Below are 72,089 nucleotides of genomic sequence, written 5' to 3'. Positions count from 1 at the left end.
CGTCTCTACAGGAATGCATGTATCAGTGTATGAGTTTGGGCGTCAGGCCTGCGGGCACCAGTTTGCGAGTTTGGGCATCAGGCTTGCGGGCATTACTATCAGTATTTGGGAGTCAGCTTTACCCGTGGGTATCAGACTCAGTTTAGGGCAGGATTTTGGGGCAGAATTCAGTAGAGGGCACACTCATTCAACTATGCTTGTATCCGTTCAGATGGAATCAGGCTGAGATGCTGTCTGTTTTCTCTTTTGCTAGGTAGTCTGGGAACCATAGCTTCTGAAGGCTCCGATATCCCCCGAGGTTCATCGAACTTGTGCTGATAGACTTTGCTAGGTCAGAGATTTAGTTCAAGGGCAATCAGTGTTCCTCCACCAGAGGCAAGGGATAGATACCAATCAGTCAGATGGAACGGCAGAACACATCAGGGATAGAGGCCATGATGCGCCAGATGCAAGAAAGTATGAAACTCATGCAGTAGGACGCTGCCCGTCAGGAGGAGTTTTCCAAACAGCAGGCCGCAATCATGACCCAACAGGCCGAACTGATTACTAGACTGCAACAGCAGAATGAGGCATCTGCTTCACAACAAATCCCTCCTCCGGCAGGGGCTCCATTACCTGAGCAGACACCTGCTGTTCGGAACGCTCCTCCAAACATCCAGAATACTGTGCCGACTATCCAGAACCAGCAAGAGGGCACAAGTCTTCCAACGGGGCCAGCTCCGCCCCCGCTTCCACCACAACTGTCCAAGGCCCATACACCCAATCACCCGGACTCTCCATTCGAGGTCGAGGTTGATAATACAGCTCTGAAATTAAGCAAACTGGAGAAGCTCTTCAAAAAATCCCAAGGGGCCAAGGCTATGCCGGATATCGGAGACGGATATACCGAGGAGGCCGTAACACTCCCTGATAGGTTCAAAATGCCACAAATCGACCGCTTTGACGGGACCGGCGACCCCATGGTCCATATTCGACTGTTTGCAGATGTCTTGCGGCCGATGGGCCTAACACGACCACAGAAGCTCTCACTATTCGGCCGAACCCTGTCGGGTGTGGCCTCCCATTGGTACGCAAGATTACAAGATGAAGTGAAGAAGAATTGGGATGAGATGGCTGAGGCCTTTGTCACACAATATTCATACAACACTCAAATCGAGATCACAACTCGTGATCTCGAAACGACAAGGCAAGAGCCCAAGGAATCTTTCTCGGACTTTGTGATCCGGTGGAGGGCGAAGGCCTCGATGATGACTCTAAGGCCTACTGATAAGGATCAAATTCGGATGATTGGGCGCAATCTCCAGCCTAAGCTAATGCAAAGAATGATTGTAATCCCCTTTCCCACTTTCTCAGATTTACACGATATGGGGGTACAAATCGAAGATGCAATGAGGCAGGGTCTGTTTGACCAGGATAAGGAGCAGCCCAGGAGGGCGTTTTCCCGCAGTTCGAATGCGACCACTAGTGGTGATGCAGCTGCAAGATCTTCTGATGTGGGCATGGTGGCTACCACCGTATCAAAAACAGCTACCCCATTCACCGGTACGTCCGGAAGTAGCTCACAAGCGGCCAAATATCCACCCCAAGCTAAGAAGGTTTTCACCCCACTTTATATGCCTTTGTCAAAGGCTCTTGGGGTTTTGATCAAGAAAGGGCATCTGAAGCCCCTGGAGCCGCAGCCATTACCAAAGAACCTCCCCCTCTCGCACAATCCAGCCGACTACTGTGCCTTCCATCAGCGAGCCGGCCATGACACTGACATGTGCTTTCGCCTCCGCCACGAAATACAAGATCTGATCGACAACGGGATCATCCCCGCGCCAAGTCCTGCAAAGTCTATCGGCACTTGATCAGTGAACTTGTGGGGGATAATGTGATACGATCGAGGGATGAACCACCTGCAGGCGGCACTCAGATTACTCCGGATGTGGCGTATGGCACGCACTGTTTTGAACATTTTGCAAATACTAGTTTTTGTGCTTTCTGACTTGGGTATTGAGTCAGTCTTGTCATTTTGTTTTGGGTCTGTCTTGTTGTATCGAGTCAGTCCTGTTGTATAGAAGTCGGGTGATTCCGGGGGATGTTACCTCGGGCGTCACCATTTTGTTTTATGCTTGTCTTTTCGTTTTGTTTTGAGTCTGTTTCTGCCAGGGAGCCAGTAACACCAGCAGATTTGATTGAAACAGCAGTTTTTTTTCATGCTTTGTGCTTGCTCCTGCTTTGTGCCAATTGTGCCAGAAAGATTTAAATGAAACAGCAGTAATTTTTGCACTTCTGTGTTCGCTGCTGCCGTGTGCTAGGTGTGATGGAATCTGAATGAAATGGCAGTGCATTCCACCTGCTCTCTTGTGCCCCAGAATCATTGCATCGACCTAAGTTTTTCAAAACTCTTTTTGAACATTGCAGTAAAAACGAAGAGGAAGGAATTCCTTGGGATTTGCAAAACTTTGATCATTTGAGAGAAAGAGAGGCATGGTAAGCCCTTAATGAATGAAATCATGCTTGTTAGCGTGAGTACTGAGAAGGACCCTGGCTTGATCCAGACTGGTTTCATACTACCTTCAGCGCGAGCGATTTGTCGCTTTCTTAAAAACTTTCAAAAACAAAATGTTTTGCGCGGTCTTGCGAAGACCTGTGTGGAATCGCTCTTGAGATTGTGCAGCCTAGGATCGCTCTCAGCCTCGAGACTCAACCCCTTCGCTTCCGAACCTTGAACTTGAAATCAGAAGGTTCGACGGTCAACTACGATGTGAGGCCTGTGTGGCTAGATTTGAAGCAGCCCTCGAACAAGAGGCCAGGAAAGTCAGATCAAAAGATCAGAAGATCAGAAGAAGCTTGCAAAGCTAGAACAGAAGTACCCCTCGAACTAGGGGCAAAGATATCAGACATGCTCGAAGAGCTGAAGATGAGTCCTCTTGCAAAGCAGCAGCCATTCTCCTGGATTCAGATGACTCTAGGATCTCAAAACCATTTGGCATGGACTTGTTATACTTTTACCCTTGAGAGGCTCGCTGGGCCGAAAACCCGGAAGGGCGACCCAGGCAAAAGTTAGAGCAAGAGGAAAAAAATACAAAAAAAAAGAAGCAAAAAATGCAAAAAGAAAAAAAGAGAACAAAAAAGAAAGATGCAAAGAAAAGAACGAAAAAAAATCAAAAAAGAAAAAAGAAATGAAAAGAATTGAAAAGAAAAGAAGAACAAAGCTCGCAAGGTCGAAAACCCGCAACGGGCGCCTTGGCAAAAGTTAGAGCCTAAAAAGGAGAGGTTAATACCCGAGTGTACCTTAACCCCGAACTACGTAAGGCTTGATTCCCATCTTTGGGATACGTAGGCAACTTCATTCTGAAGTCCAGCCGTAAAACACTTCAAACTCAATCATGTCTATGTAATGGTTCTGATAATCTTTGCCTTCTCTATATCTGAGAGTCTGGTTGCGTTCGTCGCTCTAAGGACTGACTACAATACACTACGGTGCCATTCAGACAAGGGGCAACTTTCCGTTGCCATTCAATGCACCGCGGTGTAATTCAAACAAGGGGCAACTTTCCGTTGCCATTCAATGCGCTGCGGTGCTATCCAAACAAGGGGCGACTTTCCGTTGCCATTCAGAACGCCGCAGTGTCATTTCAAACAAGGGGCAACATTCCGTTGCCATGCAGTGTCCTTCAGACAAGAGGCAATTTTCCATTGCCATGGATCCGAGGTTGCGCATCTCAAGAGTAGGTTCCGTACTCGTTGAGCAGTGGTCATTTGCAAAAATAGTTTTTGAGAATTTTTACTAAGGTTGACTAATCTTCTCGAAAAGTATTCCATTTTCAAAACTGGACCATTTCTTGGACCCAAAAAAGGAAAACTCTCAGTGCTCACTGCCTAACTTGCATGATTTTAAATCAGAAAATTGAACAAATATGTTAATCTAACTCTCATTTTGGTCAAAAATTTTTTTAGGAGAAAACTAAAACTAAAATGGTCAAAATGATGAACTACTAGCACAGTTGAGTTAGGCTTCCTGCCTTTTCCCCACTGCCAACATACTTGCCAGAAGGGCACTCTACCCGCCAAAAAAGGGGATAACCGAAGTTAACAACAAATGGCTGAAAGTTCTCTCATCCTCCAAGCAGCGAGGTATCAAGCCGAGTGCGAAGCACGAATTGGAATGGATCGAGATGCTCCATTCCCTCATCTAGCGCATCGACAGATGTCACCGAAGGAAATAGCCGCGAGCTGATTATGTTGGGCATGAGCCCGCAATTTCCTGTTCATCCATCAACCACCCAGGGGAGGGATGAAAAATGAGAGATTGAAGAATAGAGAGATGTGTGATGAGAGAAAAAGTGAGAAAAGGGCTTTTTCAGAAAAACAGAGCTTGAGGGCCGAGTGATGTGAGGATTACAAATGAGAGAGGGTGGGGAACACTACCCGGTGAAACAGGCTCCCTGTGCACGTCTGAGTGTCGTGTCTTTTTGTTTTATCTCGATTCTTGTTTTGAGTCGTTTCGAGTGTTACTCGATGTGTCTAGGTTGTGTGCCTTTTATTTCCTTGTTGCGTCGTTTTGCTGCGTTCAGTCGTAGGCTCAATACTTGGTCGAAAGCTCATCTCTGAATTTCAAAAACAAAATCGTTTTGTGCTCCGAGTGCCATGCCATTCTCCACATTTGTACAAAACAAAATTTGTTCTTTCATAAAATCGCAGGGTTCAACCCGGGTCATGTCGGAACAATAGAACTAGGACCTATTTGAAGCTATATGGGTTCCAGACTACAAAGCAAAAGCAAAAGAGGAAATGTCGGGTATCTGAGTTTGTTTCAACTTCAGTAAGTTCCGAGACTACATCCCGTGTGTGCCTCTTCAAGTCTTGCCAAGGCTCCGAAGTATGGGTGTGCCTCTACCTCAAGCTCAAGATCAAGTCTGCTTCAAGCCAAAATGGTAATCAGAAGTGCTCTCCCTGAGTACCATTCCCCGCCAGAGGCATCTTGGCCGTGTTCGCAATGAGTTCCTAGGAGACCAACTGCGACGGTGGAAACTAGAGTTCGAATGGCCGATGCCTAGAACGTAAAGGTTCGGGATTTCCGAGACCAAAGTCTGGTTTAAATACCCAGAGGCATGCCCTCGGCTTGAAATCTGTATGGCAGCCCCATAGATTGAGATAGCATGTGAATGCGCCTCGATTCTGGATACTGAATCAACCTAGCCTGTCACCCCGTTGGAGAATAGGGAAAGTTGTGAACATGGCCAGGAAGGAAAGGTAGTAACTGCGGTTTGGAAGTACAATCAAGAAAGTGCAAGGAGAACCCACTCTTTTCAGTTCAAAATGTTTCTGCGGAATTTTCAACTCATATCTTCGATGTGTAGCTCATCGTCGGTTGGTATGCACGAGGTGTATCCTTTTTGGAATGTATCATGATCCCTCCGAGAGGTAAATCGGAGGTTGCGTTTGGAAATTGGTCTACTTAAGGCTTGTATTCCCTTGTTCGGCATTTTGTTTCAAATATGTGTTGTCACGCACACTCCACTTGCGTTGTTATGCATCCTTCCACCCGCATTGTTATGCACCCATTTATCTAGCATTGTTATGCTCATTCGTTGCATTGTTATGCACATTTATCTAGCATTGTTATGCTCATTCGTTGCATTGTTATGCACCCATTTATCTAGCATTGTTATGCTCATTCGTTGCATTGTTATGCACCTTTATCTAGCATTGTTATGCTCATTGCTTGCATTGTTATGCACATCTATCTAGCATTGTTATGCTTGCATTGTTATGAACACTTCACCTGCATCGTTACGCACCTTTTCACTTACAATTGTCGTCTTTTCTCCTCTCGCATGCGATGCGTTAGGGCATCCTTGGTTTCGAACATTCGGATGAGTTCCGGTGTTCAAACTTATCTTTTCTCTCTTGCATGTGATATGCTGAGCAGTTTTCTCTTGCGTGTGATACGCTGAGAAATTTATCTTTTCTCTCTTGCATGTGATATGCTGAGCAGTTTTCTCTTGCGTGTGATACGCTGAGAAATTTATCTTTTCTCTCTTGCATGTGATATGCTGAGCAGTTTTCTCTTGCGTGTGATACGCTGAGAAACTTATCTTTTCTCTCTTGCATGTGATATGCTGAGCAGTTTTCTCTTGCGTGTGATACGCTGAGAAATTTATCTTTTCTCTCTTGCATGTGATATGCTGAGCAGTTTTCTCTTGCGTGTGATACGCTGAGAAATTTATCTTTTCTCTCTTGCATGTGATATGCTGAGCAGTTTTCTCTTGCGTGTGATACGCTGAGAAATTTATCTTTTCTCTCTTGCATGTGATATGCTGAGCAGTTTTCTCTTGCGTGTGATACGCTGAGAAATTTATCTTTTCTCTCTTGCATGTGATGTGCTGAGCAGTTTTCTCTTGCGTGTGATACGCTGAGAAACTTATCTTTTCTCTCTTGCATGTGATGTGCTGAGCAGTTTTCTCTTGCGTGTGATACGCTGAGAAACTTATCTTTTCTCTCTTGCATGTGATGTGCTGAGCAGTTTTCTCTTGCGTGTGATACGCTGAGAAACTTATCTTTTCTCTCTTGCATGTGATGTGCTGAGCAGTTTTCTCTTGCGTGTGATACGCTGAGAAATCTCCCTTTTCTCTCTTGCATGTGATATGCTGAGCAGTTTTCTCTTGCGTGTGATACGCTGAGGAATTTGCCTTTCTTCTCTTACGTGTGATACGCTGAGAAGTTTACCTTCCCTCTTTTGCGTATAATACGCTGAAAGGTTTACCTTCTTCCTCTCCTATGTGTGATACGCAGAGAGATGTTGTGTGTTAGACTCTGGGTATTCTCGGTAGTCGATTTTAGCCTTCTCCACGTGAGACGCAGTGAGAATTGCATAATTTTCTTACATCCTTCTACATGAAATGTAATTAGATTGGTATTCACTTGCTTAAAACTGTTGCATGGTATGCTTCATTACAGCTTTCATTTGCATAATCATAAGTTATGTTCGGCTTCTTGCCTTATCATTTGCATTTTGCCCCTGCCTGCGGGCACATCTCTGTTTATCTTGTATGTTTGTCTGAGTCTTCGGCCTTGTCAAAAATGGGTCGTCTCTGGGCTTTGACATTCACTCCCGTCATTCTTATGACTTCCGAGTTCTGTCAAAGAGGGGCAACTGTAGACACCCCATTTTTGACCGACCTCAAGACTCAGACGTCACCAATTGAGCGCTTGGTGATGTTGCATGATGTGCTCGTTCAGAAGTTTCGGAGTTGCGGCCGTGAGCCCTGCCTCCGGACTCCCGAACCCTTTTCTGTGCCTTGTCTCAATTTGCAAACCAGACTCGGTTTTCTCTGTTTCTTTTCCTGAGGGGAGGGAGAGGTCCTGTAGACCATCTCTCAATGTCCGTAGGCTACATTTGGTGGCCGTAGGCCATTTTTCCCATTTCGGAGTCCGGTTCCCGGTTTTCGGAGCCGTCAGGCCGTGTGCCTCGGTTCGGGACCGCTTAACCATCTCCTATTGCTCTGATTTTTGGCATACTTCCTATTTGCTCCCTTTTGAGGGACACTGGGGGCTGAGAAACCCACTTCGAGGTCGAATGCCACTTTCGGTGCTTAACAGCCCATTTTCGGGACCTCGAACTGCGTGTTTTGGCCCCGGAACGTTCGTTTTGCAATGGTTTTCGTTCATTTTTGGCAGGTACCTCTGTTTTATCACAGGGAAGGTCACTGAAGGGTGGGAGGCCAGCAATTGTTGCAGCAACCAGTTATCTCTCCTCCGGAACCTCCCGGCGCCCGTTTTCCCAACTTCCGGGCTAATGTTGAACACCTTGGAGTTAGTGTTGCCAACTTTCGACCACATATCTGTGATCTACACACTTGGGAGGACCCTAAAAGTTCATGGCCAGCCACTATTTTTGATCAATCGGCCACTTCTCCTAACCGAGACCTTTTCTTGAGGGAGCTTGACCCTTTTGGACCTTTTTTTAGCTTCTCCAAGAAGCTTGACCTCTTTTAGCTTCTCCAAGAAGCTTGACCCCTTTTTTTAGCTTCTCCAAGAAGCTTGACCTTTTTGTTTAGCTTCTCCAAGAAGCTTGAACCTTTTGACCCTTTTTTTAAAACTTCTCCAAGAAGCTTGACCCTTTTGAACCTTTTTGTTTAGCTTCTCCAAGAAGCTTGACCCTTTTGACCCTTTTGGCTAGCTTCTCCAAGAAGCTTGAACCTCTTGACCCTTTTTGCCTAGCTTCTCCAAGAAGCTTGGCCCTTTTGCTCCAAGCTTCTAAGAGAAGCTTGGCCCTTTTGGTCAAAGCTTCCAAGAGAAGCTTTGCCCCTTTGGTTTCTCTATATAAAGAGAACCTCTCCTCCCCTTTAGGGGGTTAGAAAATTGGTTCTTCAAGCCTCAAGAGACAAATCCTCCTCCATCTCTCTCATTTTCCTAAAAAGCTTCAAGTCCTACACCACCATTTACACTACAACACCAAGCTCTACCACCACCACTCCATTCCAAGAGCAAGGAGAGGAATTCCAGCAGCTAAGAGGCAACAAATTTGGCCCAAGAAGCAACAAAAGAATTGGTCTTCAAGGGTAAGTTGCAATTTCCCCTTTTTGGCCCTTTTCTTGGATCTTTTGCAAGTCATCCATGCTTTTTGCTTTGAGCTCCGGCCATAACTGAAAGTGGCCTTATTTTGAGCTCATTTTCATGTCTCATTAAGGGCTCAACCCTGTTTGAGCCCTCCATATTCCACTTGCTTCAATACCCTTCGTAAATACCGTTTTCTTGCATGTTTTGTTAGCCCACCATGCTTTTGTTTTTGGTCGATTTACAGGCCTAGAGATAGTCTTATTTCGACCTTATTAACATGTTTCATTAAGGGTCTTTGGCCATTTGTGGAATATTTTGCATACCTCATGTTATAGCCACTTTTGAGCCTAATTTTGCATTGCATTTCTAGCATGTTTGTATTCTGTTTTGGCTGTTTTACAGTTCTGGAAATATGCTTATTTTTGGTCCCTCTTCAATGTTGTAGAAGGGAATTTTTCAGTTTGAGCATTGCATATACCACTTGCCTCTTTGGCTACCTTTTGGTTCGTTTTCTTGCGTGTTTAGTTAGCCTACCATGCTTTTGTTTTCGGCCATTTTACAGGCCTAGAGATAGTCTTATTTTGATCTATACTTCATGTTTCATTAACACTTTTTTTCTGTTTGGTGATTATTTTGTATACTTCATGTTATAGCACCTTTTGAGCTTTGTTTTGCATCACATTTTTAGCATATTTGTATACTGATTTTGAGGCTGCCATATACTGTAAATGTTCATATTTTTGGTCCCTCTTCAGTGTTGTAGACGGAAATTTTTCAGTTTGGGTTTTGCTTATACCACTTGCTTCATTACCCCTCTTTTGCCCCCTTTTCTTGCATACTATTTTTCCCTTACCTATGCTTGCTGTTTGGCCATGTTTATAACTGTGAAAGTGCATCTTTTGGGACTGTCTAGCTTTTGTCTTTGCATTGCATGTCCATATTGTGCATGTTTAGGATAGCTATAGGTCATTTCGGGTGCCTAATGTTGCATTTCGGGACATTTCCTTGCATTTCATGTCATTTCGCCTCATCCCGGGGCTGTTTTCCCCTTGTTTTGTTGCTGGAATTCCATTAGCATGCTTGCATATCATTTTTGCCATGTTGCATCACATTTTATCATTGCCTCGGTTTGCGTGCCAGTGTGCACGCATTTCGAGGCACCTCATTTTTATCCGACGGCATCCTATGTGAGTGTGGCTGAGGCTCACTCATGTTGGTATAAGCCCATATCATGTTTCCATATCATTTCATCGCATTCTGCCATTGCCTCGGTTTGCATGCCCGTGTGCACGCATCTCGAGGCACTTCGTTTTTCTGCCATCGGCATCTTATGTGAGTGTGGCTGAGGCTCTCTCATGTTAGTATAAGTCCATTTGTCATTTTCCATGTCATTTGCATTGCGTATGCATCGCCTCGGTTTGCGTGCCCGTGTGCACGCATTTCGAGGCACCTCATTTTCTGCCATCGGCATCTTATGTGAGTGTGGCTGAGGCTCTCTCATGTTAGTATAAGTCCATTTGTCATTTTCCATGTCATTTGCATTGCGTATGCACCGCCTCGGTTTGCGTGCCCGTGTGCACGCATTTCGAGGCACCTCATTTTCTGCCATCGGCATCTTGTGGCTGAGGCTCTCTCATGTTAGTATAAGTCCATTTGTCATTTTCCATGTCATTTGCATTGCGTATGCACCGCCTCGGTTTGCGTGCCCGTGTGCACGCATTTCGAGGCACCTCATTTTCTGCCATCGGCATCTTATGTGAGTGTGGCTGAGGCTCTCTCATGTTAGTATAAGTCCATTTGTCATTTTCCATGTCATTTGCATTGCGTATGCACCACCTCGGTTTGCGTGCCCGTGTGCACGCATTTCGAGGCACCTCATTTTCTGCCATCGGCATCTTATGTGAGTGTGGCTGAGGCTCTCTCATGTTAGTATAAGTCCATTTGTCATTTTCCATGTCATTTGCATTGCGTATGCATCGCCTCGGTTTGCGTGCCCGTGTGCACGCATTTCGAGGCACCTCATTTTCTGCCATCGGCATCTTATGTGAGTGTGGCTGAGGCTCTCTCATGTTAGTATAAGTCCATTTGTCATTTTCCATGTCATTTGCATTGCGTATGCACCGCCTCGGTTTGCGTGCCCGTGTGCACGCATTTCGAGGCACCTCATTTTCTGCCATCAGCATCTTATGTGAGTGTGGCTGAGGCTCTCTCATGTTAGTATAAGTCCATTTGTCATTTTCCATGTCATTTGCATTGCGTATGCACCGCCTCGGTTTGCGTGCCCGTGTGCACGCATTTCGAGGCACCTCATTTTCTGCCATCGGCATCTTATGTGAGTGTGGCTGAGGCTCTCTCATGTTAGTATAAGTCCATTTGTCATTTTTCATGTCATTTGCATTGCGTATGCACCGCCTCGGTTTGCGTGCCCGTGTGCACGCATTTCGAGGCACCTCATTTTCTGCCATCGGCATCCTATGTGAGTGTGGCTGAGGCTCACTCATGTTGGTATAAGCCCATTTGTCTTTTTTCATATCATCGCCTCGGTTTGCGTGCCCGCGTGTACGTATTTCGAGACATCTATCATCGCCTCGGTTTGCGTGCCCGCGTGCACGTATTTCGAGACACCTATCATCACCTCGATTTGCGTGCCCGCGTGCACATATTTCGAGGCACCTCATTTTCAGTGCATTCTGTCATTTTCTCGGTTTGCGTGCCCGTGTGCACGCATTTCGAGACATCTCATTTTCATAGCATTGTGTATGTTAGGATTGCATCTTAGTTGCATTTCACGCATATCATGCATATTGCATCGTGTCCGGAATAGGAGTTAGCCCGGGCACGGGAAACGAGGTACATTTCGTACTCCGAGTGACGGAATGTGTCTCAATTCCCCAGTCACCGACACTCCAGATTACCCATGATGGAGTTAGGTTTTAGCTGTAGTTTCATGTGCATTCATCCTATATTGAGTTGTGCATTTCGACTCCTCGGCCATCATGCCTCGGTATGCGTGATTGGTGGCACGAGGATCGAGACATGCATATATCTGTGCAAATACATTGCTATGCCCCTTTCCTGCTCTCTGTTGCAGCAAAAATGAAGAATCAGCAACCTTTGGGGGCTTGGCACGCATTCCAAGAACAGGTGTAAACAGAGGCTAATTGGGACATTCCGGTGGATTTCCGCGCAAGACAGTCCGGACATGCATCATCCACCAGAAGCAAGGCAGTCCCTGGCTTGCACGCCAGTTTTATTTGCTTGCTTAGTTAATTTGTTAATTAATTAGAATTTTGTAATATTTTGGACTGTAATATTCTTTTATTCGGGACTGTAATATTTGGACTGTATATTTATTCGGACCCTCCGAGTGAGGGCACAACTGTAATAAGTGTGCGTGAGTGTGTTGTATGTCTTCCAACCCCACGTCTTTCTCCCTTTTATTTATCCGCTTATGATGGTTAGATTATGGCATATTTAAATTAGCATACAGTATGACGGCATGTTTGCATTCATTCATCTGTATTACATGCACCGGGCTCGGCGCATCATACTAACTGCATTGTACTTTCAATTTCAAAGTTGAATACATGATAGTTGTAGCATTTCATATGCCATCTTAGAATAGCCGAGTCTGCTATAGTTGCATTTTGCATGTGTTGCATTAGGCATTTTTGTATACTTAGGATCATGCATGATTTCTAATAAATTCCTATTTTGGCTTGGAATACTCGGTAAGTTTTATGCTTTAGCATCCTTGCATGCGTGTGAGTGATTGCCATAATAGCATACTTACCATGAGGCTATGTGCTTATGTGATATAACTGCCTGAATGCCTGTGGGTGAAGGTCGGGTTGTTTAAATTAGAACAAATCATTGACTGTGAGTTTTAAGCCCACTAGATAGTGGCAAAGTCATATTTTTTTCTAAGCCCACCTGAGGGTGGCAAATCCATGTCTTAGCCTACCTGCGGGTAGCACCATCAAACCATTTTCAAATAAACAAGCATGAAATGTTTTGTTCCAATTCGGACGACCCAGTCTATATTTATATGCTGCGAGCATCACATAGTAACCTAGGCTAATAACCGGAATAAGAACATACAATGTTTTCAAAAATTGATATCATGGTTAGTAGAGGCCGGTCTATGACCGGGCGAGCGGGGGTGCTCACGAAGTGACCTTCCCCAATCGTACCCAAGTTCCCGAGCCGAGACAACTTTGGTGATGACAGACACGTGGCCTTTTGGCACCGAGTCAGGGTTTCCTAAATTTCCCAAAATAAAATATTTAGGTGGCGACTCTGTATCTGGCAAAGCAGTCCATGTTTGGCACTTCTTTCAAAAATCAGTTTTCTCAAAACAATTTGCCGGATTTGGACTCTTTGGTTCAGACTTAGAACCGTGACTAACGAAAAGTCGAGTCCGAGCTGTAGCGAGGTCCCCCGCGGGCTTGTTACAATGGGTAGTGTGAATTTTCTTTTAAGATATTGAATATTTTAATAAAATGATAGAAAAGGGGCTTCTATTGTGTTCGGCCACCGGAAATTTCATAGTGATAACTTATAAAAATTAAAAGTCAAAAAATTATTTAAAAAATTAAAAAATTTATACTATTTGGGAGAAGTTTGTGGAGAAAGTCTAGAGGGTAAAATTATTCAGTGTGTTTGGTTTGAGTTTCCTGAATTAAGTTTTTTGAAAGCTGAATTTTTTGGTTTTCGTATTCTTTTGTTTTTAGTGAATATTTTTTAAATTTGAAATATTTTTTTTACTTTTTTAGATGTACCTTAGTTAGATGTATCTAAAAAGTAAAAAAATTGTGAAAAAATATTTTAAAAAATTAATAAATACATAAAAATACAAAAAAATGTACTGAATTCTTGTATTTTTTTGTATTTTTGGTATTTAGTGAATTTTAAAAAAAAAATTTACAATTTTTTTACTTTTTAAGTGTATTTATGTTAGGTGTGTCTAAAGAGTAAAAAAATTGCTTAAAATATTAAAAAAAATCAGTAAAAACAAAAGAACAAGAAAAATAAGAATGTAGAATTTTCTAAAAAGTGTTTTCTGAAAAATGAAAACAAGCAAGCTGATTATTTTGCCTTTTGAATTAAATTACTCAAAAGTCAAAAAGTCAATAGAGATAGAATAGTCGTTTTGATTTTAGTATGATATTTTATTATATATCTTTTCGTAAAAAGTTAAAAAGTTATCCCAAAACATATATCTTTTTTTTCTCAACTTTTTTAGTATAAAAAAGTATTCTTATAGGTCACGTTTGTTTCATAGTGTAGGAGGCGGGATTGGACTAACAATGCCGTGAGTCCCATCCACAGCCCGTTTGGTGATGGTTTGGGTGAGCGGCTTCATACTCAAGGCAGCTTGCTATTGGGTGAATTTTGGATAAAATTAGGAAAATAGTGAAGGCATTGAGTCTATTTTATATAAAAATTTTATTTATTTTTTTTAATTTATTTTTACCAAGTGTACCTATTTGTTTTGGTTATTTTTTTCATATAGAAATAATTTATTTATTTATTTTATATAAAAATAATTTAACGATCTCATCACTAACTATCTTCCATACTATCATCAAAAGAAATACATTTTTATTTAATCTCCTCATTAATAATTCTTACATTAATAATATTTTCGTTAACAATCTTTTCACTAACAATTCTATACAATTTAATCCGTTAAACAAACGTGATCATACAATACATCCCAAACAATCCCGCATCAGACAAAGTCGCTCCTTCACGTGTTCGAATAAAAAATTGCGAGTTGTAAGAGTGATTACAACACGGAAAGATGTGAACGGAGAGAGAGAATTGTGGGCGGAGAAATTGTGCCACTGTGCCAGTACTTGGAAAGCTAATGTCTACCTTTGTTTGTTTGGACAAATTACAAACACCTCGAGATTTGGTAAAAATATAAATTTCTTTCTGAGTTTTGAGAAATTACAAATTATCTCTTAAGAGTCAAATTTTCATAACAAATTAGAAAAACTTAGGGAAGAATCTGTATGAAAATAAAAATCTCAAGGGACAATTTGTTATGAAAATATAAATCTCAGGAGACGGGATGTAATTTCTCAAACCTCAAGAGAAAATCTGTATTTTTACCAAATCTCGAGGGAGTGTTTGTAATTTGCCCTTGCTTTTTTGATCCGAGAAAATAAAAAAAATAGAACAAAACCAAACGAAAAACAAACTAGGAAGCATTGAAAGCATCCACTAATTCTTGTGGTGGGAGAGACACCCAGTTAAGAGGCAGCTGGTTCTTGAAATGTTTATGGCCACCCAATGAGCTACCATATTAGCACATTCCCCCCAAGGTGGATCGGATACGGACACACTCAGAAAGATCACCAGTTGGTTGTCTCCTTCAATCTCAACATGTCTGCATGGAAAATACTATGAATCATGATCCTCGAATATTGATTTTGGAAAAATGTTTGTGATTCTTAAATTATCTCTCAATTTGATTCATAATATGTTATGATAAGCGTTAACTTCTAATTTATTAAACATCTAATGATTGAGAGTCTAATTCTATTATCACATTACTATGAATACATTTTGTGAGTATATTTATAAATCAAATGTGTGAGTTTTCAACATTACTCTTGATTTTGCATTATATCAATGGTCTAGATTAAAATTTAAAGTAAAGCTATATTTTTTTTAATATGTATGATTCTAAAGTGATTTTGCTTTCAATTGATTTTACTTTTTGCTATGTATGATTCTAAAGTGATTGTTGGAGTTACTGTTAACTTTTCATCTCCTAAAAATTAGGATGTGAACTGTTTTGGATATGACTTATATGTTAGTGTTTTTTTTTTTAATATTTATTATGAAAAAATGTGTAAAAATATAAAAGTGATGTAATTCAAATAAATTAATAAATTAATACACTGCTTATTTAGTGACTTTCCAAATAAGGCCTAATACTATGGTAAGTCATGACATTTGTAAGTTTAATATTTAAAAATATCATAACTGAATCTTTTGTGAATTATAATTAAAAAAATGATATAACCAATTACTATATAAGGTATAATAAATAAAAAATAATCATAATTAAAATAATATCATAATAAATATCAAAATGAGTCATAATTAACACCATAATATATACAATCAAGTCATAATTAATACTCAAATAAATTATAATAAGAGGCCTCAACATTTTAACTTTCCTAAAAATTATAGTAAAATTTTTGGTACTAAAAATACAGCAGAATCCTCTCTCGTTTTTTTTTTTTTTTTTGGTACACGCAGAGTCCTCTCTATAAAAAAAGAAGAAGATGTGTGTGCTATAAAATTTAGCCAAAAATGTATTTGGAGAACAATTTACACACGAAAAATGCTTATGTTTATAAAAAGTAAATTGAAATATATAAAAATTTATGAAAATATGTAAAATATATATTAAAAAATTATAAATTATTTTATTTTATTATTAACGAATGAATAATAGTTGATATAACCTTTATACATTTTATACTCCAAAATAAATATTACATTTATTTTTAAAATCCATCCTTATCTTTGGTAATTTTAGCTTTTATGTGCTTACGTTTACTTCGATATCTCATTAAATTAAAAATTAAGATGATTAGATTTCAATAATTATATATTTGAATTAAATTTATATTACAAGAAATATATGACTATTTTTGAAATAATATTTATCGTCAATTTTTTTTAAAAAACAAATGTGATTCAAATATGAAACTACCCATGTCTAATTATCTTGAATTTTTGTATATTCTAAAAAGTAAACGGTTTGAATCACAGAAATTAATCCAAAAATAGGCTTAGCACCTCTAAATGTTGTCTCAAATTGAGATAAACCAAATCCAATAAATAAAAGAGAAGAAGAAAAACCAGGTGACGGTGAGTGGTGGTGACATTACATGATATGTGCATATACAGAACTCTAATTGCTTACGGAAACTCTGAGTTTTCCACAAAATTACCATTGTTGCAATGTTTCCTTCTATGCAGTTGCAATGCAACTGTGATGTATATAATAATTATATTGATTTACATTAAAAAAATATATTTATAAAATCTGGGATTGCATTTCTTGTCTTTGGTTTAATTAAATAACTACATTTATATAAAAACAGAGTCGTCTTGAATTAGAACTCTGTTGAACGAGCCGACCAAGGAAGGAGGAGATAAAAAATAGATAAGTTTCCATGCAACCTCGTATAAATACAATCTAATAAATAGTTAAATTACATTATATATATATATATATATATATATATATATATATTACTGAGATTTAGCAAATAAAAATAAAATTCACAAGTTTAATACAATTAGATGGACTTCTCTTTAAGGTCTCGTTTGGTAAATACTTGTTTTAGCTTAAAAGTTAAAAAATTACTAAAAAAATCAAAAAGCCTATAACTTATACCAAAAAAGTCAAAAATTTCATTTTCTCTCTACTTTTTTCACATCTTTTCGTAAAAAATCAAAAAGTCATTCTAAATATACTAATTTTTTTTACCTTATATTTTAACCAAAAGTCCAAAAAATTATTAAAATAATATGTTCTCAAAACAGGCGTTAGTAATAAAAAAATAGAAACTAATACAAATGGTTTGTAAACACATGAATAGATAAAAATAAATAAATATATATATATATATATATTTCAGTTTAAAAAAAATATTATTTTTTTTATTCATATAGCTAACAAATTATTGACAAAAAAAATATATAAGTATTATGTAAATTAAAATTTTAAAGAAGTCCACATAATCATGTGAAACTTGCCAGATTCGATCTATTTTTTCTAAATTTTAAAAAAATAAGAAGAAGGTGGCTAGTGTAATGTATCAAAATTCAAATAAAAGTTGAGACGAAAATATGCACGGACAAGAGACATGAGTGGTGTAGGGAAAATCATTTAATGCTTGTGGGATAAGTTTACATGTGTACTAATTTGATTGATATTGGTTTAAATAATGAGGACCATCACTTTTTTATTTCTTGGTGAAAAATTAGACAAGTGTTTATCAATAATTAAGATGAAATAATACTTTAAAATTATCAAATAACTTCTCGTGATGTGGGGCTTGGCGGTCTTATTGGTAACTATTCTTTACAAAATTGTACATTTGTAATTTATGCGATGATCGTTTGGAATTGAAAATTTTATTTTTTTAATTTCATAATAATTTTTTTTATTTTTTAAAAAATCCTTTTAACTAGATAATTCTGAAAAAAAAAAATAGTGAAATTAGACTGTTTGTACAACATCTTCCTCGACAAAAGCCTTCCCTTTCACCTCACAAATTTTGGTGTAAAACTTGAGGGCCAAGATTAGCAGAGCCAAAAATTGGGTGGAAATTTGATTTTGAACCATTTTTTCAGCCGTTCATTTGTGTAAACAAATCTAAAAAGATTTAAAAAAAGTCAATTATGTTGACTTTTGTGGACTTTTTTTCAAAATTTTAAAATTGTTAATATAATTCAGAAATTTAAAAATTATTCATTTAATTTTTTTGAAAAATTACAAAAAAGTTTCAAAAGATGAAAAACACTGTTTAAAAAAAAGTCTCAGAAAAAATCCTTTTGTTCTTGCTAATGCGACAAATTTGTCAAAAATTGAGTGTAGTTTTTATATTTTATGAAAGGATAATTAAAAATGATTTTTACTAAACAATTTAACACTAGCATTGAATTTTGAGCGTTTGACTTTCTATGATTCCTTTCTTTTTAATGATAGGATATTTTGAAAAAATAGGTAAAAGTTAGTTTTATAATTTTTTGATTTTTTTAAAAAAAATATTTTAAATTTTTTTTTTATAAAAAATAATATAAGGTAAAACTAAATTAAAAAATAAAAAATAACTTTTAATTATCCCCTTAAAACAGAAGCCTGCGCCGCTGCAAATGAGAGGTATTTCCTAGAAACTGATCATTGATTGACTGGCTACCAAATTTCTAGTATTGACTTTTAATAATACTAGCGGTTGGGCATACACGATGTGTGTGCAAATTAAATAAATAGGAATAAAAGAAAATAATAATGAAATTAATATTATAATGTGTACTTAACTTAAGTGGTATGAGTCCTCATACTTAAACCCATGGTCATGGGTTCAAGCCTTGCCCATCTCTTTGTTTAACTTTTTTTAAAAAAATAAAAAACTGCCACATGACATGAGGAGAGTGAAGACACCATATTATGTGTGCACTTTATAAAGTACTAGCGGTTGGGCACACACGATGTGTGTGCAAATTAAATAAAGAGGGATAAAAGAAAATAATAATGAAATTAATATTATAATTTGTACTTAGCTTAAGTGGTATGAGTCTTCATACTTAAACCCATGGTCATGGGTTCAAGCCTTGTCCATCTCTTTGTTTAACTTTTTTTTAAAAAAATAAAAAAGAAGACTGCCACATGGCATGAGGAGAGTAAAGTAAGCTTCAGGACACCATATTATGTGTTCACTTTATAATAGTATAGATAGATCATTTATTTTTCTAGTACCGGCACCGAAACTTCCACTGCCGCCAAAACAGGAAGTTGTTTGGTAACATTATTTTTTAATTTAAAAATTTAATAGACGTTAAAATATTAAAAAGTTAATAATTTATATTAAAAAGTAAAAAAAAAATTCTCTCTATTTTTTGCATATTTTTTATAAAAAATTAAAAAGTCATTTTAATCATATTATCATATTTTACTCAAAAAATTAAAAAATTTATTCTCAAATGAGGCCTTAATTGGGTAGTTTCTTGATCTATTAGTACTTTCCTAAAAATTAAGGGTTGGTTAGAAAACCTAATAATAGTTAAAAAAATAAATAAAAAATAAAAAATTAATCACTTTGCTTGGTTTGAATTTTCTAAGTACTTTCCAATTTTTTTTACATAAAATGATATTACCGTTACATTTGATACTTATCCGCATTTATACTAGAGGTAGCATGAGCGGGGTGAAATTAGAATTTTCAATCGAGAGGGTTAAAATAGGTCTTCTCCTTCTTCGCTCACATTTTAAAAGTGAAAAGTGAATAAGTGAATGAAAATGATAATATAATAAAAAAATATTAAAACATGTAGTAAGTGAATAAAAATGAAAATATATGTGCAATAATGCTATAGACAAATAACTCATATATAGGAAAGTACCCAAAAAAAAATATATATATATATATATATTATGTGTAGTTTAAATTCATTTGATGTAAGAATTTTACCATATAATAACTAAATCTAAATCACATATTATTTTTTCTTACTACTTTTATATCCAAAATTTTGATTTCTAATATTACTCTTTGATTATATCTAATTATAAGATCTATTTTTTTTTATATATCCAGAATGAAACATGATCTCAGAAGCATTGTAGGTATGTCGGAGTAAAGCCCCATTTGGGATGTCCATTTGAGCTAAAATAGTCATATAAGACAAAATATGATATTTTAGCTAAATATGACAACATATTACATCCAACCAATAATCATTTCATTTTTTTTCTCGCATAAGTCAAAAAAATCAAAAAACCTATCCCAAACAAGACTTTTCAACCCCAAATTAAAAAAATCAAAAAGTTAAAAAATCAACCCACGTCCCAAATCAACCCACGTCCCAAACCAACCCTAACTTTATTCTGTTGTTTGAGATTAGGCTAAATTAAGTTTGAGCATTTAAGAAATTTGTGATTGTACTAAAAGAGTTAGCGCTATGTCAACACAACTAAGGTTCATTCAAAGAGTTCTTATTGTAATATGATTTGATTTAACAACAATTATTAACCCATCATTGTAATTTTTCCATCAACAAAGGCATATAAATTGAAGGATAAATTACAAATATATTTTTTGATATTTGCTTAAAATACAGATTGTTCTTTGTGATTTGAAAAATTATAAATACCCCTTTATCAAAAAATTTTATTTACCATAATTAACTGAAAAATAAAATTCATAATTTTTCTCCTATACAATAATAAAATTACCTAAATTATTAATTGAAATATATTTATAACATCATTAAAAACTGTTAACTGACTTCATAATTTATTAATAAAATGAGCGATTTGTTATGAAATTAAAAACCTTAGGGGATGAAATGTAATTTCTAGAACCACAGAGGGTGATTCGTATTTTAATCAGATCTCAGTGGGTGTATTTGTAATTTATCCTAAATTAAATTAGTGCTACATAACAAAAAAAAACAAAAAAAATAAAATGGCATACATAAATGCCTGTGGTTTCTTCTATGTTAACTCATGGAGACTGATGTTCTGCTTTCCAGCCCAACAACTCATGCAAACTCATGTTCTGCTTTCCAGCCCAACAACCCTTCTTCACACCCTGCACTTTCTTCTAATGTTTATATGTAAGAAACAGGGCAGCTTTGAGATTTAGGGGCTTGAGGTGAACTTTAGAAATAGGCCCTCTTGTATTGAAAAAAAAAATCATAGATAAAATGATAAGTTATAATTTTTTTATTTGTTTGTAACCACAAAAAAATTTACGTGCACATATAATTATTAAAATTGTAAGTAAAAATTTACTTTCATATATTAAGATAGGAAGCAATCATTACAAATACTTAAAAAAATAAAAATCTAATCTTGTTGGTTTTTTTTGAGCCCGTTGTTATATTGAGCCCATAGTATTTGAGCATTTTTTTTTTTTTTTTAATATCTAAAACACAAAATTGTATTTGGGAGCCTTATTTTTAGTCCAAATTTGGAGACTCAAGGCACAGGCCTCTCTTGCCTGCCCTCAAGGCCGGCCCTGGTAAGAAATTAAAACTTACATATAAAATAAAACAGAATCGTAAGCAATTACAACTCCATAGCAGAGCCCACCAAGGAAGGAGGAGAGAAAATAAGCCACTATAAGTTTCCAGGCAACCTCATATAAATGCAATCTAATAGAAAATTTTAAGACAAATTAGTTCTTAGATTTAATATATATATATATATATATATACATATAACTAATAAATTATTGATAAAAAATGAATTAAGCATTATGTAAATTAAAATTTTAAAGAGTTTAATGTAATTGTTAATGTATTATATTAATATGTATGTATCATAATATTATATTATATTAGCATGTATATATTATACTAATGTAATGCATATATTAATCATACATAGTTATAGGATGCCAAAACAGTGCCTCACTTTCGGCTGCTTTCGGCTACTTTATTTTATTTTATGCTCCACTTTCATCATAATGTTGTATCACACAACTCCTATAAATGGAGTCCCTTCTTACAACTTCAGATATTCAATATACAAGAGTTTCTCTTACTCTCTTAATATCACTCTTATTTCTTTCATGGTATCAGAGCACAGGTGTATTGCCTAGTCTCTTCTGCATCGCATTTTTATCTTGAGCAGATTGTTGCATATTTCGTCCTTATCTGAATTACAGATTGGACCACACCAAAACCTTCGTCTCCTCACGACGAATCCAACGCCACCAGATTCATCATCATCCGACGTTCCACGCGCCGCCAGAACTTTCATCCACGCGCCTCCTCGCCTCTCAGACGCGCTCTACGCGCCTCACACTTGCCCTGTGCTATCGTGCGCCGCGGCCTCATCTGCTAACGTGAGCCGCGTGTTTTTGACGTCAGCTGACGTCAGCCCTGGCTGCTTCCGTGCGCCGCTTGCTTCCTCTGCTATCGTGCGCCATGCCTGTCTGTGCTAACGTGCGCCGCGCCTGTGACACAGCAGTGACGTCATCTTGACCAGATTGTGACGTCATCTTTGACCAGAATTGTTGACCAACTTTGACCAGTCAATTTAGTGCCTTCTGGTCATCTTTTTTTTGGTCCGTTCACTCATTTCCCACTAATTTCGGCCCTCTGAATTCACTGGTAACCTCAGATTTTTCAGATTCGGCTTCGATAATACTGCTTTTTCCTCATGGATCGCTTGGACTCCTCCAACCACCCTATTTCCGTTGTTCTTGACGGAACTAACTATGTCTTATGGGCACAAGCTATGTCTGGGTTCCTCAAAGGCAAGAAACTTTGGCGCATCATCACTGGGGATGTGTGCAAACCCATCCCAGCCACCACAGAATCCGCTGTCACCACGGACTCCGTTGCCAAATATGCTGACTGTCTGGAGGATTGGGATAGCAAAAACTATCAGATCATCACTTGGCTCCGTAATACTTCTATTACTTCTATCAGCCTTCAGTTTGGTCGGTTTCAACTTGACTCTGCTTCCTCTCCAGCCAAAGCCATCTGGGATTTTTTACAAGAACGCTACCAGACTACTGGCCTTGCTCACCAATATCAGCTTCTGAGTCAACTTCACCGTATGCGCCAAGACACAACTCAAACCATTAATGATTTCCTCTCACAAATGTATTATGTTTGGGATCAGCTCGCTCTCTCTGAACCTCCCTGGGATTGTACTAAGGATGCTGCTTTGTTCACTACTTACCGTGACCAACAACGCTTGGTTCAGTTTCTCATGGCTCTCACTCCCCGTTTTGAGCCAGTCCGCGCATCTCTCCTTCATCGCACTCCTTTACCCACTCTTGAGCAAGCAATTTCTGAACTAATGTCAGAGGAAACCAGGTTTGGTACTCTCCATCCACACCCTGTGGACCCTGTTCTTGCTACTCCCCAGATTCGAAGTTCTCCTTCACCATCTTCCCCCCAGAAGACACCTATCTACAACTACTGTCAAAACCGCAGTCTTCCATCGACTCATCATCTGGTTAATTGTCCAGTTCGTCTTTGTCGGTTTTGCAACAAGACTGGTCCTGGTCATCTCCAGCATGATTGCTTCCGCAACCCTGCCCGTGCCTCTCGCAATGGTCCCTCCCCCGGGCATTTTTCTCGCAACAACTCTCACCGTTCTAGGCCTCCGTCTAAACCAATGCCTGCTCTACGCACTGCTGCTGCAGCCTCCGAGGATTTACCTGCCTCTGTCCCTATCGATCCTTCCACTCCAGTCTTCTCTCACACAGATGTCGACGCCATGTTTCACACTTGGCAGAATTTCGGTACTCCTCCATCTCCTGCTTTGTCTGTCACCGCAGGTAACACTTCCTGGTACTTTGACTCCGCTTGTTGTAATCACATGACCTTTGACCCTACTATTTTTACTCCTCTCTCTTCTACTTCTCCTGTTCCTTCTATCCATACTGCTGATGGGTCTCTTCTATCTGTAAGTCATGTTGGTTCTGTTTCCACCTCTCACTTATCTTTATCTCATGTCTATCTTATGCCTGCTCTCACTTTAAATCTTATATCCATTAGTCAATTATGTGAGCATGGTCTAACTATTACCTTTTCCCCTTCTGGTTGTTTGGTGCAGGACCCTCGGACGGGGCAAACTCTTGGGATCGGCCGTAAGCATGGACGTCTCTACGAACTTATCCATCTTCATGTTCCGGATTCCTCTCAGATCACAGCTCCTACCACTGCCACCACTTCTCCTCCTTTATCTCCTTTTCAGCTTTGACACTGTCGTTTAGGCCATCTTTCTGTTAGTCATTTAAAATCTTTAATTTCTCGTGGTCATTTAGGTCCTATAAGTTCTGATGCTTTAGATTGTGTGTCTTGTCAACTTGCCAAACAACCTGCTTTGTCGTTTAATAAAAGTGACTCTGTTTCTCTTGCACCATTTGATCTCATCCATTCTGATATTTGGGGACCCTCTCCTACTCCCACTATGGGCGGCGCCCGCTATTTTGTTGTTTTTGTAGATGATTTTTCTCGTTTTACATGGTTGTTTCTTATGAAAAATCGATCTGAGCTCAAACAGCTTTATTACAATTTTTCTGCAATGGTTAAAACACAATTTTCTAAAACTATTAAACTTTTTCGTTCCGACAATGCCATGGAATATAAAGATTTTGACTTTCTTTCTTTTCTTCAGAGTCATGGTACTCATCCTCATCGATCCTGTCCTGGCACGTCTCAACAAAATGGATGTGCTGAACGGAAACATCGGCATATTCTCGACACTACTCGCGCTCTTCTTTTGTCTTCCTCTTGTCCGGAACATTTTTGGGGAGAGGCAGCTCTCACTGCTGCTTACACTATCAATTGTATCCCTACCTCTGTCATTCAGAATCACACTCCTTATGAGCGTCTGCATGGCACTCGTCCTCCCTACACCAACCTTAGAGTCTTTGGCTCTGCCTGTTTTGTTCTTCTCCAACCTCATGAACGTACCAAACTTGAACCTCGTTCCCGCCTTTGTTGCTTCTTGGGGTATGGTATTGAACATAAGGGGTATCGTTGTTGGGATCCTCTCTCTCAACGACTTCGTATCTCTCGACATGTGGTCTTTTGGGAACACAAAATGTTTTCCTCTCTCTCTCCCTTCCGTTTGTCCGTTCCCTCACCCTCTCTTTTTTTTACTGACCCTTCCACAGATCTTTTTTCTGATGACCTTTCTCCACCACCCTTGCCACCCTCTCTCGAGTTTTCTGATCCGTTTGCTCCACCACCCCTGCCATCCTCTCTCGAGATCGCCTTGCCTACCGGTTTGTCCCATGCACCTGCTCCCTCTGATGGTCCTGCTCTTGCTCCACTGGGATCCTCCTCTCCTGCTGAGTCTCTTCCTCTGGCTCCTCCTCCCTCTGCTCGACCACATCGGGTAACCCAACCTTCTACTCGTCTTCGTGACTTTATTATTGGTTCTACTGCTTTTTCTACTTATGAACCGACCTCCTATCGTGAGGCTCGCTCTAATCCTCTTTGGCAGCAAGCCATGACTGATGAATTGCAGGCTTTAGACAAAACTCATACTTGGGACATTGTTGATCTTCCTCCTGGCAAGACTGCCATTGGCTGCAAATGGGTATACAAAATCAAGACTTGTTCTGATGGATCTATTGAGCGTTACAAAGCCCGCCTTGTTGCAAAAGGCTTCAATCAAGAATATGGTATTGATTATGAGGAGACCTTTGCTCCTGTTGCTCGTTTCACCTCTGTTCGCAGCTTGATTGCTGTTGCTACCGCTCGCCAATGGGATCTTTATCAACTGGACATGAAAAATGCTTTTCTTAATGGTGTTCTTCTCGAGGAGGTCTACATGCAACCTCCCCCTGGGTCTGCTTATCTCCCGCATCAAGTCTGCAAACTTCGGCGTGCTTTATATGGTCTCAAACAAGCTCCCCGTGCTTGGTTTGCCAAGTTCAGCTCCACTATTCAGAAATGTGGTTTCACCTCCAGCTCTTATGATACTGCTCTTTTTATCCGAAAAACAGCTCAAGGGACCACCCTGCTTTTACTTTATGTAGATGACATGATTATCACCGGTGATGATATCAATGGTATTCTTCGCCTTAAACAGTTTCTTAACCATCATTTCGAGATGAAAGATCTTGGTCCTCTCAGCTATTTCTTGGGTCTTGAAATCTTCCATGATTCTACGGGTTCTTTTCTCTCTCAGGCTAAGTATACCTCTGATCTTCTTACACGTGCTGGTCTTACGGATTGCAAGACTGCCTCTACTCCCCTGGAACCTCGGAGTCGTCTTACACCTCTTGATGGCACTCTTCTCTCTGATGCTACACTCTATCGTCAGCTGGTTGGCAGTCTTGTCTATCTCACAGTTACTCGTCCTGATATTGCCTATGTCGTTCATATTGTCAGCCAGTTTATGTCAACTCCTCGTACCCCTCATTATGCTGCCTTGCTTCGTATCCTTCGGTATCTCAAAGGCACCCTGTTTCATGGTCTTCATTATTCCGCCCGCTCATCTCTTCAGCTTCGTGCTTTCTCAGATGCTGATTGGGCTGGCGATCCTACTGACCGGCGCTCTAGTACTGGGTTTTGCTTTTTTCTGGGTGATTCTCTTATTTCTTGGCGCAGCAAGAAACAATCTCTTACTGCTCGTTCCAGTACTGAGGCCGAATACCGTGCTCTTGCTGATGCTACTCAAGAACTTCTCTGGCTTCGTTGGCTCCTCGCTAACATGGGTGTTACCCCCTCTGGTGCTACTGACCTCTTTTGTAACAATCACAGTGCTCTTCAAATTGTTCACAATGATGTTTTTTATAATCGCACCAAGCACATTGAGATTGACTGCCATTTTATTCGTCAACACGTCGCTCGAGGTACAGTCCATCTCCATCCGATTTCTTCTGTTGATCGACCTGCTGATATCTTCACCAAAGCTCATTCTCCTGGCCGCTTCGTTGAACTTGTCTCCAAACTCCAGTTGGTTGATGTTTGTCCTCCTTGAGTTTGAGGGGGGCTGTTAATGTATTATATTAATATGTATGTATCATAATATTATATTATATTAGCATGTATATATTATACTAATGTAATGCATATATTAATCATACATAGTTATAGGATGCCAGAGCAGTGCCTCACTTTCGACTGCTTTCGGCTACTTTATTTTATTTTATGCTCCACTTTCATCATAATGTTGTATCACACAACTCCTATAAATGGAGTCCCTTCTTACAACTTCAAATATTCAATATACAAGAGTTTCTCTTACTCTCTTAATATCACTCTTATTTCTTTCAGTAATTATATTAAATTTATAAGGTTGACGACGGTGGAGCTTGTAAAGCTGATGTATTTTCCATGCAACTTTGCTTTGCAAATAGTACATTTATAATTTATTCCATGTTTGGTGGAAGCTAAAAAACTAGCTTTCTTTGACTTGTTTTTATTATTATTATTATTATTTTTGATATTTTTTTAAACTGTGTCAATTTTGTTTATAATTTTTTTAAGGTTTATATTCTAAAAATTATAAAATATTCATTCAATTTGACCCAAAAAAAAAAACCCCAAAATAAAAATAAACCAATATATAAATAAACTTACAGCAATTGGCCTATTTGAGTTTTTAATTTTTTTTTTAAAAAAAAAAGTAAAATACATATTTTTTAATTTTTAAAATTATCTAATCGAGACAGATGAAAAAAGTAAAAAGATGTGCAGTAACTTTTTTAAAAAATTGCTACATACAAAAATATTCTAACCAACAAATCTGATAACTACTATTTGTGTATAAATAATTGACAGATATATTTATGTGAGAGTTCATCATATTTATTTGGTATTTTATTGTTAGATTATGGCATCACCATCGTTCTTAATCTTAAGTTTCTTCTATACAAAGACTAAAAAAAAAAACTTCACAACATCTTTTGTATAGCTTGGACTGTCAATCGTAGCCTTCCGCTTCAGCCCACAAATTTCGGCCTAAAACTTCGGGGCCAAGCATGGAGGAGTAAAAAGATGGGCTCAAAATTGATTATAGGGCCGAATTTTAAGGCCTTCTTTGATTTGTTTTTTAAAAAAAAAAATTCAGATTTTTTTTTTTGAAAAATTAAAAACTAGTTTAGTAAAAATAAATATTTAAAAAGTATGTTTAAAATTTTAAAAATCATTATCTCTCAAAAGATAAAATTATATAAAAATAATAAGTGTATTTGATTTTTTTTTTAATTTCTTTGACCAAGTTAAGTTTTAATTTTTTAAAAAAAGTTTTCTAAAATAAGTTAGTGAAAATCAAACGAAATGCATAGATAGGCCAGCCCTTGTCTAAGGCCAGTAAGGCTTGTGCCTTAGGTCCTAAAATTTTGGCCCAAAAATAGGGACTCAAATTTTAATAAAATGTAATAGCCCAACGCTTTTTTTTTTTTAGGATCAATTTAAATGTTCCCAAAATATTTTATTAGGTCCATGTATGGTTTAACTCATATTTATTTATAAGTATAGTTTTGTCCATATTTATTAAAATGAAAATATATATTAAAAAAAAGTGTGTGGGCCCAAGAAGAACAATACATACAATATATGGGCCCTAATTTTTTTTTTTTACCTTTTTTTATCTATTAGATTTTAGTAGAATAAATAATTTTGCCCCAATTTTTTGTTACTTAAGTCTTTATTAGTTTTAATTGAATAATTTTTTCCTAATATTTTTATTCTAATTTTGTTTATAATTTTAATGATTATATGTGCAAATAAATTTTTTTGTGGTTACAAACAAATAAAAAAAGTTGTAACTTATCGTTTTATCCATGAATTTTTTTTTCCCAATATAAACGGAGTCTCATTTCTGAAATTCACCTTGAGCCCCTTAAATCTCAAGGTCAGCCCTATGCGTAGATCAACTTGCACTTAGATTGAGTTGTTGTAATCGGTACACGTACTATAAATGCTATCGAATATTTATCAGTGATATTATATGTATTAATTAGTGTACATATTAGTGTACCAACAAGTATTATAATATTATTATCGATCACATTTATTATATAAATTACAAATATTTAAAATTATATAAATAATGACAAATTATTTTTTAGTATATTAGTATATATATTAATTGATATATATAACATTATTTCATATTTATAGTGTTGACTTCTGATAATTCGATTATTTTTCTATTACCGGCACCGAAACTCACACTGCAGCCAAATAAAGAGACTTTTCGGGTGGTTTCTTGCTCTATTAGTACTTTCCTAGAAAGTAAACCGCACGTGCACTGCAAACAATATGTTTGTTTGTATGGTACAATTTATTTATTTATTTATTTATTTATGTTTGATATAAGTTATTTTTAGGAAAATGATCGGTGACCCTAAAAAAGTTGCCCCTAATATTCCTAATTTCTAATTTTGGAAACTGTTTTTTTTTTCTTTCTTTTTTCCTTTTTTTTTGTTTTTTTTTACCTGAAATAGAATTTCGGGCATTCGAGCCCCGAAATTTTGGGCCCTCAATCACTTCCGTTATTTTTATATGTTAGCGCGTTTTGTTTTCAGACGCAAAATAAAAGAGTTGATGGGGGAGAAAATTAAGTAAAATTATATTTATTTTTATGATAATTATTAGTGTACAAATTGTTAAATTATTTTTATATAAAAAAATATAAAATAATAAAATAAATAAAATTATAATTTTTACTTAATAAAAAATATAAAAAAATTTAAACTTTAATGTTAAAAAAAAATGCCCAATATGTAAAAAAAAGAAAAAAAAAAAAAAAGTTAAGCCAGAAGACTAATTTTCTAATATCAAGTTTTTGGCCTCCATCTCAATCCTAACATCCAAGGCCCATTCTAACTTGAAGGGCTTATGAATTCCCTCTCAACCTCTCAAAACAAACACAATAAGAGTGTGTTCCACCTTCATCTCAATCCCATTCTTTCTTCCACCTCTCAAAACAAACGAACCTTAACGCTGCGTTTGGTTGAAGGATTTGGAGAGAGATTTGGAAAGGGAAAGGAAAAAGGTGTGAGAAATTAGGTGAAATATAAGTATATTTTATTCACATTTCACTTACTTTTTTCATTTCCCTTTCCAAATCCCTCCTCAAATCCACTAACCAAACACAGCATAAGAGTTGTGCAAATGTTTTTTACTATTCCATTGATTTGTACTTTTTTTTAAGAGTTATTGATCGGTGAGAGAGAGAGAGATTATAGAGGGAAAAGAGGAATGCAAAATTACTTTAAGGAGTCAAATGTACTTTAAAACTGTTTAGAATTGTAATTTTATGTATTTTATTTCTAATGTTCAGGTTAATGGAGGTGGACGATATAAAAGCTGGAGTTGTTGAAGATGTTTCAACAAGTGATTTCAGTTGTATTGAACTTGCGTTGCCTAATTTATTTTCTCAATTGAGGTTAAGATACAAACAAAAAAGTATTAAGGTTGATAAAATATTGATAAAATATTCCCCCTTTGCTCATCCAATGCTAGTGGGTTGGTCAGAGTAAATATTTATGATCGGAGATTAGATGGTAATGACAGTTTGCAGGCGTAGTTTATTTTCCTAATGGATTGTCATTGCGAGTTAGTCTATTATGGGAATGGTCATTGTTCAATTAACGACAAACAGGTGCCATGGATGGTGAAGTATCGACTTGAAAATTTGAATATTAAAAGGGGGTTACGTATTGTAAAATGAAGGGGTATCTGAAGTATTCTACGAGTGACATGCCAGAAGATTCGCAAATGAGGGCCCCCTCTATTGTTGTGTTATTTAAAAAATATACTAATGATAATGTTGATGTTTGGCATTGCCCTCCAACGAAGGCCATTCCTATTCTAACACGGACTAAGTCTGTTGGTTTACCGGAGAGGCGAAGAGATTTGTTGTTAGGAGGTTTTGGGGAAAGTGGATCAGTTATTCATGAACGCAGAGGTCGTCTGAGTTTGTCAGAGATTGATGTACGCAGAGGTGGTGATGACACTAGTGATGTTGATCCTGGTCCGTCGATTTCAGAGGTTGGTATTAGCAAAGAGGAAGTTGATCGTAGAGGATCTGTTGTTATGGATGCAGCAGAATTTTCTAATGTTTTATGAAATATAATCATCAGTGTAAAAAATAGTGATGTGACTCAAGATGTAATAGTTGATGATAAGAGAAATGTAGTAAGTAAATAAAATTTTGAGTGGTTTCATAAATAAAATTAATAAAATTTTTCATTAATCATGACAGTGGTTACGTTAACATCAAACCATTCTCTCATTTTTGGGGACATTGCATCTAACCAACTACTGTCCCCATTTGTTAATAAAATACAAGGAATTCCTCCTCTAATAGTGAGATCTGGTTGGAACTTAACAAATACATGGAAATCTCTCTGGCAGCCTACTAAATTCTTCATTAATTCGGTAGGGACTGTCGGGTATTTGATGTCGTCTATGACATTGTAGACGGCGTCTTGGTCGTAGTCCTTGAAGCTTATTCTGCCGGAGAAGTAATTGTGTCGTCCGAGGCTTCTGGCCTAGGCGGTTTTGCCTGTTCTTGAGGGTCCTTCGAGGTAGAGGGAGATTGGGTGGATGGGCTTCTGCTCTAGTTCCTGTTATCAAAGGAGGAGGAGAGTTCTTCGTCAGTATATAAATTATTGATATTGTTTTAGTGTATCCCTAATCTAAGGAAGTCGTCTTCCCTCCAAACGAAGAGACAACAATTTTGACAAAACTCGTACTGAACGAAATTTCGACTTACAAACAAAATATTATTTTCGGCCTATTTTTTTACTTCTTCATTTAAGAAAGGAAATGAATTAAAGGGGCTAGTATATGGGGGTCTCTCTCTTTTGTAATGATCCCTCGAAAATGTTTTTAATTGGGGGTATTTTGTGACGTAATCGGTGGGACATCTTTCTTTACAGAGAGCAAAGAATTGTTCCTCCGTTTCTGCTTCGCCAAGTGTTTCCCTCCAGAGTTCGTCTCTGTTTTTCGAAGGACTTTTCCCCTTAGCTGATAATTCTCCCCATTCGACGAACTCGCCCTCTTTCTGTATATACTGTCTACTTGCTGTTGGGGAGTGGAGTTTTTCTATATTTGGATGGTAGATCCTCCCGTTGGTTCCAGTGAGATCGAAAAATCTCGGGTTTAAGGTTTGGATCTTCTTCATACATTGAACCATGGCATGAAGGTGAGGGTTTCCATCTTCATGGAGCTCCCTTGCGACAAATATGTAGTATGGCTGACAGGCTAGTTGGAGGAGAGATTGTAGAAGTTCTAGAAGTTGTTCTTTTGGGCGTGGGCATTGTGGGTAAGTGAGGAAAACATTCTTGACATAAAAACGGAAAAAGGCTTGGCGAGGCATTTTGTAGTGGTAAACAGTGAACTCACACCAGCCGTACAAGGCCTCCCTATTAGTTAAAAAACCTGGTGTGAATGGTGTGAGTGGTGTGATTGGGGGGGCGCTGTATTAATATTACCACCCCCCCTCCCGCTGATCTGAGCCGTCCATTGCTGTACTTATGGACACGTGTATGGATGTAGTAAAAAGGAAGTCACACCCGGGCCCAAGTGTAAGTGGTGTGATTACTTTTGATTCCTTTGCCAGATAGTGCTATACACGTGTCGATCTTCTGGTGGTTTGCGTGGCTGTAAAGAAAATATTTTTACAGAATGATAGACATAAAGCAAAGGCGGGAAAATTAATGCGTTTGAATTATTTTGAATGGGGAATTTTTGTCCTTACACGCGGGCCAGTTTTGCTATATATTTGGTACCAGAAAATATTTTATGGCATAGAGGAATATGCTTTTGCAGTGGGATAGCTATTGTGGTGAAGTTGCTTTCTGGTACCTTATTTCGTCCCTCCTTTTCTTTTTGTCTTTTTTGTTGATTTATTTGGTATACAATGTTGTACTCCTTAGAAGAGTATCCCGAGAATTACGGGCAGTTCACTCAAATGTGTGTAGATCGCTTTTTGACGTGGCAAATAGGGCTGTGGGAAGAGAGCCGGTGGTCAGCTCCGGTGAAGTTTGTTCCGGTGTACGAGGAGCAGAGGACAAATATATCAAAGCTAAGGTGTCTGAACAGAAGGGTTAGCAGAGGTAAGAGAATCAACAGAATTTGTAGGATAAAAGATTTGGAGTGTTTGATAAAAAATGGAAGGAATAGGAAGCAGCCAGTAACGGACCCCCTTTGCGTACCGGAGGTCAAGGACACCGGCGGTCAGTGGATATAAGCGGAGTTACCGTAGTCGTGCACCTTTTAGGGTGGCGTACATTCGCCGACGGTACGTTCAGAATATTCCGCGTTATATTAAGAAGACTAAGAAGGGAGTTAGGAAGTTACAGTTGTACGATGAACAATTAAGGGACGTTAAATTTGATAATAAAGGTGTGGCCAGATTGCTTAATGGTATTGAGTTGGGTAATAAGAGATGTGACCGTCAATCAGACAAGATTGTGGTTAAGGGTATAAAATTAATTAGGAATGTTCAATTGGGACAAGATGTTAAAGACGAAGCTGTGGTCCACCACATATTGTTTTTCATCATTAGTGATAATTGTCCGTCAGATTCAGTCCCCATTTGGAGGGAAGACGATGTCTACAATTGAACAATATCAATAATTTATATACTGACGAAGAACTCTCCTCCTCCTCTAATAACAGGAACCAGAGCAGAAGCCCATCCGCCCAATCTCCCTCTACCTCGAAGGACCCTCAAGAACAAGCAAAACCACCTGGGCCAGAAGTCTCGGACGACACAATTACTTCTCCGGCAGAATAAGCTTCAAGGACTACGACCAAGACGCCGTCTACAACGTCATAGACGACATCAAATACTCGACAGTCCCTACCGAATTAATGAAGAATTTAGTAGGCTGCCAGAGAGATTTCCATGTATTTGTTAAGTTCCAACCAGATCTCACTATTAGAGGAGGAATTCCTTGTATTTTATTAACAAATGGGGACAATAGTACACAGAGTGGAAAGCCAAAGCTAAAATGTCTACTCCATTGGTATCATAGTCCATAATCATATTTTCAAATGAATTTCGTTTTGGAGGTTGGTGATGGATAGAGTGTGGACATGATACTGATGATGTTGAAAATTTCAGTGTTTATATACAATCGTTCTACGCCTACTAAATAAAAGGATAAAAAGACAATTGTTTAAAAATTTCGAAACATATTATGTGATTTTGTTTACTTACTATTCTAAATTAATCATGTAAATTTCTCTGAACCTTTTTTTCCTAATTAAGGTGATAAAAAAAAAGGTAAAAAATTCAATTATTTTGACTTTTCTAAACCTTTTTAAAAAAAAAAAAAACATTTCTTAGTTTTTCTAGTTGAGTACAACTCAGAAATTTAATATTTTTTTGCAATATCGCAATTGTTTTTATACTAAAGTAAAAAAAAAAAAAGTCTAAAAAAAAGAAAAATCCTTTTGTTCTTGCTAATGTGACAAATTTGTCACAAAACTTGAGTGATAGTATTTATATATTTTTATTTTATGAAAGTATAATTAAAAATGATTTTTACTAAAGAATTCAACACTAACGTTGAATTTTGCGTAATTCCTTTATTTTTGTATGAATAACTATCACAGAAGTCTGCACCGGTTCCAAATGAGAGGTATTTTCTTACTTTGTTAATTTTTTAGAAACTAAACTGAGCGTGCCCGGTTGCAAAATGAAGAGTAATAATTGATAGAGGAAGAGAGGATGTGAGGGAAATGAGTAGCAAGTACGCAGATTGCCAAAGCCAAAATGTTAACGATCATATAACAAATTCATCTTTTCAAATTAATTTCCTTTTGGAGGTTGGTGATGATCGAGGAAAAATTATTGGGTCATCTAGTCATTACGTGACAATACTTTTCATCAATGGCTAATATATATCTTTTTAACATGTTAGAGGGCCATAATATTTATGTAAATTAGACTTCCGATTCTTAAAAATGAAGTTTCTGTAAAGATTACTAATTTAATTTTCTATGATAACAAGCAACATAACAATTCTTTTGCATACATCGATTCGTCATAATGATATAGCACTGGTAATTTTAAAATAATAAATCCTTTCATGAATTTTTTAGTTTGAAATGAATAGATACAAATACGCTACGTCATTTGTATTTTTTTTTTCCGCTTTGCATATCATTGAATGAAGAAATTAAAGTTCACCATCCAATCTTTTCTATGATCCCAACATGACAAAGGTAATATTGGATCATGTGAGGAAGATTTATAATCTGGCTTTGGGCCGTGGTAGAAGTTGGACAGATAGGACCAAGCATGTTGGGCCGAGCTAATTTGGGCCAGTCCAAAGTGGATTTTGCTCGGTTGAGACCCGGTCCCTGTTCAGCCCAAGCTAAAGGAGGCCTCCCTGGAGTTGATCTTGCTCGGTCGAGGCTTAGGCCCGAGGTCCAGGTCCAATGTTTTAACCGAGCTTACTTGGCCGAGATGAGCGCTTGCCAGCCCGGGTTCCATGAGTCGCAGGTGTAGCTCGGCGGGAAATGTCTTCTATTCACCGGCCGACCTGTCTTGAACTCGGCTCTGCCAGAATGCTTCCGAGCTCGGCTGTTATGGAGCTCGGCGAGCGGAGCACACAGGCACATCACGCAGCTCAGTCATGGGAAGCTGAGATGACGCCACCAGGCTGCCGGGCTCCCACTAATGTAGTCTGGCGGTTTGGTTAGGTGGTGTCCGCTTGATTTGTGCTGACAGATGGGAAAGCAGCTCCACGTGTCAAGAGACTAGTGAGAGTAGATTTGAGCACAGAAAGTATATAAGCATGACTGCGCCCCCCATACTTGGGATGGAACATCATTTGGTGAGAACAACCTAAACACTAGACTCTCTCCTCTTTCTCTATATCCCTGAGTGTGTGCTAACTTTACCGTCGGAGTGGTTTTCCGGCCACACATTGCGAGGTAACTCACCGCCGTTGTGTTTGCAGGTCGATCGGACAGCCAAGGAGCTTGGATGAAAGGAGTACGGGCATCACCGAATATTTGCTCCTCGTACAATTGGCACCGTCTGTGGAAAACTTTGATAGACAAAACCTTATCTTCCAAGCTCATCTGATCGCCTTCCATGGCGAACAACGACGAGATACCATTGTCCGCCATCGACGGTGTTACCCCGGAGTCAGCCAGACGGAGAGACGGACTCCCCGCCGTTCCAAACATGGCGGGCCTGGAGACTTCCCTAGGAGGACATTCAAGAGACGCGCGGGATAAGCGCAGTAGAAGTTTTGGTAACTCTCGGAGCCCAGACGGGCACCAGCGGCGAAGAGAATCGCACGCTAGGCGTCTGGAGCACAAGTTAAGGGACCAAGACGCCGTCATCCGGAGAATGGCGGCGGAGATGGAAGATCTCAAACAGCATGTCAAAGGGAAGGGTGTTGCTGGAGTGGGAGACCATAGTGAGCGCACCCAATCACGCCGGTCAGGCAGTTAGAGCCAACGGCACACTCCCTCCCTTTCTATCACCAGAAGCTACAGGGTTGGAGAATCCGACGCGCCTGTAGAGAAGTCTAGCGTGCAAGATAGTACCTATCAACCCTCACGTCCGGCGACGACGTCGAGGTATTCCTTTTCCACTTGCTTAGAGGACTTGCGGGCAGTCTTAAAAGAGCGGGCTCGCCGGCGGGAGACTCAAAGGGTGCCGGCGCTCCAGCGGCTATCTTACGAGGGCCGCGCCAGTGAAGATGTCATAATGTTGCCACCCCGCCCAGCCGTGCCTCTCCCTCTAGACACAAATTTGGCGAGGCTGAATGCCACTCCCTTCTCCCTTGAGATAGAAACCCGCGGGCTTTCACCAGCCCAAGTTTACGCTCTACGACGGAAAGTACGATCCATACATGTATGTAAGCCACTTTCGGCAAGTCATGGTCGGACATAGGCGCAATGACGCTCTTATGTGCCTTATCTTCCCGTCGAGTTTGGGCGAGCTGGGCCTGAAATGGTTTGAGGGGCTGCCGGAGGGAAGTATCGAAAGGTGGCAGCAGTTGGCGGAAGCCTTTGTAACTCGTTTCAAGACCAACACTAAAACACCGAAGGAGGTGGACCACCTTTTCAGTGTCAAAATGGAGTCGAGAGACACACTCAAGGCATACAACTCCAGATACTGGGAAACCTTCAATGAGATTTTAGATTGCCCGATCAACCTGGCAATCACCTAATATAAACGCGGTCTCCCGGTTGAACATAGATTGCGGGACTCGCTTACCATGAACCAGCCGACATCCATGAGCCAACTAATGCAGTGCATCAATGTGCACATCTGAGTAGAAGATGATGTGGTGGTGTCCACCGCGAAGACAACTCCGGTGGTAACAGACAAGAGGTCAGCTGGCAAGGTGCGCGCGGTCAGACAGGAGACTAACCGTCCAAACGAACGCGCCGAGGAATCTGACCGAGGGTCGAATCGTCGAAACCGGGAAAGGGGACGTCGGAATGACCGAGATGAATACCCCTGTGATGACGTAGCTGATGCCAACAGAAGGTTGAAAGCTCGGACGGGCATCACCACGGTCTTTAAGATTCCAATCTATCGCATACTTAGTGAAATCTGTGACGAGGATTACGTCTGGTTTCCTGCTAAGTTAGGCGACGCGAAAAAGGGCTTCAATCCGTGGTACCGCTGCACATACCACCGGGAGCGAGGACACCGGACGGAGGACTGTTTGCCTCTGAAGCAACACTTGAAGAAGTTAGTCGCAGCCGGACACTTAGATCTTTACATCGATGGGGGTGTTAAGGCCGCTCATCCTGCCCCGGCTGATCTGCATAGACCGGCTGACTTGGAGGGGCCCCCTCAAGGAGTGGTTAATGTGATCCACGGCATAGTGGAGTCGGAGCGTGTATGCAAGCTTCGCGGAATGATCAAAAAAGCGAAACACGTGAGGGAAATTTTGTCAGTCCAACCCGCGATCAAAAGGGGGAAGACCGAGGAAAAAGATGTGATTAGGTTCTCCACAAGTGACCTAGAGTGCATTCAAACGCCACACAACGACGCCCTAGTGGTCACCCACCGCGTCAAAGAGTTCGATGTCAAGCGCATCTTGATTGACCAGGGAAGCTCGGTTGAAATTATGTACTACGACGCGTTCAAACAACTCAAACTCCGAGATACATACTTGGCTCCAGCTACTTCGCCACTGGTAGGTTTCAACTCGCAACTGGAGTGGCCTTTGGGGAAAATAATTTTACCGATCAAGGCCAGATCCATGGTCAAGCAGGTGGAGTTCTGGGTATTACAGGTGTCGTCTACGTACAATCTGATCCTCAGTAGGGGCTGGCCTCACGCTATGCAAGCTGTAGCGTCGACCTACCACCAGGTTATGAGATTTCCCTCGGCTATAGGGGAAATTGAGGAAATTTGGGGCGATCAGGTCATCTCGAAGCAATGCTTCGTGGCGGTAAACGGGAGCCGAGCTTCCAAAGGCTTCGTGCAAATGATTGAAGGCCCAGAAGACCAGAGTGTCCTTGATGACGTGGGTACCAGGGCCGAGGACAAAGCTGTTGAAGAACTAGTAGAAGTACGGCTCGACACGGAAAATCCAAATAAGTTCTTTTTGCTCGGATCAAGCCTAACCGCTCAAGAAAGGACCGAGATGGTAGAGTTCTTGGTGGCAAATATCGAAGTCTTCGCATGGTCACCCTACGACATGCCTGGCATCGACCCAAGTTTTATTTGCCACCATCTCAATGTTTTCCCTAATGCGCGGCCAGTCATTCAGAGAACAAGGAGATCGGCTCTTCATCACGCGCGAGGTAGTCGTGAAGGAGGTAAGGAACTTGCTTGAAGTACGGACTATTCAGGAAGTACATTACCCTTGGTGGATTTCAAACACGGCCGTAGTACCCAAGAAGAATGGAAAGTGGCGAGTTTACGTCGACTACAAGACCGTCAACCGATCTTGCCCAAAAGATAGCTTTCATCTGCCCAAAATAGACCAGCTGGTGGATTTAACGACCGAACATGAAAGGCTCAGTTTCTTGAATGCTTGCAGCGATTATCATCAAATTGCCATGCATGGCCCCGACCGAGAGACAACCTCTTTCACCACTCCAAGGGGACTCTTCTGCTATCAAGTCATGCCTTTTGGTTTGAAGAATGCCGGGGCAACTTTCCAAAGGATGGTGACCAAAATGTTCGCCCCTCTGCTAGGCCGGACAATGGAAACTTACATTGACGACACGGTGGTCAAAAGCAGGCATCAGGAAGACCATTTGTCCGACCTAGCCGAGATGTTCGCCATTCTCAAACAGCACAAGTTACGCTTGAATGTGTCCAAGTGTGCCTTCAGCGTGGGATCCGGGAAATTCCTAGGCTTCCTAGTCACAAACCGAGGCATCGAGGCAGACCCCACACAAATCAAAGTCGTATAAGAATTAAAGCAGCCCAACTCGGTGAAGGACGTGCAACATCTGGCCGGAATGGCCGCCGCGCTTAATCGATTCATAAACCAGTCATCAGATCGTTGTCGCCCTTTCTTTCGAGCCCTGAAATCCAAGTTTTCGTGGGATGAGGAATGTGACAGGGCTTTGGCCAAACTAAAGGCGTATTTGTCTACTGCTCCATTATTGGTGACACCAAAGCTCGGTGAAGAGCTTTACCTTTACCTGGCCGTTTGTCAGCATGCCGTTAGCGCAGTGCTTGTCCAGTCAGAAGGCATCCAGCATTTCCACATCTTCTACGTGAGCAAAACCTTGCTACCGGCAGAGTCGAGATACTTGCCACTGGAGAAACTTGCCTTGGCACTGATGATGGCCTCCAAGAAATTGGCGAACTATTTTCATGCTCACACAATCATCGTTTTGATCGAGTTCCCACTCAAGGCCTTGTTTGAGCGGGCGGATTTCGCCGGTCGAATCCTCAAGCGGGCGGTCGAATTGGGATAATTCGACGTCAAGTTCCAACCTCAAACTACCATAAAAGAACAGACATTGGCCGACTTTGTTGCTGAATCCTCACCTGAAATTCATCCAGCGTGCCCGGTGGATCTTGCCGCAGCAGCCAAGGAGGTAAATGCTGGCTCGCCAGAAATTGCACAACAGGGCGATGTTGGCGACACAAAACTTGCGCGCCCCGCCATAGAACCTCTAGCCGGCATAGTACTTTAGCCCGACGATGCGACTCGGGACTTGAGCATGGCAGTTCAACCTGTTGGGTCCGGTGCTGCATCACCGAGGGGGGATGAAATGGAACCAAACGACAGCGAACCAAAAACCGAACAGCCGAGCAACCGCGATCCCATCAACCTTCAAGCCTTCCAAGACCCCTCAGAGTGTTGGAAGCTTTTTGTCGGCGAAATGTGGAAACTCTTTGTAGATGGAGCCTCAAACAGTCACGGTGTTGGGCTGGGTATAGTTCTGATTTTACCAGATGGTCTAACCATCGAACACTCCATCACCCTCAGGTTCCCTGCATCCAACAACGAGGCTGAGTACGAGGCGCTGTTGGCCGGGCTCAAGAGTGCCCTTCAGGTACACGCATCCGAGCTAATAGTTTACAGCGATTCCCAACTCATTGTTAACCAAGTGTCTGGGGTTTACAAAGCTAAAGATGACAGAATGACAAAGTACCAAGCTCTAGTGAGGGAACACATCAAGCGATTCTAGGCAATCAGGGTCCAACAAATTGGCCAGGAAGACAACGGCCGTGCGGATGAGTTAGCCGGTCTGGCTTCCATGGTCGGCCGAACATCTCCCAATCCTCTCCTGATTGAGTATCTTCCAAGGCCAAGTATAGAGGAACCCGAGCAGACAGAAGTACTCTGCACCGAGCTTGGCCCTTCGTGGATGGACTCGATTATCCTCTTCCTAAAAGAGCGAACCCTTCCGGTCGATAAAAAGGAAGCGCATAAAGTCCAGTTAAAGTCAGAGCGGTTTTGGTTCTCTTCATCTGGCGCTTTATACAAGAAGTCTTTCACCGGTCCTTATCTCAATTGTACACACCCAAAAAGCGTGGAAGCTTTCCTGTACGAAATTCACGAAGGCATATGTGGCAGTCACATCGGGGGCAGATCTTTGGCCTACCGAGCTATCTCGCAAGGGTATTGGTGGCCGTGCATGCAAGTGGACGCTCAAAAATATGTCCGCAAATGTGAGAAGTGCCAGAAGTTCGCCCACCAAATTCACCAGCCAGCCATAGAATTCTTCCCCTCACAAGCCCTTGGCCTTTTGCTATGTGGGGGCTGGACATAGAGGGACCACTCGCAACGGCACCAGGCAATCGGAAGTTCTTCGTCGCGGCTACGAACTTCTTCACCAAATATGTTAAAGCTGAGCCCTTGGCAACTATCAAGGAGAAAGACGTCAAACGGTTTGTCTGACAGAATGTGGTAACGCGGTTTGGCGTCCCCAAGATTCTGATTTCTGACAACGGCACCCAATTTGACGGACGCTTATTCAGAGGATTTTGTGAAGTATTGGAGATTGAATTCTACAACTCCACTCCGGCTTACCCGTAGTCCAACGGCCAAGCCGAAGCATCAAACAAGACCATTCTTGATGGGATGAAGAAAAGACTTGAGAAAGCCAAAGGAAAATGGGCCAAGGAACTCCCAAGTGTCCTTTGGGCATACCGGACGACCCCGAGGCAATCTACCGGGGAAACTCCTTTTGCCTTGGCATATGGCATGGAGGCGGTCATCCCATTGGAAGTTGGCATGCCCACCCTCTGCAGTGAAAGTTTTGAGCCCGAGCTGAACTCTGAAGCCATCACCCTGGGATTGGACCTAGTGGAAGAGCATCGAGAAAAGGCTCTAATCCATGTGACCGCATACCAACAAGAGCTTTTCAAAAAATACAACAAAACGGTGCACCCCAGACCGTTCAAAGTTGGGGATTGGGTTTTAAGAAAGGTGATAGGCAACACATTGGTGCTGGGGGAAGGCAAGCTAGGGCAAACTGGAAAGGGCCTTACAAGATAACCGGTCTGGCTAGCAAGGGGGCATACCACTTGGAAGATTTGGAAGGAAAAGGCATACCCCGGCCATGGAATGCAGCCAACCTCAAACTGTACTATTTTTAGCATTTTACGCTCTTATGCAATTTTTTATGGAAAGACTTGCTCTCCCTACACTTTTAAATGTAACACGCTTTTTGTCAAATACAATAGAAGTGACTTGTCTTTGCCAACATTCTTTTGTTTTCGATGCTTACTTTAAGATTTAAACCGAGATGTTTTACTCCGGTTAAATGAGTTGATGATTTGCTCAACTCTGTGATTACAACCGAGATGTTTTATTCCGGTTGAATGAGTTGATGATTTACTCAACTCTTTGTTTACAACCGAGATGTTTTACCCCGGTTGAATGAGTTGATGATTTACTCAACTCTTTATTTACAACCGAGATGTTTTACTCCGGTTGAATGAGTTGATGATCTACTCAACTCTTTGTTTGCAACCGAGATGTTTTACTGCGGTTGAATGAGTTAATGATTTACTCAACTCTTTGTTTGCAACCGAGATGTTTTACTCCGGTTAAATGAGTTGATGATTTGCTCAACTCTATGGTCTCAACGGAGATGTTTTATTCCGGTCGAAGGAGTTGATGATTTACCCAGCTTAAGCCGATATGTTTTACTCCGGTTAAGTGAGTTGAAGATTTGCTCAACTCTGTGATCTCAACCGAGATGTTTTACTCCGGGCAAGTGAGTTGATGATTTACTCAACTCTGTGATTTAGACCGAGATGATTTTGCTCTGGTTAAATGAGTTGATGTTTTATCAACCGAGATGGTTTATCTCGGCTATATGAGTTGATAATTTTCTCAAGGACGAGTTGGTGATTTGCTAAGCCAAGGTGCTTTACCCCTGCTGAAGTTGTTTAGCTTAAATAGTGCAAACACTTGACGAAATTAGAATTTTCCATTGATGTGGAATAGCATTACAAAAGGTGGGGCAGGTAGCCCGGTTACATTCTTAAAAAAAAACAAAAAGAAGAAGAAACAACAAAACTGAATTAAACTAAAGGGGACAGGTCAGTAAATTCATCCCCGGTAGCAGTAGCCTCCAGGTCGATCGTGGGTGTTTTTTCCTGGACTCCTGTCTCCACCTAGCCGGTCTGCTTTAGGTGGTTACCTTCCTCGGCATTTTTCTCGGCTTCCTCCTTGTTGTCTTCTTCGGCCTCAGCCTGCAGTGCGCTGAAGACGTCGTTGGCGTATGGAACCATGTATGTCGGCAGGAAGGCAGCTGGGGGAGAGGCAAACACGTCGGTTCCAGATCCTTGGCCGAGTTGTTCGCAAGCAGCCTTCCAGCCAGCCTTGAAGAAAATATCTTGGGTGGCATAGACTTGTTTCGTGTAGTTTTCCTCGGCCTCCTTGAAACCTGCATTGTTCGTTTCATCCAGCTCGTCCTTCTATGAATTTTTCAACGCCTCCAGCTCGGCCCGAAGAGCGTCCCTCTCTTACTCGGTGGCTCCAAGCTGGCCGAGCAATCTGGAGTTGTCGGAGTTTGCGATCTCCAGAGAAGCTTTTGATCGCCCCAGCTCGGTTTAGAGGTGCTCAACCTGGTTGGCAGCATCGGTTGCCTTCTGCCGGAGTCTATGAATCTGCTCTATGACCAGGTGTTGTTTCTGGATGGCCTGCAAAGAAGAGTTTTTTATTAAAGAAAGGAAAACGAGCAAACACTTGGAAAAATTTAACTAAAAAGTTCGAGATTCTTACCCGGGTCATAGACTTGACCGAAGACTTCACCAACCGGGTGTCAAGCACGTGGTCGCTGTCGACCACGCCGCTCGGTAGAAGCAAGGCTTTGGTCAGGTCGAAGGCGAGTAGATGCTCATTGTCCCCTTTGACCGATGCGCTTGCCGGGATCTCCTTTTCCCGGTGCTTCAGTTGGGGCTTCCATGGTGGTGTTGGGTCAGTTGTGATCGCCGATTGCTCGGTGTTTAACTCCGCAACTAGCTCGGCTGAGGGATCGGTGGTGCGAGGCCTTTTCCCAGCCCGGCAGCTTTCTTTGCTTGCCTGCCCGGCGGCGGGTGACACCAATGCAACCACGGTTCCGCTCGTTTGACCGGCAGCGGCTGTGCGGGAGGGAATGCTCGGTAGCTCGGTGGACGTTGTAGTGATGAAATTTTTGATGCGGCTCCGTTTGGCCATCTCTTCTGCTTCGGTCAGCCGGATTAGTGGTACGTCCTGTAGTGTGGGGTCAGGAGGTGGCGACGGCGCTCTAAGGAAGTCTATCACTCTACTCCGGTGTGGGGTGGAATATCTATAGGTCGGTACGTAACCGAGCAGTTCATGGCAATCCCAATTACGGTAGCGAAGCACGGTTCTGATGGCTGCTTCGTTGGGATAATGGTAGTTAGCTTGCAAAGCTTCGATTGCTGCAAAGAGAAAACGAACAAAGCATATTAGTACAAAATGATGAAGAAAAGAAATCTGACCGAGCAGTTAGCACGGCTTACATGTTTCGCCGAAATTTTTGTTGATATACCAGCCCGGCACATCGGCTGTTTCATAATTACCAGACACCCAGAAAAAGTCGTCGTCGTGCAAGTCTTTGTCTGGGATACCGGTCACTATCTTCTCATTGACCGGTCTGATCTTTAAATAATAGGCTAGGCCGTCGCCCGTATGCCCGAGGGTATACTGGCGAAGTATTTCGGCTAATCCTGGGTTGGTTCCTAGCCGGTTGTTCAGTTCGTGGATCTCGTTAATTATCCAGTAAGTGTTGATTGAGACTTGGGTTGGTGCTAGTCCGGTGCACCCCAAGAACTCGCATAATAGGGGGTTAACCGGGAAGTGGATGCCACCTTCTATTATGGAGAGCACGGTGAAAGGGCATTGGTCTAGTCTGCCCCAGGAGGTCGTTTCCTCGGCACCGAGCTTGAGATGTACGTCGACTAGGATACCGTATTCTTCCCGGGACGCGGCTAGAGCGACCAGCGTGTCAACCAGGAAGCGGTAGCGCCCCATGTGTAGTCGGCTGGTTTTAGTACGGCTGCGTTGGTTTGGCACAAACCCTTGTTTGGCGGCTGCTCGATCTTTGAGAGCCTCAGTGTTGATGCGCAGTCCCCTTGGACTCTGCAGGAAAAGGAGGGTAAGTGTAAGTGGGAGCGCGGTCGCGCAAAACGAGCTTGACTTTAGCTAAGCAGGCTTTTTGCTTGATCTTCCTTTGCATTTGCGTTTGCTACAACAATCTTTGGCCCGATGTCCCTCTTTGTCACAAATGTAACATTTGTCATTATACTTGTACTTCTTATTTTTCCTTCCTTTAAAGCCTTGTGCAAAACTTTTCCCAGAATATTTTCGTTTCTTTGCTTTTGGAACATGTTTCACTACATTTGCCTTAGACTCCATTGGATACTTACTAACCCATTTTTCAGAATTATACTTGTCCTCCCCAATCCTCAAACGCACAATCAATTCCTCTAAAGTCATTTCTTTGTGCTTTTGTTTAAGGTAGTTCTTGAATTCCTTCCAGCCTTGTGGTAATTTTTCAATTAAGGCAGTAACTTGGAAGGATTCACTGAGAGACATGCCTTCTGCATAAATGTCATGCAGAATGAGTTAGAAATCTTGAACTTGGCTGATCACAGTCTTAGAATCAACCATCACAAAATCCAGAAATTTGCCAACCACAAAATTCTTTGAGCTAACATCTTCTGTTTTGTGCTTTTTCTCCAAAGACTCTCAAAGTTCCTTTGCCGTCTTGACAGAACTGTAGACGTTATATAATTTGTTGTCAAGTCCGCTCAAGATGTAGTTCCAACAAAGGAAATCAGCATGTTTCCAGGCATCGATCGCAGCAACAACTTGTCGATCGGTTTCATCATCTTTCAGAATAAGAGCATCCTCCTAGAGAAAACGCGCCAAGTTAAGAGTAGTAAGATAGAACAGTATTTTTTGCTGCCATCTTTTAAAATCAGTTCCTAAGAACTTCTTTGGCTTTTCACCGTGATTGACTTGCACAGTCACAATAGGAGAAGGAGTTGGAGCAACGGTGGTCACCATACCAGTACTGATTTGAACATTAGTTTAACTAGTTTCACTAGCCATGAATTCTAAATTATAAAATAAAATTATAATTAGAATTTTATACTACACAAAAAATTAAACCAAAACCACAAAATTTAATTCTGTAAAAAAAAAAAAAAAAAACAAAGATTGTAACTTTTGTTTCCAATTAATTTGAAAATAAAATAAAATTTTATTTAAACAAATTAATTCCACACAGAAAATTAAATTTCTGTAACACTTCAAAAATTAACTTCTAACCAACTTCACAAATAAATATTTTGAATTGTTAATGACTACCAGTATATTACTACTAGTTGTCAAAGAAAATAAATAGTATATTACTAGTATTTTTCAAACAGTATATTACTACTATTTGTTTTTCCAACCAGAATATTATTTTGTAAAACCATAAAAAATAATTTGTAAGAAGAAGAAAAGAAGAAAAGGAAACAAACGAAAAATTATGTATAAACAGAATAATTTAAATCTGACTTAAGATTATGGGAATAATCTTCTGTATAAAATAAATAATTTGAAACTAAATTAAACAAATAAAAAATAAATTGCTTATAGAATTTATTTACCGATGTGAATAAGTACACAAATGATCAAGTCGAGTGTGTGATACTTTGTGCTTAAGACAGATTCGCCATGCTTCGGTACTTACGGATAAAAGGCTTCTATCTCCCAGGATACAATGATCTTTACACAGATTGTATTAGCACTCCAAACAAAACCTGTGTTCTTTACTCTCTAAATTTTTCCTAAGAACTAGTATGAAGAACAATGCACACAAAAAGCAAAACCGGGAAGAGAAGAATTTTTCTGGATGTTTTTTTTTTCAGTGAACAAACTGCTGGAATATTTTAGTATTTACAGGCAAATAGGTGACCTATAGATATGTCCGAACAGATACAATTTTAAATTGAACAGGTGCAATTCAAATTTGAACAGATAACTGCTGGGCAATTTTAATCTGTTGGAAAGAACTGAATCTGTCCGGTGCAAAACAGGTTGAAAACTATATGGACTGGTTTTGGAAAAGACACACTAGTTGGGAGCAAAAATTTTGAATTCAAATTGGTACAAAATTCAAATTTTTCCTGCAAGTATTTTTGAAAAAATTCAAATAAATTTTGTCCAAAAAATTAAAGTTAGAATTGACCCGACTCACAACTCATACCCAACATGGCTCGGCCGACCGATCTGACGGTAGTGGCGGCACGCATGGTGGTTTGAGCCAAGGTTCACTTTGTCCATAATTCCTCCCTTCCACAAACTTGGGGTGCCCCTTAGGGCCCAATCCAAGTGTTGCCATCTAGAGCTTATATACGCACATAAGTTCTCTTAAGTTTCCAATGTGAGACTACCATTACAAAGAAATCCACATTTTATTCTTTAATAGTCCATTCCATAAACTTGAAAACGACGTCAAGTTCTCATTCACTCGTAAATGGTTTTGACATACCGTCTTCATCGTGTGACTTGCCATGCGATAAGGAACATGTCACTTTTTTGGACCTACCCCCAAAAGACGTCTGGGATCCACTCAAATTTGGACTCAAAATAGACTCAAAATAAACTTATAAAACTATAAATTCCAACAGTAACTTCAAGAGATTTGTTGTTAACTAAAATCAAGAACATAATGAACGTAACTTTTCCCAAGAAGTTCTTAATTGCTCTTTAAGAAAAAGATAGCTTGTTGTGAAAGGCTTTGTTTTTAGCAAGTAAGAGGTAAATAAATATGATGGGTGGCATTGTGGTTAAGGCTTAGGGTTTAAGCCTCAAGGTCACAGGTTCAATTCCCTTCCCCCTGGGCCAATCTCCTGAGCGAAGCACAGTTGGTTAGGAGGTTGGATCTCAAGTTGTCTAATCAGCACTTGGTGTGGGTTCAATGCTCCCCCGCTGTGCGAGTCTTGACTTAAGCGGAGCTTGTCTTGGGAGGTCGGGGCAAGTTCTCAAGTTATAGTCTTCTCGCTCGGAACGGCTAACAGGACAACCTGGTGATCTCTGCAAGGGGCGCTGCCTTGGATTGCGGGAGAGTAGGGAGGATTTTCCTGTAACAAAAAAAAAAGAAGGTGAATTTAGGAAATTGTCAAGGAAAAATGCGCCTTAACTCCCAAGAAACAGATATTACTCTTTATTTAATTTTTTAATATACATTTTTTTTGTAAAAATTTAAAAAATTAACCCAAACATTTATCTTTGTTTTTTCTCAACTTTTTAGTCTAAAAAGTCAAAAAGTACACTTATTTAGGAGATTCTATATCATGCTGCATAAAAAAAATAAGTAAAAAAGATGAAGCTATACATAAATTTGGTTTATATATTATTATTTAATATGATTACCCAAATTTTTTAATTTATGAATATTGATTTTTGTAGCATCTTACAAAAAAAAGAATATTGATTTTGTTAAAAGAATAACTACCTTCTGACTGAGGAAATAATCTGCTTCTAGCACAGTTCACGTCCATATATCATGAAAATTTTACCTTTTGTTTCGAGACTTACGTATAGGTCTTAATATATAAATTTATTAATTAATAGGTTTTTTAATAATTAATAATATTTTTTTATCAAATATTATTAAGAAACGTTACTAAGTATTAATTTTTAGTCACAGTTTAAAAATTTTGTTATAAAAAATATCATTAATTATAAGTTTTAATAACAGTTTGAAAAAGTCGTTACAAAAAAATCACTAATTTCAACTTTTAGCAATAGTTTGAAAAATTCGTCACAGAAAAATATCACTAATTATAAATTTTAGCGACAATTTATAAAATCGTCACAAAAAAATCAATAATTGTTAACTTTTAGCGACATATGCAAAAAATCATCTCTTTGTATTATGAAATCTAAAGTGTTCCTCTTTCTAAAAAGTACATATACCATAGTTACCCTCTTTCAAATATAAGTTGTTTCCCTCACTTTGGGAAAATTCTATTTCTACACACTAAATTTTCCTATGTACATCTTTTCTCAATCCACACATTTTGTAATTTGATTTTTACTTCTTTAACTCAATGCACACACTTTACATTCTAAACATACCCTCACATTCTTTATGCACATCCTCTTTTTCCATTATGGTGATGGACAATACCAACTGTCTATGCCAGTCGTTCCCATTCAGAATTTGAATTCTGAACCCTGCATTTGAGGATATCGAATCTGGCCATGGTGGATGCATTGTTTGGGATGTTCTAAATAAGTGTACTTTTTGACTTTTTATGAAACGTGGATTAGGTTTGAAGTGATGGGATAGAGAGGTTATGTGACTTAAATAAGATGATGTGACTTAAATAGGATAGTGACTTTTTGACTTTTTTTGAAGATGCCAAACTTAGCCTAGTTTTACTCAAAATAGAAAAATCATTAGACTTCGGTGTCGCTTTGCGAGTGATGTTTGGATTAGGAGAAAATTTGGAGCTCGGGATCTTCTCAACAGCGTTAATAATTTTTGCCAGTCATTGCCCATCTGAATTTACAGAACTCAAGCTCTGACCCCTATGTTTGAGGATATGGAATCTGGCCATGGCAGATGCACCAATATCATCAACAACCTTGGTTGTACTTGGAATAGAAGAACCCTGAATGGATTTCTCTAACATTGCCTATCTTTAGACTCGGGTGTCACTTCGTGGGTTATGTTTGGATTGAGAGAAAAATTGAAGCTCGGAAGCTTCTCAGCAGCATTACTAGTTTCTCTGAGTCGGTGTTGGCCTTCTGTATTAACAGCGCTCGAGTTCTGACCCCTGCATTTCAGGATATGGAATCTGACCATAGTGGATGCATCAACATCATCGACAATCTTGGTTGTACTCGGAATAGAAAAATCCTAAATGGATTTATCCGACATTGGGCTATCATTAGACTGGGGTGTCACTTTCTGAGTAATGTTTGGATTAGGAGCAAATTCGGAGCTTGGTAGTTTCTCAACAGCATTACTAGTTTCTGCCACATCTGAAGGAGCAGCACCACGAGCGGCGACGCATGGGTGGTTGACGGCAGTGGTGTGGTTTGTGACGGGTTGAATTATTCATTTTTTGTGAGCTCTAATCGAGGCGTGGCGACTCAGATCAATGCTGTGTATGGTTGAGGTTTGGGCATGGGAGGCGGTGGCCAGCGGTGAAGTGGCTAGTGAGATGGTGGTGGGTGAGATGTGTATGGAGAAATTGTGAGATGTGTGGGTAAGGTGGTGGTGAGTGAGATGGTAATTTTGTTAAATGATAAAATTGTGATTTTGAAAAAATTCATTAAGTGTGTGGATTAAGGAAACTTGGTGTGTGAAAATAGAATTTCCCCTCACTTTGTGTTATGAAATCTAAAGTCTCCCTCTTTCTAAAAAGTACATATACCATGGTTACCCTCTTTAGAATATAAGCCGTCTCCCTAAATTTGTGTTATGAAATCTAAAGTCTCTCTCTTTCAAAAAAGTACATATACCATAGTTACCCTCTTTAGAATATAAGTTGTATCCCTCGCTTTGGGTGTGTTTGATTGGGGGATAAGGGGGGATTATTTACTGTATGGATTGTAATTCGAGGGGAAGCATCCAATCCGACTTATGTTTTTTTTTTAGTCCGTCGGACATGGAGTCCGGCAGTACTCCTTATCCCCTATATGAGGGATTGTACTATCCTAAGGGGGGTGTGGGACAATTTTGGAGGGATTATTTACTGTTGGGATTAGGTGGTGAAATGACCATTTTGACCATTTACTATTTAATTATGTATTATATTTAGTAAAATCTAATAAAATTTAAATGTTTCAATTTAAAAATAAAATAATTTTATTTAACTTTTTATTGATGTTTTATTTATTTATTTTTTAAAATAATTTTTTTTACATATTTTATTGATGTTTTATTTTAAAATTTGTTTATATTTTATTTAATTTCATTATTTAAATGTTAATAGATGTTTTATTTAATTTCATTGTTTAATTATTATTATTTTTTAAAATAATATATGTTTTATTTAAAAATTTTAAAAAATAATATATATTTTTATTGATATTTTATTTATTTTATTTAAAAAAATAAATTTATTTAACTGTGTAAAAAATAAAATAAAATAAATTTTTATTTAATCTAGCTAAAAATAATTAAAATATTAAAGATAATTATTACTTAGTAAACAATTGAAAAAGGGTAAAATAGTCTTTTGTTTATTTATCTTATCCAGTCCGTCCAACCAAACGTTAGATTCACTAAAAATAATCATTTCCAGACATTTAATCCCATGAAATAAACAAACATAGGATACATATTCAATCCAACCAAATAGTCCGAGGGATTCACAGTCCCAGGTCTCAAGTCCAATGGATTCTAATCCCCTCTTATCCAGTCCGTCCAATCAAATACACCCATGTGTTATGAAATCTAAAGTCTCCCTCTTTCTAAAAAGTACATACACCATAGTCAGTGGCGGAGGAAGTCAGGATCAGGGAAGTCACGTGCCTCCGATTTTTTTATTTTTTTATTTTGCAAGGATAAAGAAAATATTTTAAATAAAAAAGTTATAAAAATATTATTAGAGTGAAATGTCAATAACATTTTAAAAATTATGAGAACAATAATAGTTGTTTTGATTGAAAATGAAGAGATTATTATAAACCATATTATCTATGAAAATTTTATAAAATTTTTGAATATAATGGTGATGTCATTATTAGTGACATATAAGTATAAATAATCTCACTATTAAGATATGAAATTTATTGAATTGTTAGTTACATTTGACATGTAAGGTTCACTCTCTATGTGTTTATTTACTATTAGTGGGTGATATCGCATACCAATGATGACGTGGTATTACCATTATATTGAATTTTTAATCAAATTTTGTATAAAAAAAAATTATCATTATATAATTTATTTTAAGGCTTATATCCATATTATTTTTTTTGTATTATCCATAATACACTAGTTACAGATAACATTATTTTTTTTATGTTTCTCGAAATCAATCGAAAAAACTTACGTGAAATATTTTTGTAAAAATTTTTGATATTGTAATTAGTAAGTGCATCTACTAATTTAATTTTCTGGCTCCGCCACTAACCATAGTTACCCTCTTTAGAATATAAGCTGTTTCCCTCACTTTGTGTTATGAAATTTTTAGTTACAATTTAATTAAGAGTTATTTTCAATAGAACTTAATGAGAATTAAGTCTAACTATTATGATTTAATGATAATTTACTATTTTATTTTTATCTTTTTTTTTTTTTTAGCAATCGTAGTGGTAGATGCATAAATTGTACAAGGGAAGGACCAAGGTAAAATTTATATAGATTTTGAGGGGTGAAAAAATAATTTTTTTGTATATGCTAAATTTTGTAGGTTAATGAGATTTTTGTGAAATTTGAGAAGGTGACAGTAAAATAATTTGGTGAAAAAAAATTACTCATGATTTATATATATATATATATATATTGAGAAAAAAGTATAGTTTAGTAACCATTATTTTTGTCAAATTAATTTTACTATTTGAAAATAAATAAAAAAAAATTATTAAGAAAAGATTAATTTATACTTTTAACATTAGATTGTTGTGAAATTTCTTTTTATCCTTTTCTTTTGTGTTTCTTAATGACCAAATAATTGGATCTCTTATAGGGAGAACTATTCAATTTCGGTTTCTATCTTTTTTTTGCCACTCTTTTTTTTTATTATTACAGTATTTTTCAAAAAAATAAAAAAATAAATAATTATTCTATTCCTGACTTATGAGTAATGTGAGTTTTTTTTGATATATTGAGTATTTTAATAGAATGATAGAAAATTGGCTTCTATTGTGTTCGGCCACTGTCGAGCAGAAATTTCATCGTCTAAAATCCGCAGAAATTTTATAGTCTAAAATCTGCATCAGACGAAGTCACTCCTTTACGTGTTCTAATAAAAAATTACCAATTGCAAGAATTACAACACGGGCAAGATAGGGAAATGTATGGGACCCTTTTTAGAGATGACCTTTATATTCTTAAAATGATCTTGATCTTTCATATATATATAAAATTCATTTATATATATATATATATATATAATCATGTGAGATTCACAACATGAATGATTCAAGCTGTTTTGTGAAGAGAGAGACTTCAATCATTATTCGGAAAGATGTGAACGGAGAGAGAGAATTGTGGCCGGAGAAAATATGCCAGTACTTGGAAAGCTAACGTCTACGTCTACCTTTTTTTTTTTTTCTTTTTTGTTTCTTTTTTTTTTTTGATCCGAGAAAATAAAGAAACATAACAAAACCAAAGAAAAAACAAACTAGGAAGCATTCAAAGCATCCACTAATTCTTGTGGTGGGAAAGTGTTGGCTTTTTGGCTTTTTGAAGGGTATTTTTGTAAATGTGAGCGTGCCAGCAAGGATCAATCAGTCCTTACAGAAATTGTGATTGCCAACCAATTACCAGACGATTGTGTTTTAGTTCTTTCAGCCTCAATGAAGAGGACTTTTACTGGTGGCTTGACTTAGGAGAAATTAAGAGAAATAACAATTAATATGGAGAACAATGGAAGTATTTCATAAAAATGAAAAACTTACAATAGTCCAAACTCAGCCTCGAAGAGGTTTACAGCAACAGTCCACTTGAATCTACTTGAGACTACTCCTATGAATTGAAGTGCAGTGCAGATATGTAAAGTGCAGGTATTGAAAGTACATGAATGTAAAACTATAAAGTAAAATATGAAATAAAGACTGGTATGTATGATCTGAGTTTCGTCCCTTTTCCTGGGGGTCTCTCTGCTATTTATACTTGTCAAAGATGACCTTCGAACTGCTCTTCGAACCGTCGAACTGCTCCTCCATGATCTCTGATCATGTTGCCTTAGAAGTAGCTCCATTATGCCACCATTTGCAGTTAGGCTTCCCTCCTGTATTTGAATTTGAATATGAGTAACCGTTGAAGCCACGTCACCTTGCGTTTCTTTACTGATCCAATGTTGCTCAGACCATGTGAGAACCAATTATCATCACCACGTGTACGATCAGGATTGAAGACTTAAATTGTTTTCCAATAATACCCTTATTCTGCCACGTGTCGGATTGTAACTGGCTTTTACAAAATATATAGCTAACAGAAAGACACCCAGTTAAAAGGCTACCGGTTCTTGAAATATTTATGGCCACCCAATGAGCTACCATATTAGCACATTCCCCCCAAGGATGATCGGATACGGACACACTCAGAAAGATTACCAGTTGGTTATCTCCTTCAAACATGTCTACTTGGAAAATACTATGAATCATGATCTTGGATATTGATTTTGGAAAAATGTTTGATATTCTCAAAAAAATCTTATAATTTTACTCATAATGATGTGTCATGATAAAGTCAATTTCTAATTTATTGTAGTTCTAATGATTAAGAGTCCAATTCCTTTGTCACATTCTTATAAGTACAATTTGTAAATATATTTATGGGTCAAACGTGTGGGTCCCTAACATCACTCTTAATTTTGTATTTATTTCAATGGTCAAGATTTAAATTTAAAGCAAAGCTACATTTTTTTTGACATGTATGATTCTAAAGTGTTTTTGCTTTACTTTCAACTTTTCATCTCCAGTGATTTTACATTTTGATATGTATAATTGTAAGGTGATTGTTGGAGTTACTCTTAACTTGTCAATTCATAAAAATTAGGATAAGGGTTGTTTTGAGTATGATTTATAAATTTATTTATTTATTTTTTGTATTTATTATGAAAAAATATGCAAAATTATGGAAGTGATGTGATTCAAATAAATCAATCAGTCAATAAACAACTTATTTAGCGTCTTCCCAAATAAGGCCTAATGCTATGGTAAGTCATGACATTTGTGAGTTTAATATTTAAAAATATCATAACCATATCTTATGTGAATTATAATTACAAAAAATTATATAACTAAATATTATGTAAGTTATAAAAAAAAATTAAAATCATAATTAAAATAATATCATAATAAATTTCACAATGAGTCATAATTAATACCACAATATTTATAATCAAGTCATAATTACGTCATAACTAACACTCCAATAAATTATAACCAAAGGCCTCAAACGTTCTAACTTTCCTAAAAATTATAGTAAAATTTTTGGTATTAAAAATATAGTATAATCCTCTTTTTTTTATTTTTCTTTTCGTTTTTTTTGAACATGCAGAATCCTCTCTAAAAAAAAGATGCGTGTGCAAAAATGTATTTGGAGAACAATTTATACATGAAAAACGCTTATGTTTATAAAAAGTGTATTGAAATATATAAAAACTTATGAAAATATGTAAAATATCTATTAAAAAAATTATAACTTATTTTATTTTATTATTAACGAATGAATAATAGTTGATATAACCTTTATACATTTTATACTCCAAAAAAAATATTACATTTATTTTTAAAATCCATCCTTATCTTTGGTATTTTTAGCTTTTACTTGGATATCTCATTAAATTAAAAATTAAGATGATTAGATTTCAGCAATTATACATTTAAATCAAATTTATATTATAAAAAATAGACGACTATTTTTAAAATAATATTTATTGTCTATTTAAAAAAAAATAAATATGATTCAGTTATAAAGCTACGGATGTGTAATTATCTTAATTTTTTACTTAGATATTCTAAAAGGTGAATAGTTTAGATCACATAAATCAATCTAAAATTGGGTTTACCACCTCTAAATGCTGATAAACCAAATCCAATAAATAAAAGAGAAGAAGAAAAACCAGGGGACGGTGAGTGGTGACATGTGCATATACAGAACTCTAATTGCCTACGGAAACTCTGAGTTTTCCACAAAATTACCATTGTGGCAATGTTTCCTTCCATGCAGTTGCAATGCAACTGTGATGTATATAATAATTATATTGATTCACATTAAAAATATATATATATAAAATCTGGGATTGCATTTCTTGTCTTTGGTTTAATTAAATAACAACATTTATATAAAAACAGAGTTGTCTTGAATTAGAACTCTGTTGAATGAGCCGACCAAGGAAGGAGGAGAGAAAAAATAGATAAGTTTCCATGCAACCTCATATAAATACAATCTAATAAATAAGAATAAAAAGTTAAATTATATTATATATATTCTTGAAATTTAACAAATAAAAATAAACTCACAAGTTTAACACAATTAGATGGACTTCTCTTTAAGCAATAAAAAAAAAATAGAAACTAATACAAATGGTTTGTAAACACATGACTAGATAAAAATAAAAAATATATATTTTCAGTTTAGAAAAATAATATATTATTTTTTTATTCATATAACTGACAAATTATTAATAAAAAAAATAAATATTATGTTAAAACTTTAAAGAAGTACACATAATCATGTGAAACTTACAAGATTTGATCTATTTTTTTTCTAAATTTTTAAAAATTAAGAAGGTGGTTTGTGTAATGTATCAAAACTCACATAAAAGTTGAGACAAAAATATGCATGGAAAAGAGACACGAGTGGTGCAGGGAAAATCATATAATACTTCTTGGATAAGTTTACATGTTGTTCTAATTTGATTGATATTGGTTTAAACCATGTACCGTTATTTTTTTATTTCTTCGTGAAAAGTTAGATGAAATAATACTCTAAAACTATCAAATAACTTCTCGTGGCGTGGGATTTGGAGGCAAATGTCTTGTTGGTAACTTTTATTTAGAAAATTGTACATTTGAAATTTATGCGATGATTGTTTGCAACTGAAAAATTTTATTTTCTTAATATCATATTAATTTTTTTATTTTTAAAAAAATCCTTTTAACTAGATAATTCTGAAAAAAAAAAATAGTGAAATTCGACTGTTTGTACAACATCTTCCTCTACAAAAGCCTTCCCTTCCAGCACACAAATTTCAGTGTAAAACTTAAGGGCCAAGATTAGCAGAGCCAAAAATTGGGTGGAAAATTGATTTTGAACCATTTTTTTAGCCGTTCATTTTGTGCAAACGAATCTACGGAAAAAAGAAAGAAAAAAGAAGCCAACTGTGTTGTCTTTTGTGGACTTTCTTTCAAAATTTTAAAATTGTTGAGTATAAACTCAGAAATTTCAAAATTATTCGTTTAAATTTTTTTGAAAAATTACAAAAAAAAAAAAGTTTCGAAAGATGAAAAAAAACTATTTAAAAAAAAGTCCCAGAAAAAATCCTTTTGTTCTTGCTGTCAAAACTTGAGTGTAGTTTTTATATTTTATGAAAGTATAATTAAAAATGATTTTTACTAAACAATTTAACACTTGCATTGTATTTTGAGTGTTTGACTTTTTATGATTCCTTTCTTTATGATGATGGGGGTATTTTGTGAAGATAATTAAAAAGTGATTTTATAATTTTTTTTTGTTTATTTTTAAAAAATATATAAAAAATGGTCTGATTTAACATAAATTAAAAAATAAAAAATAATATTTAGGCTTGGTTTGAGAACTTTAAAAAAAGTCAAAAAGTTAAAAAGTCAAAAAAATTAAAAAGTTATCACTATTCATCAAAAAAAAAAATAAAGAAATTAATATACATAATATTAAAATACAAATCAACTTCACGCCACTCTAGGTACTGATGTGAAAGGCAGTGAAAGGGAAAAAAAAAATTACATGTGTATATTCACTAAGTTGGATGCAAAGTTGGGCCCGTGGGGGCTCACCATGGGTCCCGTTTGATAATCCGAACCGTTCAATATGTAAAATTTGACAGTTTTGTATACAAAGGGTTGTTTTGGGAAGATGGTAAAAAGTTACTTTTTGGCTTTTAACCAAGCTTTTGGCTTTTTTAGATAAATGATTTGGGAAGTTAGTAAAAAGTGACTTTTGACTTTTTTTATTAATATTTGTTTATGATGTCAAATCATAATAAAATGACTAAACTACCCCCATTTATGTAAAATATTTACAACTGAACCTATGTAACACATTGTGACCCATGAGGGGTAAAATTGTAATTGCACCGTTGGCTAAAAACCAACTTGCCAAATGAAAAAAAAGCCAAAAAAGCCAACTTTTGGCTTTTGCTACTAACCAAAAAAAGTGGCTTTTAGCCAAGTTCCCAAAATAGCCCAAAATGGATGGTATTATAATTAACAGTTGACAAAAAAAACTAACACGATCAGATAGTTATTGATATCCAATCAACGTGATTTTTTACAAGTATATAGTACTCGACGAGTTTTATACATTGAACGATTCCGATTAGAAAAACGGGATCCGTGGTGTCCCGTACAAGCCGAACAACACCGTCTAATTAAAGCCCAAAAAGGAGACAATCTTTTCCCATTTCCTAACCAGCCGACTACACCGCCCAACTTGTATGGCCTACTTCACTAATTTTTCCTACATATTTATTTATATAATTTTTTAATACACTTTTTTTCATAAAAAATTAAAAATTTAACCGAAGCATTCATATTTTTTTCCTTAACTTTTTAATCTAAAAAGATAAAAAAATATACTCCCTCCGTCCCAAAATAATGGTCCCTTTTAGGGAATCTAACTTTTTTTTGGTAGTACAATTATTGCATTTGAAAAAAGTTGATTTTTCAAAATTATCCTTTTAATAGTACATTTTTTGAGAATATCAATGCATAATTATACTTTTTATGTTGTTTATTAATTTAAAAGAAGGATAAAATAGAAAATTTATATTATTTTTATACTTGATTTTTGAAGAGAGACTAATATTTTGAGACAATAAAAAATAGAATAAAAGACTAATATTTTAAAACGGAAAGAATATTTATTTATGACATCCGAAACAATCCTTTAATTATCTTCTCAAAATAGTCCGAATGACTGCGCCGCTGCTGCAAAATGAGAGGTAATTTCCTACAAACTAATCATTGATCAACTTACACTCGGACTGAGTTGGTGTGATCCCGTCCGGATACGTACTATAAACGCTAGCGAATTTCTAGTATGGACGGTGAATAATGCTATATATATTAATTAGTGTATTAATTAATATATCAATTAATAATATAATATAATTTAATTTTTTTTATATTTATAATGTAATTAATGAGTAGAATCAATAATAATATCATAATTAATGTTGATATATTAATTAATACATATAATATCATCGATTGACTTTTAATAATTCATTTATTTTTCTATTACTAGCACAGAAACTTTTACACTGCAGCCAAAATTGGGTAGTTTCTTGCTCTACTAGTACTTTCCTTGAAACTAAGGTATTGTTTGAGATGGTTTAAAAGTTAAAAAATTATTAAAAAAATTAAAAAATTAATAATTTATAATAAAAAATTAATAATTTTTTTTTAATATTCTGTATATTTTTTTATAAAAAATTAAAAATTTATTTCAAATATACTAGATTTTTTATATCATATTTTAATCAAAAAGCTAAAAAGTTATTAAAAAAACATATTCTCAAACAATACCTAAGGGTTGGTTTGAGAATCTAATAATAGTTAAAAAGTTAAAAAATTATATGAAAAATTAATTAGCTTCCTTGTTTTTGGTTTTTTAAAAACACTTTTTAAAAAATTCTATTTTTTATTTTTTTTATTCTTACTGAATTTTTTAATATTTTAAACAAATTTTTTTTTTAATTTTTAGACACACCTAACATAAATACACAAAAAAATAATTTTTGTGAAAAAAATCTTTTAAAAATTCACTAAAGTCTCGTTTGGAAAGTAACCTTCTTAGTTTAAAAACCAAAAAGTTACTAAAAAAATCAAAAAGTCAACAACCCATACAAAAAATTTAAAGATTTCTTCTTCTCTTTATTTTTTGCATATCATTTTGTAAAAAATCAAAAAGTCATCCCAAATATATTAGTTTTTTTTACATCATATTTTAGCCAAAAAGTTAAAAAGTTACTAAAAAAATATGTTCCCAAACGAGGCATAAATACCAAAAATATATTTAAAAAAATACGAAAATTCAGTATATTTTTCATATTTTTATGTATTTATTAATTTTTTAAAAAACTTTTTCACAAATTTTTTAATTTTTAGATACATCTAAGTAAGGTGCATATAAAAAATAAAAAAAATTCTTGAAATTTTAAAAATATTTACTGAAAATAAAAAAACACAAAAAATAAAAAAACTCAATTTTCAAAAAACTTAAACCAAACACACATAATGATTTTTTAAAATATTTTTTTATATATATTTCTATTAAAAATTAAAAAATTATTTCAAACTTAGGTTTTTTTTCTTTGATACACCACTCGTGTGTAATTCCCCCAATTACAAATAAGTGGACAACACATTTTTATAATAGTATAAATTTTTTGTGTTCATGGATTTTTTTTTATTTTTTTATTTTGTGTGTGTGTTTGATGTAAGTTTTTTTTTTCTGTATATTAGAGTTGCACAAATATTTTTTTATTATATATTTATAATATAATTATTATTTTTCTATTTTATTGATTTGTAATTTTTTTCCTAAATTATTGATTGGAGAGTGAGAGATTGTAGAGGAAAAAGTGGTGCAAGTACGCTGGAAAGCCAAAGCCAAAATGTCAACTCCATTGGGACTGTTTTGAAAAAATAGTTAAAAATTATTTTTTAATTATTTTTAACTTTTTTTTTTTTTTTATGAGAGAATGACTTTTAACTCATTTTTCAAAATAGTGCTGAGGTATCATCTCTTCAAATGAATTTAGTTTTGGAGGTTGGTGATGGAGAAAGTGTGGACATGAATCATGATAGTGGTAAGTATATGATTGCTCTACACCTATTAAATAAAAGAAAAAAAATTATTTAGAAATTTTGAAACATATCAGAGGTACTTGGGAAGCTAAAAAGTAGTGTTTTTTTTTTTTTTGGTTAAATTTATAAAGAGGTAAAATATGTTAAAATAATTAATAAACTAAAAAGTCACATTAAATTCATAATCATCTTGTCTTTTCTCTCATAAACATTATATCTAACTATAAAAAAATTTAACCCTTCCCCAACACACAATATTTTAGCATATTAAAATAGTAAAAAACTAAAATAATTTACTACCATTATGTGGTTTTGTTTACTTACTATTCTAAATTAATCATGTAAATTTCTTTATTATTTAATATGTTACAATTTTTTTTATTGATAGAGAGTATTTTATATGAGTAACATACTCCATATGATACTCCATAATAAAATGACTTACATTTTGTACCTGACTATATTCCATCTTGCAAAATGTCTTTAACTGCTAGTTTTGGTTCGTAGGTGAAATAACATGACATAAATTATTTCAAATAAAAAAATTATTTCAAAATAACTTATTTTATGATGAGTTATTTTGAGGAGTGTAATTTCGTTATTTTGCAATGAAAAAAAAAAATTATTTTGGGTCACAAAAATATGAATCAAATATATAATAATTTCACTATAAGATAAAATAGTTGTGCAAAAATGCTTTAAACCACTAATTAGTGGTGGTTCTAATGATGTAGCAGTGAGTCCCATTCACTGTCACATGTGTTTTGTGCCTTATTTTTTTTTTTTTTCAATTGCCACCTCACTAGTGGTGGTATTAGTGATGGTAAATTAGTGGTCTATAGCATTGCTCAATAGTTGTGTTCCGTTCTTTTATCAATATGAGTGGGAGCACAAATTAGTGCCACCACTAATGATGTAGCAGTGGGTGGGACCCACTGCCACTGTTTTTTTTTTTTTTAAAGAAAAATAGATGTTACATCATTAGTAATTACTTTAAAGTACTACTTTTAGTGGTCTCTATCATTGCTCATTAGAATCTTATCATTGAGATCATGCATCAGATCATTCTATATAACTTTTCTGATTGTATACTATTAATGCAGAAATTAAGGTGCGTCATTCAATCTTTTCTATGATCCCAACATGACTAAGGTAATATTGATCAAATTAACAATAGTCATAAGCCACAAACACTTTATACCGAAAGGTAATATGGATATATATTTTTGTTTTGAATTTTTTTTTTAAAATTATTAGTGGACGTAGATAATTATTTATAAAATTTGATCTTAAGCCTTATTTGGTAACATATTTTTTTAGTAACTTTTTAATTTTTTTGACTAAAATATAATGTAAAAAACTAGTATGTTTGGTATATTTTTTTTTTTTATTTTTTACAAAAAGATGTGCAAAAAGTAAAGAGAAAAAGAAATTTTTGACTTTTTAGTATGGGTTGTTGGTTTTTTGGTGGCCTCCTTTGGGAACATGTTTTTTAAATAATTTTTTGACTAAAATATGATGTAAAAAAAACTAATATGTTTGGTATAATTTTTTTAATTTTTTACGAAAAGATGTGTAAAAAGTAGAGAGAAAATGAAATATTTAATTTTATGGTATAAGCTGTTGACTTTTTGATTTTTTTTAATAACATTTGACTTTCAAATTAAAAAGTGATATTTTTTAACTTTTAAATTAAAAAGTGATATTAGTAAGCGAGACCTCAGAGTTACAGCTTTAGTAGCTTATTTCGAAAGTTGTTCATCTTTCTCTAATTTCCTCTCATTTTCGACACTTTTTAATGCTGACTACCTATTCAAGTCCACTATTTTTGTTTTCATGCTACAGAAAAACCATAGTTGAAAAAAAGAAAAAAGAAAAAGCAAAAAGAGAGAGAGACAAGAAGAAATTATATTAATATTTTCATTTGGGGACTAGCTGGTTTAGTTAAAAAGTCAAAAAATTACTAAAAAATTTAAAAAGTCAACAACCCATACTAAAAAATCAAAGATTTTCTTTTCTCTCTACTTTTTCGTAAAAAGTCATCTTAAATATACTAATTTTTTTTAGTTCATATTTTAGTCAAATAGTCAAAAAGTTACTAAATTAACATGTTTCCAAACGAGGCCTAGCGTAATATTTATGCTTCATTTAACTCTTAAAAGTAGTGCTCTCAATGGATCGGATCTAAAACCAAGTTATTTGGCTTAGTGATTTTGTAATACCTTTATGATGTGAGGTTGTAGGTTCAGTTTTTATAGAGAGGAATTAGATGGATGGGGGTTGCAGTATGCAACTAGTGGTGGTTATTGGACTTAATAATTAGTTATTAGGTCAACTTTGTTAAAATTCTAACCCTTGTGGGTTAATGATCTTTTTGATAATATAATATATATCTTATTCTTGTAATTGCTCTTGTATCAATTGAATTTTTTTTATACATATTTGTGCAAATTTATAATCCAAACCAATTAGAGAATTTGTCATATCCAATTCGTTCTAAATCCGCTTGGCCCAAATTCAATATGCTCCGGATACTCTGATTGAAAAATCTGATTTGATCCGATTTTATTTATTTATTTAATATATATATATTTAATTTATATTTTTAAATATATTAAAGCATTAACATTATGCATGTCATTTACATGAAGCATGCAGAACAACCAAAAGAATAAAATTGGAATAAATCGGATATTGTTTAATTTGATCTGATTACACATTGGATATGTTGATTCAAATATATCGAGTTATTAGATCGGATTTCATGCTAACAAATTTAAAATTTTCAAATCAAATCCAGTTCAAATATAATTTGTCGACAAGCTTTAATTCATAGTATCAACACGAATAATATTATACAGATAGATTTTATATACTAAGTGTTTGTACAACCACTAGACTCATAATATTGACATTACTATCAACATTCAGTTCAAATACTATTTCCTATCAACAGCTCTTCAAGAAAGAAAGCCTTGTAGGATATATTCTAAATATCTAAAAAGTGGGTAGCAGGGGCAAATATTTTCAAATTTATGAAAGTACAAAACTCAATTACGCGAATTTGGTATGCGAATCGCTTTGTACTTTCACTTTGAAATTATTTTACTTACTTTCCACTTTGTTTTGGATCATTTAAAGTAACTCAAAAGTGTTAACATCTGTGTGGAATGGAATCAGAAAGAGCTCATCAAGGATTGTTGCAATTCCCGCCGCCAATAGGGATGTAAGTGCATGGTGACGGGGCGGGCGGTGAGTTTCCAGGTTTGTGAGTCAGAGCTGACTCAGAGCCGCCGCCACCACCACCGTGAGCCACTGTGACCTTTCTACCATGAAAAGGCCTTGTAGCAGCTTCAAGAGGTTTGGTTGTAACTAAAATCAAGAACATGATGAGAACAATATACTTAGCAACCTTGGCAACAGCTTTCCAGAAGTTCTTCATTGTTCTCTCAGTTTGAGGAAAAAAGATTGATTGTGAAGGACTCTGTTTTTAGCAAGTATAAAAAAGGTAAATATGATGGTGGTGATTGTTGTAATTGAAAATTACTTCTAAGATGGATGGGTATAAATAGTCTGGGAAAAGCAAACTAGGGAATTATTAAGAAACTGGTCCATAATTTCAAGGAACAAGTTCAGTCCATACATTTGCTTCACCATTACTCCATCGAAAAATGATATATGTTTACAGAATTTTTAATAATAATGATAATAACGATAATATGATTTATGCAATTATGATAAGAATGATCGGTACTTTTATTATAAATTAAGGGATTAATTTTATACATAAATTCTACTTGTATATCATTATTTAATATGATTATCCAAATTTTATAATATATGAATATCGATTTTTTTTCTAAAAAATTACTATTATTTTAAGGAAAAATTAGTCTAAAGTCATTATCCCATTTTTAATAAAGGAAGAGATTCACAATATTATTTTGTGATGTGTAAGGTTCCTCAACCCAACACTCACATATCACAAAGAAATTTGACATGCCAGAGAGTTGTTCTCCCCCCACCTGCCCCCCCTCTCTTTCTCTCTCTCTCTCTACAACACTTTCTCCATATCCAAACCCTAATCCCTTTCTGCTTCCAACAAATTCTTCATTACCAAAGCTTTGCTAAGCAAAAGCCAGAACGAGGTCACCGAGCCCTTCTCTGTTTCCGAATTGTTCAATAATGATGATGACTTGCTTAACCGAGTCTCTGCATCGAAAGATGCAAATGAAGCCTTGGATTTGACGGCAGAAAACTCGAATCCAAGTGGTGGTGGTGGTGTTGTGAGCGGTTTAGATTGTTGTTCAATTATATCTGCTGCGTTCGATCGGAACAATGTCGACTTGGCATTGTTAGTTTTCTCTGCCACGCATTCTATCTTTAATCCTGGTACATAATATTTGATGTTCTATGCTGTAAATTAGGTGAATATTGATATTTTATGCTGTAAATTGTGTTGTTTGTTATTGTAATGCTGAGCCACTGCTGCTTTGAATGCACATGACTTATTATGATATGAAATTATTAAGTTCAATTAAAAGTATCTAATTTTTGTTTTATTTTATTCATTCGCTTATTAATCATAGTGAGATGGTCAAGATACAATACAGTGCTTGAAAATAAGGAAAGCTGTGGTTTAATTTGGTACTTGCCATCAATTAGCATAGTATTTTGTGGATGGATATTTTTTTTTTGCCTATTTTTTTTGACAACTAAACAAACTTTATGCTTTATGGTTCACTTGAAATTTAGAGAAAATTCGGAGAAAATCTCTAGATTGGAATCCAAAGAATTTCTCTAGAGAGAAATTTCTGCATGTTTAATTTTCTCTGTCATGTGTAATTTTTTTTGACATGTTTAATTTTCTTCACTATGTGTAATTTTCTTTGGTTTGAACCCAAAGAAATTCTTGCGAAAACTAGAGAAATTCTCTGGAATTTTGAGAAAATCTCTAGATTGCAATCCAAAGAAATTCTGAAATTCTCTGGCATTCCTAGAATTTCTCTCGGATCGAATTTTCTCTAGAAAGTTTAGAGAAATTCTTAGATCGAATTTTCTTTGGATCGATATTGAGGGACCTTAGACATTATAAAAATATTTGACATTCTTTATACTATAAAATTTTAATGTCAGAGACCTTAAAAAAAATTCCCGTATTTTAATTGCATAGCAGACAACAAATAATTTGACTTGACACATTTCTTATTTTTACTCTATTCGAATAAGTTAATGCAGCTCTTTATAGGCCAAAACCAAACATGACTTACAACATAAAATAAAATAGTAACAAAGATTGAGTTGCAGTGATGGACACACGGATTGTACAAAGGAGGGATCAAGGTAAAATCTTTAAAATTTTGATAGGCCAAAGTAAAATTTATATAGATTTTGAGGAGTCAAAATGCAATTTTTTTTAATACCCCAATAATTAGTGATGCAACTAGAGAAAGCCCATCAACACCCTTCTGATTAGTGATCCAACTAGAGAGGAGCTCAACCTTTAGCATAACCCTTTATACATTTATATACTCGAAAAGAATTTATAAATTTATTTTTAAAATCCATTCTTATCTTTGATATTTTTAGCTTTAACAAGCGTGCACATTTAATTGGACTTTTCTCGGTTAGATTGAAGGGTATTGTTTGAATTTGTAGAGTCTGTCATGGATTTAATTTCAATGATTTGAATCATTAATTTTTTAATGCACCATGAAAATAACACATACGTAAAGCAATTAAAGTTCTACAAATGCTGATTTGAAGGGTATTGTTTGAATTTGTAGAGTCTGTCATGGATTTAATTTCAATGATCTGAATCATTAATTTTTTAATGCACAATGAAAATAACTCATACGTATAGCACTGATGAAAATAACTCAAACGTGACTTACAACATAAAATAAAATAGTAACAAAGATTGAGTTGCAGTGATGGACACACGGATTGTACAAAGGAGGGATCAAGGTAAAATCTTTAAAATTTTGATAGGCCAAAGTAAAATTTATATAGATTTTGAGGAGTCAAAATGCAATTTTTTTTAATACCCCAATAATTAGTGATGCAACTAGAGAAAGCCCATCAACACCCTTCTAATTAGTGATCCAACTAGAGAGGAGCTCAACCTTTAGCATAACCCTTTATACATTTATGTACTCGAAAAGAATTTATAAATTTATTTTTAAAATCCATTCTTATGTTTGATATTATTAGCTTTAACAAGCGTCCACATTTGATTGGACTTTTCTCTGGTTAGATTGAAGGGTATTGTTTGAATTTGTAGAGTATGTCATGGATTTAATTTCAATGATTTGAATCATTAATTTTTTAATGCACCATGAAAATAATCCATACGTAAAGCGATTAAAGTTTTACAAATACTTATTTAAAGGGTATTGTTTGAATTTGTAGAATTGTTTGAATTTGTAGAATTTGTCATAGATTTAATTTCAATGATCCGAATCATTAATTTTTTAATGCACCATGAAAATAATCCATACGTAAAGCAGCAACCCTCCACCCACACAAACACACACACACACACACACACACAAAAGCAGAGAAAACCAGATGGGGTGAGTGGTGAAGATTACATGATATGTGCAAATATAGAACTCTAATTGCTTACGGAAACTCAGTTTTCTACAAAAATTATAATTGTAATGGAAAATTTTAGTTGCCTAGAAAAGTTGCACAGGCCCACAACAACCCATGTCTCTTGTCTGTGCAATATTTTCGTCTCCGAAGTTGCAATGTAACTGTGATGTATATAAATACAACAATATTAGAGGGTCACAATTTTTGTGACCACAATGACTCAAAACTGTCAAAACGACGTCGTTTTAGCATGTTTTGCACCCAAAACGACGTCGTTTTGACACTTTTGAGCCATTATGGCCACAAAAATTATGACCCTCAAACATTTTTCATATAAATAATATTAATTAACAAAAGTTACTGACCCCCCCCCCCCAAAAAAAAAACTAATAAAGAAAAAAGAAAGAGAAAGATCTACATACACAGAAACCATAAAATAAATGTTCTGGGATTCGTTGAACTTTTATTTCCGATGAATCCAATTTTTTTTTTTTAAAGAAAAAAAATTCTGTGATTCATTTTTGTGTAAATATAATGGCTATGGATGGAAACTCATGATATGCTTTCCAGGCCAACAACACCCTTCATTCACCATTGTACTTTCTCATGTTTATACCTAAGCAATTCAAAATAAAAGTTACATAAAGACAGTGTTGGAAGAATTTTCTGTGTAAATAAAATAAATTGAAACAAAACCAAATAAATAAATAAATAACGTATCGAATTTATTTATCGAACCAAATTAAAAATAAAAGACCAAGTCGAGTGTGTGACACTCTGTCCTTAAGACAGATTCGCCCTGCTACGGTGCTTACGGATAAGTGGCATCTATCTCTCAGGATACAATGATCTTCACAAATTTGTAGTAGCACTCTAAACAAATTTATCTGGCGAACTAGAATCTTGTGTTCTATTACTCTGTGAATTTTTCTCTAAATAACTAATATGAAGAATAATGCAAACAAAGCAATAAATGGACTGCAAAAGATGATATTCTGGATGTTTTTTGGATGATCAAAACTGCTGGAACATGGCTGTATTTATAGGCAAAAAATCTGACCTGAATAGGTGCTAATTTGAAGTGAACAGGTGCACATTTAAATTGAACAGGTGCAAGCACTATTCAAACAGAAAACTGCTGGAATAGTTGATCTGTCCGGACTGTATGAACCTGTTTGAACTGGTAAAGAATCTGTCCGGTTCAACTGGGCAGTTTCTGGCAGTTAAATAACTGTAAAACCAGTTTGAATCTGTGTGGAATTTGGACTGGAAGAGGCACAAAAATTTTGGAAAAAATTTGAATTCAAATTTAATTTGAAATACAAATAATTTCCTACTAGAATTTTTTGAAAAATTTCAAATAAATTTTGTCCAAAAAATTAATGTTAGACCCGACCCACAACCAGCACGACTCTGTCGGACGGACGGCAGCGGCACACGAGCGTGTGTAGTGGTTTGGGCTAAAGTTCACTTTGTTCATAACTCATTCCTTCTACAAACTTGCGGTGCCTCTTGGGGCCCAACCTAAGGTTGTACACCTAGAGCTTATATACTCACAAAAGCCCTCTTCAAGTTTCAATGTGGGACAACTCATATAAGGAAACTCACATTTAATTCTTGAATTTGTTCAATTCCACAAACTGAAAAATGGCGTCAAGTTCCCATGCACTCATAAATGGTCTTGACGAACTGTCTTCATCATGTGACTTACCACGCAGCAAGGAACACGTCACCTCTTTGGATCCACCCCAAAAGACGTTTGTGGCCCACTCAATTTTGGGCTCAAAGTTGGCCCAAAATAAGCCTAATAAAACCAATTTTTCAACAATCCCCCACATGAATGGAATTTGACGGAGAGAAAATGCAACAACATGATCCAATTACAGAGAGTACAAAAATTAGAAAAATTCTGCAAATAATAGGTAGCTTTTAACTTTGAACCTTCCCTTGTGAGACATTATCGAATTTACTAGCTAACTAGTGAACATGATGTCTTGAACTGTTCAGTCGTTTGTGTAAACCAAGACAATAGAATTCACACAGTATATCCCTAGACATAGTTCAGTTCTCACTATTGTATTCATTTTGGCCTTGAGCAACCTAGTCTTTCATGAGTACTCTAGAGAATTGTAACCCTTAACAAATCTCATAGAACCGGCCCAGTTCACACTCATATAGGTGATTCTTATGAAGAGTATCCTGCCATACTCCAGTAGGTTTACCTAGATATAAGAATCATTAAAATTTTACTTAACCTAAAACACTGCAGACATCACTATTTCATCCTAGATATGGGTAGGAGTTGGACTCCCCAGTGATCCTTCTGAGTCATACACAACTCGGTTGTCCCTTTGAACCTAGATCTTGGGATCTCCAGTCAACTAGGTTGGGTTGCCGTTGTGGTAACTCTTATTTAATAGGCTTAAGTCCTATTCCCCTCGATGAATTCTCAACTAGTTCTCTTGCCTTTGGTTAGTGGATCCGCTATGTTGTCTTTAGACTTCATATATTCAATGGAAATAATTCCATTAGAGAGTAGTTTTCTCACGGTGTTATATCAATGACGAATATGTCGTGACTTACCGTTATACATATGACTCTGTGCTCTACCAATTGTTGATTGACTATCACAATGCATGCAAATAGCAAGCACCGGTTTTGGCCACATTGGAATATCTTCAAGGAAGTGGCGAAGCCATTCTGCTTCTTCCCCAGCTTTATCTAAAGCTATGAATTTTGATTCCATAGTAAACCTAGCAATACAAGTCTGTTTGGAAGATTTCCAAGATACAGTCGCCCTACCAAGAGTAAAGACATACCTACTGGTGGACTTTGAGTCTCTAGTATCCGATCACAGTATCCTTCAAGTACTGCTGGATATCTAATATAATTCAGCCCAATGTTACGAGTAAACCAGAGATATCTTAGAACCCTTATAATTTCTTTCCAGTGTTCTACTCCTGGATTACTCGTATATCTACTTAATTTACTTACTGCATAAGCTATATCCGGGCGAGTGCAATTCATCAAGTACATTAAGCTTCCAATAATTTAGGCATACTCTAATTGAGAAATACTTTCCTGTACATTTTTAGATAGAAACAAATTAACATCTACAGGTGTTCTAGCAAGATGATCATCATCTTTGCTGAATTTGTCAAGTATTTTCTCAATGTAATGAGATTGTGATAAAGCATAACCTTCTGATGTTTTGGTAATTTTCATACCAAGAATTACATCAGCAATGCCCATGTCCTTCATGTCAAAATATTTATTCAACATTTTCTTTGTAATTTTAATCATATCATTATTATTATCTATGATGAGCATATCATCTACATAAAGACATACAATGACATAACCTTTGTCTGTATTTTTAATATAAACACATTTGTCACACTCATTAATTTTAAAACCATTTGACATCATTGCCGTGTCAAATTTCTCATGCCATTGCTTTGGCGCTTGTTTTAAACCATATAATGATTTAACCAATTTACACACTTTCTTTTCTTTTCCTGGAACAGAAAATCCTTCTGGTTGTTTCATGTAAATTTCTACATCTAACTCACTATTTAAGAAAGCAGTTTTCACATCCATTTAATGAATTTCTAGATTGTACAAAGATGCAATAACAATTAGTATTCTAATGAATGTTATTCTAGTAACCGATGATTTTGTGTCAAAGTAATCAAGACTTTCTTTTTGTCTATACCCTTTGACCACAAGTCTTGCCTTGTATTTGTCAATTGATCCATCCGCTTTCATTTTTCTTTTGAAAATCCACTTGTACCCAAGAGGTTTACAACCTGGTGGTAAGTCCACTAATTTCCAAGTGTGATTTTGTAAGATGGATTCAACTTCACTATTGACAGCTTCTTTCCATAAAGGAGCCTCAGGACTGGGCATAGCCTCTTTAAAAGTTAAAGGCTCATTTTCTGACAAAAATGTTAGAAAATTTGGACCAAAAGATTTTGAGGTTCTAGCACGTTTACTACACCTAAGGTGTTGTTTGGGAAGAGCTCATTTGGGCTCTTTTGGCTCTTTGAGCCACAAAAGACAGAATAGGCTATTTGAGTCACAAAAGACAAAATAGGCTATTTGAGCCACAACAGACAAAACATCACATCTAACCTATAATCATTACACTCTTTTCTCACAAAAAAAGTCAAAAAAGCGAAAAAACCAAAAAGCCCTTCCCAAACCAAGCTTTTGAGCCCAGCCTCAAATAGCCAAAAAAACCAAAAAGTCAAAAAGCCAACCCACTTCCCAAACAGAGGCTAAGTTCTTCTTCTTCATTTTGATCTAGCTCTTGCTCTGGATCATGTTCATGTTCTTGATCCTGACTAGTAATAACATCATGAGATCTTTTATTACTACTAGTCTCTTGTCCAGTCTTATTTGGAAATACATGTTCAAATAAAGATGTATTCCAAGATTCAATAATAGTATTTACATGCATTTCGGAATGTTCTGATTTATGAATCAAAAACCGATATGCACTACTATTCTTAGCATAACCAATGAAAATGCAATCAACGGATTTAGGAACTATCTTAGTCTTTTTAGGACTAGGAATCGCCACTTTAGCCAAACACCCCCACACTTTTAAGTATTTGTAGGATGATACTCTTCTATGCCACATTTCATGAGGTGTTTGATTCACTTTCTTTTGGGGTACTTTATTAAGTATCTAATTAGTAGAAAGTATTACTTCCCCCCACAAGTTCTGAGGTAATCCAGAACTTATTAACATGACATTCATCATTTCTTTTAAAGTCCTATTTTTTCTTTCAGCAATTCCATTTTACTAAGCTGAGTAAGGAGCGGTGGTTTGATGAATTATTCCATGTTCTTTACAAAACTCACCAAAAGGTGATTCATATTCACCACCTCTATTACTTCTTAATTTTTTGATTTTCTTACCAAGTTGATTTTTAACTTTATTCTTATATTGAATGAAAGTTTCCAAAGTTTCATTCTTGGTTCGAATTAAATAAACATAACTATATCTAGTATAGTCATATATAAAAGTGATAAAATATTTTTGCCACCTCTAGT

The sequence above is a fragment of the Camellia sinensis genome, chromosome 14 (assembly GCF_055761805.1).
Source record: "Camellia sinensis isolate YWXY chromosome 14, ASM5576180v1, whole genome shotgun sequence".
NCBI lineage: Eukaryota > Viridiplantae > Streptophyta > Magnoliopsida > Ericales > Theaceae > Camellia > Camellia sinensis.
This window is presented reverse-complemented; position numbering follows the sequence as displayed.